The sequence below is a fragment of the Pyrus communis genome, chromosome 3, assembly GCF_041283825.1.
Source record: "Pyrus communis isolate YQ-2024b chromosome 3, ASM4128382v1, whole genome shotgun sequence".
Classification (NCBI taxonomy): Eukaryota; Viridiplantae; Streptophyta; class Magnoliopsida; order Rosales; family Rosaceae; genus Pyrus; species Pyrus communis.
The window spans coordinates 15,734,936-15,807,024 of NC_142567.1; the positions used below are offsets into that span (position 1 = coordinate 15,734,936).

At 38.5% G+C, this 72,089-nt stretch overlaps 2 protein-coding genes and 1 long non-coding RNA gene across 8 annotated transcripts; 1 reads left to right on the top strand and 2 right to left on the bottom strand.

Annotated features, from left to right (window-relative positions):
- Positions 1-22,762: 22,762 nt before the first annotated feature.
- Positions 22,763-47,120, bottom strand: LOC137729836 (uncharacterized). Of its 4 annotated transcripts, XR_015960772.1 has the most exons (6): positions 46,551-47,115; positions 46,043-46,442; positions 25,379-25,523; positions 23,274-24,958; positions 22,985-23,037; positions 22,763-22,884 (listed from the first exon to the last, which is right to left on the bottom strand). It is a non-coding gene; the product is annotated as an uncharacterized LOC137729836 (long non-coding RNA). The 4 variants fall into 4 exon arrangements; XR_015960769.1 differs by having other exon boundaries at positions 22,985-24,958; XR_015960770.1 differs by lacking the exon at positions 22,763-22,884 and adding an exon at positions 25,067-25,194 and having other exon boundaries at positions 22,990-24,958; positions 46,551-47,120.
- Positions 25,921-43,315, bottom strand: LOC137721013 (uncharacterized). Its single transcript, XM_088690177.1, has 3 exons — positions 43,252-43,315; positions 42,334-43,053; positions 25,921-26,708 (listed from the first exon to the last, which is right to left on the bottom strand). The coding sequence occupies exons 1-3, from the start codon at positions 43,313-43,315 to the stop codon at positions 26,641-26,643; spliced, it is 852 nt and encodes a 283-aa protein (XP_088546303.1). The 3' UTR covers positions 25,921-26,640.
- Positions 47,121-48,295: 1,175 nt separating the features above from the next.
- Positions 48,296-57,183, top strand: LOC148698001 (protein argonaute 4-like). Of its 3 annotated transcripts, none has more exons than XM_088691103.1 (24): positions 48,296-48,850; positions 49,361-49,439; positions 50,870-51,193; positions 51,287-51,492; positions 51,576-51,800; positions 51,924-52,060; positions 52,141-52,238; positions 52,323-52,420; positions 52,559-52,724; positions 52,825-52,941; positions 53,014-53,121; positions 53,197-53,259; positions 53,350-53,463; positions 53,568-53,733; positions 53,887-53,999; positions 54,123-54,260; positions 54,400-54,530; positions 54,700-54,765; positions 55,613-55,676; positions 55,782-55,893; positions 55,989-56,062; positions 56,391-56,485; positions 56,579-56,610; positions 56,759-57,183. In XM_088691103.1, the coding sequence occupies exons 3-24, from the start codon at positions 50,873-50,875 to the stop codon at positions 56,932-56,934; spliced, it is 2,820 nt and encodes a 939-aa protein (XP_088547229.1). In that variant the 5' UTR covers positions 48,296-48,850; positions 49,361-49,439; positions 50,870-50,872; the 3' UTR covers positions 56,935-57,183. The 3 variants fall into 3 exon arrangements, with proteins under 3 accessions (XP_088547229.1, XP_088547230.1, XP_088547231.1); XM_088691104.1 differs by having other exon boundaries at positions 48,471-48,979; XM_088691105.1 differs by having other exon boundaries at positions 48,728-49,125.
- Positions 57,184-72,089: the final 14,906 nt, after the last annotated feature.

Below are 72,089 nucleotides of genomic sequence, written 5' to 3' on the forward strand. Positions count from 1 at the left end.
AGAGGACCGTTAGAAGATAAGAAAGAAGGGCGCTATACGTTACCTTGACGTGGCACGGCCGTATCACTGCTGAGACTCAATTCTAAGCTAAGGTTCGATGGGTATGCCATTTTTCAAAAGTGTTCAAAGAGATGGGGTGGATGGAGTTAATTCTCAAAGGGCCGGAGTCGATTTTCAAGAATGGGAATTCTTCAGAGTGTGTTTGTTGTGGTGATCGATAGCTCTATAAGAAGCCAAGGCGACGCGTCCACCAATTCGAAAAGCCGGAATTTCCGGCGTAATTTAGGCGACGCTCCATCGGCTTTTCAGAAAACGCGTTCAACTTTGTCAAAAGATTTCTGACAAAGCTGAAAACACGTGGAGGCCATCATCGCATCTACACATCTTTAGCCGACAAGCGCAAAGTTCGGCGACGCTTTCTCTGCTTTTCAGAAGACGCGTGCATCTTTGTCAAAAGGAGCCGCATCTGCACTACCACGTGTCGTTCAGAAAGCGAAGGGGCGTCGTTCAGAAATCGAAGGGGCGCCTGCTCAGAAATCGAAGAGGCGTATTCAAAGATCGAAGAGGCGCCACTATTTCAAAGAGCCGGATTTGCGGGATCAAAACGTTTGTCGACAAAGGTAAAAAGTACCACCACTTGATATTATCTCTATATATGTCGACCTTCGTCTTTTATGGCAGGGCAAACCTGAAGAAAATGCCCAACTCTCCCTCACCTCTGAGGGCGCACTCCCAGCAAAGCCTTTCAAAATACTCAATTCTTTCTTCTTCCCCAAAGATGATACCAGATGCCTGGAGTACATATGACCCAGGAGGAAACGGCGGATTGAAGCATGTGCTGATTCATTCACCGCTTCTTCAAAGAAAAGGTATCTCATATCATCAAGGTCAAAAGCAAAAGTATCTCATATCATGCTCTTTCCCTGTCTTTTTCTTTGTCCTTGTTCTTACTTGCATGGCAAAGTAAAAGAAGCAATCAGCCGGCACTTGGAGTCAGTCTTCCGATCTGGAGCCAACTGCCTGGAATCTATTCCTGATTGCTTACCTAGCGTTGCTCTCGAGTAGTCATCTTCAACGGTTGTTACACTTCCAGAGAAGGGACCACTCCTGCAAAGATTGAACAAAGAAACAGATAACAGGAGGAAGCTCAGACCTTCGGGGGAAACCAAAAGAACCATCCTGCTGCCCAGTTCAAGAAGTAGCACAAAGGAAAATCAACGATGGGCAGAAACCAGTTCAAGAGTAAGCCTGTGGAATCACAAAGATCAAAGCCTCAATGCAATCACCAAGGAGAAGAGGGAATTTACACTCCATAACCAGATTTGCGTCCCTAAACTCTTCTCTTTGTTAATTACATTATGCCATGTTTAATATGTTTTAGTTGCTTTTTATGTGTTTACTTATGTTTTGTGTGAATCTATGCTTAAAACATTGAGGACAATGTTTGATTTAAGTGTGGGGGGGTAACTAAAGTGTTTTGATGCAAATTCGTAGGGTTTTATCCACCATAACTTCTAATGTTGTTCCTTGCTGTTTTAAGGTGTTTTTAAGTTGTTTTAGAGTGTTTTAGTGTGTTTTGTTTTATAATTCGAAAATCCCATAAAAATTTGAAAAATTGTTTTGAAAAACCCAAAAAGAGTTGTTTTAAAAGTCGTTTTTGTGTGTTTGTGTCTTAGGGTACCTTCCAACACAATGATAAGGATTTGGTTTATAATTGCATGACGGTTAGAAAGAGTTATAAACATAGAGAAAAGTTTGATTTACTCTTGGTATATGCTTGGTTATGGTTATAATGTATGACTTCACATGCAATCATAAAAGAAAAATTTGTTTTTGTAACATGCTTGAAGGAAGAAACTCAAACAAACGCTACATCCCTGTGAGACTCAAGCCATTACTTTCTTTGGAGAGTTATTTTCTGTGATTCTTTATTTTCTAAAGTTGTTGCATGATCTCATTATTCCTTGCTTGGTTGCTACTTAGAATGCAATTGTATCATGATAGAACTAAATGCTAGAACTCATGCCCATTTCATTCAAAGCATGTTATTGATTTGCATAACACATATTCAAGAAGAAGTTGTGTAGTGACCACCACCATAGCCAAATAGCCTTACTTCCCATACTTCGTATATGTTGTAAGTTTTAACCCCGTTGAGCCTTGTTTAGCCTTTATTCTTTGTTTACCCACATTTTCCTCACCTAGCCTAGTTTAGGACAATCCCCACCCTTGTTCTTAAAGTTTAGTGAGCATGACTTAAATGAATTCCTTTTGAGTTACATTATGCAAGAAAATGAGTGTGGGGGAGTAAAAGTTTGTTCTTACGTTTATATGTATGTTTTGAGATTTAAAAGAAAAAGAAGAAAAGAAAAAAAAAAAAAAAAAAAAAAAAAAAAAAAAAGGAGTGAAAATAAGTAAGAATGAACTCACGAGCATTGATGGTTGAAGAAAGGGTCCAAAAAGTTGAATATGGCCCTAAGTTTTGTGTGATTTTCCCTTGGGTGTTCAAAGTTGACTTCTGCGTTCTTAAGGGAATTCTAAGTGCCTAATTCAATACTTTGCTCACTATTGCTTTAAGAATGTTTGTTTATCCTTCACCTTTCATTGTTAGCCAATACCCTAGCCCCGTTACTACCCTTTGACTTCTATATTGAGTGTTATGTATTTCAATTGTGGAGTTTGAACTTGGTATGAGCTTATGGTGTCACTGGTTCTTGCGTCTAAGTAGTAGCATTCCATTCATGAGATCATATCTAAACATGCTTATTAACTCCAGAAAATGCTTTCCTTATTATAACATATGTGAGTGTTCGTCTACATGTTTACATCAATCTTCTCACATATACCTAGTGTAGGGTGTGTAGTCAGAAAATCTGTGTGAAAAACGAGAGTACATCTAGTAAGAAATTGAGGGAATTCTCTAAAGGCATGTTACTACATTTGAAATGTGTTTTAATTGCTTAATTGTGAACTAGTATGTGGTGACTATGATTAAGAATGTACTTAAGTGTAAAGATGGCTCAAATCTGTGAGAATAATGATTTTTAACTTGTCATGTGCATTGGAAGTCCCTGATACGATTGTTGGAAGGTGTAGGTTGTGTTTTGTTCTTTTTCTTTTGTTTTTCTGTTTTGCTCGAGGACTAGCAAAAGCTAAGTGTGGGGGTATTTGATAGGAGCATATTTATGCGACTTAAATGGCTTGTTCTCGTACATTTACGTTATGTTTCTTTAGTTATTTTAGTACTTTAAGCTATTTTCGTGTGTTTGTAGGTCCAAAGGGCTAAAGGAGCAAAAAGATGCATTTTGGAGACTTTTGGAGCACTTTTGGGCTAAGGACGGATAGCTTATGCTTGAAGCCAAAGTGTTGGACGAAATTGAAGACCTAATTGGAGCCAAAGTGTTGGAACCTTGTTCTCTTTAGTTTTAGGACATTTAAACCTTTCCTAATCCCAATCATGCCATGCATAACACACATCCATTCTAACACATTGTCATTGCACATGCATTTCCTTCATTAGTTAACCCACATGCACTTATCACTTATCATCACCACATATCATATCACTTAATCACTTATCACTTATCATCACCACTTAACCACTTATCATATCATAACCACATATCATATCACTTATCACTTATCACTTAACCTACAACATCCACCTACTTCACCTACAAATGACATAGCCATATGTTCCCTCCACTACTCCTATAAATACCCTTGCATTCATTCATTCATAGACATCTCATTTTCATACACAACACACCACAAACACTTCCATTCCCTCATTGCCGTGAGTCCCCCTTCCCTTATAATCCAAACACCAATCCTCTTCCAATTACACCACTCCTCATCCACTTCCATACTTCCCCAATCCATTCAACACACCAACAACATCCCTTAGACCTTGTGCTACAATAAAGAGGAAGATAAGAGGGCCTAAACGTTCATACAATTCAAGTTTGAGTTGTTGGAATGTTTAGGTGTTTCTTTGATTTCAAAGTTTAAATTCAATTCTCTTTGTTTTGTACGTATGAGGAATGGAAGAGAAGAGTGCCTAAACGTTCATACAATTCAAGTTTGAGTTGTTGGAATGTTTAGGTGTTTCTTTGATTTCAAAGTTATGAGGAACTAATCCCCCTTTAGCTAGGGGGTGATTCGAAACTATGTTTATATTTGCAATATGAATTGATTAACTTTCGTTGGAATTTCATAAGTTGTTGATTCAATTTGTTTAACCGTTTGATTGATAACTTATTTATGTATGTTTATTAAGAATGCGCGCTTAATTTTCATGCATGAATATGACGCTAGAATATAAGTGAGTTTCACCTAATCGTTATGAACTTATATTCACAAGTAGTGGAGGTTGCTTATAAACAATCGCGTTAAATGAATTCTTGGCACGAGTTTCATGCTCATCATAGTAACGAATGCCTTGTCAACACTTATAGTTTTCATGATGCTTAATGATCTTTGATTGTATCTTTATTGTGCTGTTCACGTAAAGGACTTTTGGAGAATGTTGTGAATTGCATTGCGCTAACCCATCCAATTCATTAACTTAAGGAAAACTTGACGGTTAATTTAAGCGGACCTAATTAACCCGGAGTGTTGAGTTTCATAATTTATCGAAAGACCAACTGAGAATCAATCTTGTATGCAAGTGTAACATGTATGGAGATGAACCCCTTAGCTAGCATTCATCCATAAATTTCATATTTACATTCTGTCTAGTTTATTAACTTGTTTCGTTATTTCAATTTTCGTAAAAACCTCAATCCCCCTTTTGCTTTAATGTTCATTTTAGTTAGAATTCAATTTAGTTTGTGTTTTTAAAGCATTTTGAGTTTTTGGTTTGTCTTAGTGTTTTAAACTTTAATTTTGCATTCTTTGAGTCTAGTTTAGTGTTTTAAACTTTATTTTACGTTTTTGAGTCAGTTTCCAAGTGATTAACAATCCCTCCTAATCCCCGGTCCAGAACGATCCCTACTTACATCATTACTACAATTGTCAAAAAGAGGGTTTAATTTGTGTGCGTATAAATCTCGCATCACTGCACCCTTCCCCCTTTTATCTCTTCTAGAAAACCCAAAATCAACCACAAAACACCTAGTTTCTAGAAGGCCCAATTTTGGACGAATTTCCTAAACCTTTTTCCTTTTCGATTCTGATTTGTTAGGCCTTATTCCTTGTGGATTTGGGTTATACAAATCCTTGTATGAAACTAATTGGGCCAAACCCTCTCCTAAGTGGATTTAACTCACTTATGCCGAACCCTAGGGCCCTAATCCAATAAATCTGCTAAGTTGTAACCCTAATCTAATTAACCCTAGGACTATATAAACATATTTTCAGCCACAAATTCGTATGAACCCCTTATGCCATTCAGAAACTCCTTGCCGCAAGCCTTAGCCTCCATTCTCCATCCTTCATCCGTTCCATACACTTCCATATACAACCTACCGCACTCTACCACTATAATCAGCCATCATTCGTCATCCCAAGCAAGAATACATCATTCATAACCCCCAAAACCACCACCCACATCTTGTGCCGCAGCAAGGAAGAAGGAGGAAAGCCCTAGACGTGCACGTCATTCAACATGGAGTTACTGGAACGTTTTAGGTGTAATCTTTCTAGTGCTTTCAATGTTTAAATTCAATGATCTTTGTTTTGCGAGTATGCGGAACTAATCCCCTCTTGGCTAGGGGGAATTTCAAAACATGGCTATATTTGCAATATGATTTGATTACTTCGAGTTATGATTTCATGAATTCAGAATTCAATTTACTTATCTATTTGAATTAAAACTTGTTTATGTATATGGATTGAGAGTGCACATTTAATTTGCATGCATAGATCTGATGCTAGGATATAAGGAAACTTCACCTAATCGTTGGGAACTTATATTCATTAGTAGTAAAGGTTGTTAGTCACAATCATGTTAAGTAAATTCTTGGCATAAGTATCATGCGCTTTCATAGTTACGAACGCCTCGTCAACACTTATGATTTTCATAGAATTTAATGATCTTTGATTGTTTTTCTATTTGCTTTCACGTAGAGAACTTTTGAGGAATAATTTGATTGCAATGCGCTAATTCCATTCAATTCAATGACCTAAGGAAAATCTGAGAGTTAATTTAAGCGTACCTAATTAACTTGGGGTGTTGAGGTTCATGATTCATTGAAAAAGCAACTGGAGATTGTTTTGTATGCAAGTATGTCATGTGTGGAGAAAGACCTCCTAGTTAGCCCATCATCCATCTAATTTCACCAATTTCGTGCAAATCTGCCTAGTTTACATTCTTGTTTTGTTGATTTTATTTTCATCCAAAACCAAATCCCCCTTTATGTTGGAGTGTCTAACTAGTTGTAATATGTTTTAGATTGTGTTTTCAAGTGTTTTGAGTCAAGTTAGAACCAAATTTCGTCCAAATTTGTGTTTAGAGTCAAATCTGCCCAGTTTGTGTTTTTAGGCAGTTTTGAGTGTTTTTAGCTTAGTTTGAGTCTTGTGAACTTGTTTTGAGTCTTTCAAGTTGAGTTAAGTGTTTTAAAGTTTAGTTTTGGTTATTTAAGTCAGTTTAAAGTGTTTAGCAATCCCTCCTAATCCCCGGTTTAAGAACGATCCCTACTTACTTATATACTACAATTGTCAAAAGAGGGTTAATTTGTGTGTTAAGTTAATTTTCGCATCAAATTTTGGCGCCGTTGCCGGGGATTAGCAAAGTTGCTAATCCCTTGTTATTTCTTTTTGTTTATTTTCGTGTGTTTTTGGTTTTAGGTTCTGACCTTGTTTTGTTTTCTTGTTTTTAGGCACTAGTTTATGACTCGGAGTTCTCAACCGGTTCATGCGCATATCTTAGACTTTGACAACGATTTTGAGCGAACTTTAAGAAGGAAGAAGAATCAACAAGAGCCTCAACCACCTCAACCTACACCAAATCTTCAAGAAGACGAAATACAAGTGGGAGAGGAGGCCACGGCTCATATTTTTTAGGAAGACCAAGCTATGGTAGCTTACAATCGAACAATCAAGGAGCTTTCCGCTTTGGGATTGGACAATGCTATGCCGCTATGCATTCAATACCCAAGGGCAGCCCCAGACAAGACCGAAGAGTTTGAAATCAAGTCTAGCTTATTGCACCATATTCTTAAGTTCCATGGGTTGTCCATGGAAGATCCTAATAAGCACTTGAAGAAGTTTGAGGTTGTTTGCTCAAGTATGACCCCGGTGAATGTTGACGGGAGCATTTTGAAGATGAAGGCTTTTCCCTTTTCTCTCTTGGAAAAGGCTAAAAATTGGTTGTATGAACTAGCCCCCGGAACTGTCACATCATAGGAAAGTATGAAACAGGCGTTTTTGGAGAAGTTTTTCCCAACTTCTCGAGTCATTCTTTTACGCAAAAGAATTAGTGACATTCAACAAAATCAAGGTGAATCATTTCCAACTTATTATAAACGTTTTAAAACTCTTGTTGCTTCATATCCATAACACCAAATGAAGGAGGAGCTTTTTCTTCAATATTTCTACGAAGGGCTTCTACCAATTGAACGCCAAATGCTAGACGTCTCAGCGGGGGGAGCTTTGGTGGACAAAACACCCATGGCCGCTAAGACTCTCATTCCCAACCGAGCTTTAAATACTCAACAATATGAATGCGTTTATCAAAGAGACATACCACGGCAGCACCAAGTTAATAAGGTAAGTGCTATTTCCGAACTTCAAAATCAAATGGCTAATCTTACTTCTCTTCTTTCGCAAGTGGTTGAAATACCAAAGATACAAAGTGTGGCTGTTTGTGGCATATGCTCCATGAATGGACATCTCATGGATAAGTGCCCGCAATTGATCGAGAACGGAGGGTGGGAATCTGCCAATGTCGTGGGTTATGAGAGCCAAAACCAACCAAGGAGTGATCCTTTCTCTAACACGTACAACCCCGGTTGGAAAGATCATCCAAATTTCAAATGGAAGGAGCCCCAACAACCCCAACACCAAAGCGCATTTAGGCAGCAACCTCCGGGATTCTACCAAAGGCCGTATGCACCAACACAACCCCAAGAACAACCTTCCCAATCCAAATCAGGTTCGTCCATAGATAATGATCAAATTTTTCAATTACTAACTTCTATGGCGCAGGGAATGCAAAATAGGAACAAAAGGGTTGATGAATTAGAGAAGCAAGTAGGGCAGATTGCGGAGTTCATGGGCCAATTCAGAGAACAAGGCAAGTTGCCTAGTTCAACCGTTGTCAACCCAAAAGGAGGATTCGAATCTGCCAAAGAAATCATGTTGTGAAGTGGAAAACGAGTTGGAATGGCCTCACAACCATCTAAATCAGCCCCAATTGAGGACGAAAAGTTGCAATTCGAGGAGGATGAACAAGAGCAAGCCACGGCAAGGGTAGCTAAAGCCATGCCGCAGCTACCCAAACACTCCCATTCTTCTTCCAAAGGTAAGGAGGTTCTAAATTTGATTATTTCTAATGTTATTCCTCCAAATGTACCATTCCCTCGTAGATTCATGCAATCGAAGAAGGAGGAGGCTGAAAAGGACATTTTGGAGACATTTAGAAAAGTACAAGTCAATATACCATTTTTGGATGCAATTAAGCAAGTTCCAAGGTATGCTAAGTTTTTAAAAGAACTTTGTACTACTAGGAAGAGAATTTCAAACAAAGAGGTTGTAAAGGTAAGTGAAAATGTCTCAGCCATCTTACAACGTAAAATGCCCCCTAAATGCAAAGATCAGGGTAGTTTTACAATTCCTTGTGTTATTGGCAATAATTGTTTTGAACATGCCATGCTAGACTTAGGTGCATCTATTAATGTCATGCCTCACTTAATTTATGCATCTATGAACCTAGGTGAGTTAAAAAATGATGGTGTGATTATTCAATTGGCCGATAGATCTAATGCCTATCCAAAGGGTGTTTTGGAAGATGTTTTAGTGCAGGTCAATCATTTAATCTTTTCGGCTGATTTTTATGTGCTTGAAATGGAAGACTCGGTTCATTCACCACCCTTGCCACTCCTACTTGGAAGACCATTCATGAAAACAGCTCAAACAAATATTGATGTGGCCAAAGGAGTATTAACAATGGAGTTTGGTGTTGATATAATTAAATTCAATGTTTAGGACTCTATTAAGAAGCCTAATGATGTTCGTTCTTGTTTTGCCATTGATGTGCATAAGGATATAGGGTAGGAACAATCCACACCTATCAAGAATGATGCATCAAGAACCACCATTGAAGAGGGAATTGGAGTGGTTGCCCTAAAACCACCCAATCTGGCCGAGAGTAGCCATAGTGACATTGTTGATAGGGCTGCCACTTTTGAGCTTCCATCACAATATGTTTGTAAGTCTCCAATCCCAATTCCAATTCCCATTTCAACTAATAGGTTGTTACCTTCTTTAGTGCAGCACCCAATCGATTTCAAGGTGGTGGGAGCATTTACATGGACTTTAGGAACCAAAACACCACAATCAGGGAGGTTCACTATCCCCTTCCATTCATAAAGCCATACTATGAGAATTTCAAGGAGCATGTTGTGGATGATGTACCCCTCCATGCCGTATGCTCCAATGAAGCCAAAAATGAGGTATCGTCCGGCTAGAAGACATTAAAGCAAGCGCTTCTTAGGAGGCAACCCATGCATTCAACAAGGAGAAGATGGAACTTTCACTCCAAACCTAGATTTGTGTTTCTAAACACTTCTCCTTGCTGTTTATTTTATCATGCTTAGTTGTTTGTTATTTGTTTGCTTTTATGTGAGTCTTTGTGTGAAACATTGAGGACAATGTTTGATTTAAGTGTGGGGGGTAAACAAGTGTTTTTATGCAAATTCGTGGGATTCTATCACCAATCACTTCTAATGTTGTTTCTCACTATTTTAAAGTGTTTTTAGTGCATTTTGAGCTGTTTAAGTGTGTTTTGAAGTAAAAATCCGAAAATTTGAAAAAAAAATGGAAAAAAGTGTTTTGAAAAAGCCAAAAAGAGTTGTTTTTGCGTATTTGTTTGCGTCTTAGGGTACCTTCCAACACAGTGATGAGGATTTGGTTTTTAATGCATGATTGTTAAAGAGAGTTACAAACATGGATGGAAGTTTGATTTGCTCTTTGGTTTATGCTTGGTTGTAGTTATAGTTTACGAATTCACATGTAATCACAAAGGATAAAATCAGTTTTTCTAACATGCTTGAAGGAAGGAACTCAAACAAGCGCTACATCCCTAAGAGACTTGAGCCTAAACGTTTATTTGGAGAGTTATTAATTTGTGCATTCTTGTTTTCTAAAGTCGGTGCATGATCTCATTATTCTTTGCTTGGTTGCTACTTAGAATGTGTTTCATCACTATAGTTCCAAATACTAGAACTCATACCCGTTTCACTCAAAGCATGAAATTGATTAGCATAACAAATAGTAAGATGAAGTTGTTTAGTAGGCACCACCATAGCCAAATAGCCGAATCCACCCTTGTCATTTGTATTGTAGGATTAGCCCTTTGAGCCTTATTTAGCCTATTTTCTTTGTTAACCACATCCCCCTTACCTAGCCAAGAATAAGACTTTCCATACCCTTGTTCTTGAAGTATAGTGGAGCATGACTTAGAAGGAATTCTTTTTGAGTGACATTCTTGCAGAAAACAAGTGTGGGGGAAGGGATTTTTGTGTGTATGTGTGTGCCAAAGTCTTAAAGGAGGCATGGGAAAAAGGAAAAAAAAGAAAGAAAGAAAAAATGTGAAAAGAAGAGAAAGAAGACGAAAAGAAAAAAAAAAAAAAAAAGGAGTTGAAAATAAGTGAGAATGAACTCACAAGTGTTGATTGTTGAAGAAAGGGTCCAAAAAGTTTGAATTTGACCCTAAGTATTGCATGAATCTCCCCTTGTGTTTAAAATGTAGTTTTCTACATTCTAAAGGAAATTCTAAGTGCCTAATTCATTACTTTGCTCACTATTGCTTTAAGAACGTTTGTTTCCTCTACCTTTCCTTGTTAGCCAATACCTTAGCCCCGTTACAACCTTTAGACTTCTATCTTGATTGTTATGTGTTTCAATATGTGGAGTTTAAAATTGGTTTGAGCATATGGTATCCCTGGTTCTCGCGTCTAAGTAGTAGCATTCCATTCATGAGATCATATACATGTCATTGTCATAATTCCAGAAAATGCTTTCCTTGTTATAACATATGTGAGTGTTCATCTACATGTTTACATCAATCTTCTCACATATACCTAGTGTAGGGAGTGTAGTTAGAAAATCTGTGTGAAAATGGAGAGTACATCTAGTAAGGAATTGAGGGAATTCTCTAAGGCATGTTACTACATTCAAAATGTTGTTTTAATTGACTAAATGTGAGCTAGTGAATGGTGACTATGATTAAGTATGCTCGAGGGTAAGGATTGCTTAAATCTATGTGAGTGGTGATCTTTGACATGTTATGTTTCATTGGAAATCCTTGAGGCAAGCGTTGGAAGGTTTAGATTATATGTTTTGTTTCTTTTGTTTGTTTGTTTTGCTCGAGGACTAGCAAAAGCTAAGTGTGAGGGAATCTGATAGGAGCATATTTAGGCGACTTAGCTAGCTTATTCTTGTGCATTTGTGTTATTATTTCTTAGTTAATGTAGTATTTCAACTCATTTTCATGTGTTTTAGGTCCAAAGGGTTAAAGTACCAAGAAAGTGCATTTTGGAGCAGTTTTGGGCACTAAGTGGATAGCTTGTATATGGGCCAACATGGATGGACGAATTTGGAGTTCAAAAGGCTAGAAATCTGATAAGAAGATGAAGAAATTAAACTCAAGACAAAGTGGATAAGGAATTAGCTCAAAAGAGGAAACATTATCCAAAACCTTATCCAACATTATCCAAAACCTTATCTTATCTTATCCTATCCTAACCTAATATGTTCCACCTTAATCCTAGCTACAAGTGGACCTAAAAACATGATTTCTAGAAGCTTTATCTAACCCTAAAAGGGTGCTGCACCCTTTCCCCTTTTATCTCTTCTAGAAAACCCAAAATCAACCACAAAACACCTAGTTTCTAGAAGGCCCAATTTTGGACAAATTTCCTAAACCTTTTTCCTTTTGGATTCTGATTTGTTAGGCCTTATTCCTTGTAGATTTGGGTTATACAAATCCTTGTATGAAACTAATTGGGCCAAACCCTCTCCTAAGTAGATTTAACTCATTTGTGGCGAACCCTAGGGCCCTCATCCAATAAATCTGCTAATCCCCTCTTGGCTAGGGGGAATTTCGAAACCATGGCTATATTTGCAATATGATTTGATTACTTCGAGTTGTGATTTCATGAATTGATAATTCAATTTACTTATCTATTTGAATTAAAACTTGTTTATGTATATGGATTGAGAGTGCACACTTAATTTGCATGCTTAAATATGATGCTAGGATATAAGGAAACTTCACCTAATCATTGGGAACTTATATTCATAAGTAGTAAAGGTTGTTAGTCACAATCATGTTAAGTAAATTCTTGGCATAAGTATCATGCGCTTTCATAGTTACGAATGCCTCGTCAACACTTCTGATTTTCATAGAATTTAATGATCTTTGATTGTTTTTCTATTATGTGCTTTCATGTAGAGAACTTTTGAGGAATAATTTGATTGCAATGCGCTAATTCCATTCAATTCAATGACCTAAGGAAAATCTGAGAGTTAATTTAAGCGTACCTAATTAACTTGGGGTGTTGAGGTTCATGATTCATTGAAAAAGCAACTGGAGATTGTTTTGTATGCAAGTATGTCATGTGTGGAGAAAGACCTCCTAGCTAGCCCATCATCCATCTAATTTCACCAATTTCGTGCAAATCTGCCTAGTTTACATTCTTGTTTTGTTGATTTTATTTTCGTCCAAAACCAAATCCCCCTTTATGTTAGAGTGTCTAACTAGTTAGAATATGTTTTAGATTGTGTTTTCAAGTGTTTTGAGTCAAGTTAGAACCAAATTTCGTCCAAATTTGTGTTTAGAGTCAAATCTGCCCAGTTTGTGTTTTTAGGCAGTTTTGAGTGTTTTTAGCTTAGTTTGAGTCTTGTGAACTTGTTTTGAGTCTTTCAAGTTGAGTTAAGTGTTTTAAAGTTTAGCTTTAGTTATTTGAGTCAGTTTAAAGTGTTTAGATATCCCTCCTAATCCCCGGTTTAAGAACGATTCCTACTTACTTATATACTACAATTGTCAAAAGAGGGTTAATTTGTGTGTCAAGTTAATTTTGGCATCAAATTTTGGCGCCGTTGCCGGGGATTAGCAACTTTGCTAATCCCATGTTATTTCTTTTTGTTTATTTTCGTGTGTTTTTGTTTTTAGGTTCTGACCTTGTTTTGTTTTCTTGTTTTTAGGCACTAGTTTATGACTCGGAGTTCTCAACCGATTCATGCGCATATCTTAGACTTTGACGACGATTTTGGGCGAACTTTGAGAAGGAAGAAGAATCAACAAGAGCCTCAACCACCTCAACCTGCACCAAATCTTGAAGAAGACGAAATACAAGTGGGAGAGGAGGCCACGGCTCATATTTTTGAGGAAGAACAAGCTATGGCAGCCGACAATCGAACAATCAAGGAGCTTTTCGCTTCTGGATTGGACAATGCTATGCCGCTATGCATTCAATACCCAAGGGCAGCCCCAGACAAGACCAATGAGTTTGAACTCAAGTCTAGCTTATTGCACCATATTCCTAAGTTCCATGGGTTGTCCATGGAAGATCCTAATAAGCACTTGAAGGAGTTTGAGGTTGTTTGCTCAAGTATGACCCCGGTGAATGTTGTGGAGGATATACCCCTCTATGACGTGGGCTCCAATAGAGCTGAAAATGAGGTATTGTCCAGCTAGAAAATGTTAAAGCAAGCGCTTCTTGGGAGGCAACCCATGCATTCAAATCAAGAAGACTTAGGCATTCCAACAATCCATAACCATATTTGCGTTCCTAAACCTTTTTCTTTATTACTTTTACTTTGCCATGTTAGTTGTGTTTGTTTATTGTGTTGTTTGCTTATTTGAATGTGAGTCTTTCTTTGAAACATTGAGGACAATGTTTGATTTAAGTGTGGAGGGGTAAACAAGCTGTTTTTGCATGATTTTCGTGGGATTTTATCACCTATCACTTCTAATGTTGTTTCTCACTGTTTTTAAGTGTTTTTAGTGTGTTTTGAAGTGTTTTTATGTCTCTTAATCTGAAAATACGAAAATTTGAAAAAAATTTGAAAAACAGTTTGGAAAAAACCAAAAAGAGTTGTTTTAGAGTTATTTTTGTGTGTTTGTTTGTGTCTTAGGGTACCTTCCAACACAATGATGAAGATTTGGTTTTTAATTGCATGACTATTAAAGAAAGTTACAAACATGGATGGAAGTTTGATTTGCTCTTTGGTTTATGCTTAGTTATAGTTGTTTACGAATTCACATATAATCACAAGAAAAAAAGTCAGTTTTTGTAACATGCTTGAAGGAAGGAACTCAAACTAACAGTACAACCCTGAGAGACTTGAGCCTAAACTTTGTTTGGAGAGTTATAAAGCTATGGATTATTGTTTTCTAAAGTCGTTGCATGATCTCATTGTTTCTTTGCTTGGTTGCTACTTAGAATGCGTTTTCATCATTCTAGTTCCAAATACTAGAACTCATGCCCGTTTCATTCAAAGCATGATATTGAGTGCATAACATACAATAAGATGAAGTTGTTTAGTTAAACCACAGCCAAAAAGCCTTACCCTTTGCATAAGTATTGTAGGTTTAACCCTTTTAAGTCTTATTTAGCCTATTTTCTTTGTTAGCCACATTATCCTTACCTAGCCTAGAATAGGACTATCCACACCCTTGTTCTTAAAGAATAACGGAACATGACTTAAAGGGAATTCCTTTTGATCAACATTTTGCAGAAAAACAAGTGTGGGGGAAGGGTTTGCATTGAAAAAAGAAGAAAAAAAAAAGAATAAAAACGTGAAAAAGAAAAGAAAAAAAGAAGAAAGAGAGTTGAGAAATAAGTGAGAATAAGCTCACAAGTATTTGTTGTTGAAGAAAGGGTCCAAAAGTTTGAATTTGACCCTAAGTGTTACATGAACTCTTCCCTTTGTGTTTAAAAGTTGATTTCTGCATCAAAAGTGAATTCTAAGTGTCAATTTCATTTCTTTGCTTCCTATTGCTTTAAGAACCTTTGTTTTTCCTTTACCTTTCTTTGTTAGCCAATACCTTAGCCTTATTATAACCCTTAGACATCTATCTTGATGTTATTTGTTCAATATGTGGAGTTTGAAATTGGTATAAGCATATAGAATCCCTGGTTCTCGTTCTAAGTAGTAGCATTCCATTCATAAGATCATATACATGTCATTGTAATAATTCCAGAAAATGCTTTCTTTGTTGTAACATATGTGAGTGCTAGTCTACATGTTTACATCAATCTTCTCACATATACCTAGTGTAGGGGAGTGTAGTCAAAAAATCTGTGTGAAAATAGAGAGTACATCTAGTGAGGAATTGAGGGAATTCTCTAAGCCATGTTACTACGTTCAAAATGTTGTTTTAATTGATTAAATGTGAGCTAGCAAGTGGTAATTATGGTTAAGTGTTTGCTTAAGTGTAAACTAAAATCTATGGGAGTAGTGTTCTTTAATATGTCATGTTCATTGGAAATCTGAGGTAAATGTTGGAAGGTCTAGATTGTGTTTTGTTTTGCTCGAGGACTAGCAAAAGCTAAGTGTGGGAGAATTTGATAGGAGCATATTTATGCGACTTAGTTAGCTTGTTTTCTTACATTTATGTTGTTAGTTCTTAGTTATTTTAGTATTTTGAGCTATTTTCGTGTGTTTGTAAGTCCAATTGGCTAAAATGGCAAGAAAATGCAATTTGGAGCATTTTGGAGCAGTTTTGGGCTTAGAATGGTTAGCACATGCTTGGAGCAAGGTGGATAGACCAAATTGAAGACCAAAGGAGGCTAGGAATCTGCTAAAGAGATGGAAGAAATTAATTCAAGATTTGGAAGTAAAGAAATCAGCCACAAAGAGGGAAACATGAGTCAAAACTTCCTTATTTCGACTTTGCTTCCCCAATCTTTTCCTACATAAGTTCCAGCTACTAAAGAGGGTCCCTAATTAATTTAGGACACTTAAATATAAGTTCTAGAAGCCCTAATCCCAGCCAAAGTGGGATGCCGCACCATCTTACCCTTTCTCCCTTCCTTGCCGTGCAAGGGAAACACCTTTCCTATTTCCTAGTCTTTGCCGCGAGTTTCCTATCCCTTTTCCCTTGGGATTCCGACTTTAATTCTCCTTCTCCTTGTGGATTTGGGGTCCAATTCTTTTCAAAAACATTTAATTAAAGTCAAGATCCTTTCCCTGAAATATTAACACTTGCCGCACCCATACACACATCCATTCATTCATATACACAATTCAGCCATTATTCATTCTTCTCACCACCCATAGCCGCATCCTTCCATTCAACCACCATCCATACACACTTCCGCACCCTATCTTCCATCATACTTCCCTGCCATTCATCAATCATTCACCATAACACACCACAACCCAATTTTACACCCTTACACCCTTGTGCCGCAACCTATCAAGGAAGAAGGAGAGGAGAAGCAACCTTGGACCTTTTTGGCTATTCAAGTTGGATTGTTGGAACATTTTTAGGTGTAATCTATCTTTTGTTTTCAATGTTTAATTTAAATTCTCTTTGTTTTGTTATGAACATGAGAGGCTAAACTTGTTTTAGCTAAAGGAAACTTTGAAACCATGATTATATTTGTGATATGAATTGATTAATTCCATTTCATAAATTGTGAATGCAATTTACTTAACCATTTGATTAAGAACTTATTCTTGTATGTTGATTAAGGAGGCCTACTTAGTTTGCATGCTTGAATTTGATGCTAGAATATAAGGGAGTTTTGCATAATCGTTACAAACTTATATTCACAAGTAGTAAAGGTTGCTGGTCACAATCATGTTAAGTTAAATTCCTGGCATGAGTAACATGATGTCATAGTTACGAATGCCTTGTCAATGCTTATGATTTCATGAAACTTAATGATCTTTGCTTGTGTCTCTATTATGCAGTTCATGTAGAGAACTTGGGAAGAATAATTTGGTTGCCGATGCGTTGTCCATCCAATTTAATGACTTAAGGAAAATCTGAAGGTTAATTAGTGATGTCATGGTTAATCTGGGGTGTTGAGGTTCATGGTTTATTGAAAAACCAACAGGAAATCAATTTGTATGCAAGTATATCATGTGTGGAAAATGACCCTCTAGCTAGCTAATCACCCATCCATTTACCCAATTTCGTGCCAAACTTTGTTTAAGTCTTTAAGTTACTTGTTTTTACTTTAAATTCGTCAAAAAAAAAAACTCAATCCCCTTTACTTTGTTGTGTCAAATTAGCTAGAATCTGTCCTAATTATGTTTTTAAGTGTTTTGAGTCAAAACCAATTCAATTTTCGTCCAAGTAAGTCATAGAGTCTGTTTTGAGTCTGTTTGATTGCTTTATGCTGTTTTGAGTCTTTTAGTTTGTTTTGAGTTACATAAGTTTAGTTAAGAGTCTTTGAGTCTAGTTAAGTGTTTTCAAGCCTAGTTTTATGTTTTTGAGTCAGTTTTGAGTAGATTAGCAATCCCTCCTAATCCCCGGCCTAGAACGATCCCTACTTACATCTTTACTACAATTGTCAATGAGAGGGTTTAATTTGAGTGCTATTATTTATCACATCAAAAGACAAAAACACCATCACAATCAAGTCCTTATGGAAATTCAAAACACCATATTTGATAACTCATATATTTCGTACATTTATACCATCCATTCCTAGTCCATTTGTGATATTTTTGAGTTAAACTAGTTGCATTTTACCCTTATCAATTTGTCTCTTGTTTCATTCACTGAATTTTTTATTAAATTTGTTTGTTAATTTTAATGATTGATCACCATTAGGATTTCTTACAGATCATTTGATCAAGATTATAGTAAACATCATATTTAATCTTGGCAGACATGTGAATGAATGAAGAAAATGCTATGCAAACATCCTGCCAAGTATTTGGAACCGGAGTTGAACATCCCAATTAGGTTGTATATTAGGAGAATTTGATCAAAACCACACATCATATAGCTGATCATATATATGTAAAACGAACTCTAGAAACAGGTTGGTAATTGAATACGGTTTAACTTTATAAACATGGAATTGGTTTTGTAATGGTGAACTCAAAATTTCTGGACCCATCCTCATCGTTTCTCAATCAACATATCATTCGTTGTTACATTTTTCTGCACTTTTAGTTATTCTCATTAATAACACGAAACCTACATTCAATTTGTTATTTTCATTGTTTAGTTAGCGTTCTTTTAAGGCTAGTAATTTATAGAGGTTTAATCAGTCTATGTGGTTCGACACCTTTACTTGTGCCATTATACTAACCATATATTTGTACTTGGAATGAGCACCATATTCAAAGTCCCTTGAAAGAAACCACTTTTTTTCGACCAAGGTTCTGAGGTACCTTGACTTCCTGCCACCCTAGGCGTTCATCCATCATACCCACCTCGGCTTGCCTAAACATTAAATAAAGCGCTTGCTAGGAGGCAATCTAGCTGGGTTTGTGTTCTTTCCTTTTATTTTATCTCCATTCCACACACACTGCCTGTCATATCCCCGCCCGGGCGGGACCACTTCCCTGGCCCGCTCCACCACCGTAGTATGATATTATCCGCTTTGGGCTTACCATTCCCTCACGGTTTTGTTTTTGGGAACTCATGAGCAACTTCCCAGTGGGTCACCCATCATGAGATTGCTCTAGCCCCCCTTCTCGCTTAACTTCGGAGTTCCTACAGAACCCGAAACTAGTGAGCTCCCAAAAGGCCTCCTGCTAGGTAGGAATGAGAATATACATTTAAGGATCACTCCCCTGGGCGATGTAGGATGTCACAATCCACCCCCCTTAGGGGCCCAACGTCCTCGTCGGCACACCACGACCAGGGTTAGGCTCTGATACCAAATTGTCACATCCTACCCTAGGGTGGATCACTTCCCGGGCCCGTTCCACCACCGTAGCACGATATTGTCCGCTTTGGGCTTCCTTCACGGTTTTGTTTTAGGAAGTCACGAGCAACTTCCCAGTGGGTCACCCATCATGGGATTGCTCTAGCCCCCTTCTTGCTTAACTTAGGAGTTCCTACGAAACCCGAAGCCAGTGAGCTCCCAAAAGGCTTCGTGCTAGGTAGGGATGAGAATATATATTTAAGGATCACTGATAGGAGCATATTCATGCGACTTAAATGGCTTGTTCTCGTGCATTTACGTTATGTTTCTTTAGTTATTTTAGTACTTTAAGCTATTTTCGTGTGTTTGTAGGTCCAAAGGGCTAAAGGAGCAAAAAGATGCATTTTGGAGACTTTTGGAGCACTTTTGGGCTAAGGATGGATAGCTTATGCTTGGCGCCAAAGTGTTGGACGAAATTGAAGACCTAATTGAAGACCAGAGTGTTGGAACCTTGTTCCCTTTAGTTTTAGGACATTTAAACCTTTCCAATTTCCTTAGCCGTGCATAACATTCCAACATTCCACTCCTTCATTTCAGCCACACTCCCACATATCATTACTTATCATCACCACTTATCATATCATAACCACATATCATATCACTCATCACTTATCATCATCACTTATCATATCACTTATCATAATCACTTATCACTTATACTCATCACTTATCACTTATCACTTATCATCATCACTTATCACTTATCACTTAACATGCATAACACACATCCATTCTAACACATTGTCATTGCACATGCATTTCCTTCATTAATTAACCCACATGCACCCTTTATTCTTTCATCATTGCAGCCACATTCCACATGCATTTGCACATGCATTCCCTCACCAAGAAATCATTCAACACATGCATTCACTCTTTAATCACATGCACCACCAATTCAGCCACTTTCACACACCAACAACACCACTCATTGCACATGCACTCCCACCCTTTAATCACATGCATAAATCAGCCACATGCATCTCCCATCTCATTTCCAGATTGTCCCCTTCCACATGCAGCCACTTATTCAAAGCACATGCATTTCCACCCTTTAATCACATGCATAAATCAGCCACATGCATCTCCCATCACCATTCCAGATTTCCACCACCCTCCTAGCTGTCATGTTCCCCCCATTTCACCTATAAATAACCCTTCATTGCAGCCACAATGAGGGGGATCCATTCACCACAGAAATAAGGCCTTTGTGCCAGAAATTCATCCATTCCATAAACACTTCCATTCCATTGTACATACCACCAACACTTCCCCCTTTGTGCCGTGAGTTTCCCTTACAATCCAAACACCATCCTTCCATTTTCACCACTCCCCAAACCATTCACACCATCAAACTATCCTTAGACCTTGTGCTACAATGAAGAGGAAGAGAAGAGTGCCTAAACGTTCATACAATTCAAGTTTGAGTTGTTGGAATGTTTAGGTGTTTCTTTGATTTCAATACTCTTTGTTTTGTACGTATGAGGAATGGAAGAGAAGAGTGCCTAAATGTTCATACAACTCAAGTTTGAGTTGTTGGAATGTTTAGGTGTTTCTTTGATTTCAAAGTTATGAGGAAATTCGAAATATATGTTTATGCTTGCATTTTGATTTGATTACCTCTAATTGCGTTTCATAAGTTGTGATTCAATTTGTTTAACCGTTTGATTGATAACTTATTTATGTATGTTTATTGAGAGTGCATGCTTAATTTTCATGCATGAATATGACGCTAGAATATAAGTGAGTTTCACCTAATAGTTACGAACTTATATTCACAAGTAGTGGAGGTTGCTTATAAACAATCGCGTTAAACGAATTCTTGGCATAAGTTTCATGCGTATTCCATAGTAACGAATGCCTCGTCAACACTTATAATTTTCATAGAGCGTAATGATTCTTGCTTGTATCTCTATTATGCAATCATGTAGGGGACTTGTGGGGAATGTTTTGAATTGTTGTATGCGCTAACCCATCCAATTCAATAACGTTAGGAAGATTTGAAGGTTAATTAGTGCATCACGGTTAACATGGGGTGTTGAGAATTCATGGTTTATTGAAATGCAATTGGAAATCATTTTATTATGCAAGTGTAACATGTGTGGAGAAGAACCTTCTAGCTAGCATTCATCCATTCATTTTCATCGCATTCATATTTACATTCTGTCTAATTTATTAAACTTGTTTCGTTATTTCAATTTTCGTCAAATTAAAATCCCCCTTTACTTTATTGTCTAATTTAGTTAGAAAGTGTCTTAGTTTGTGTTTATAAGAGTTTTGAGTCATTTTGTTACACAAATTCGTCCAAATTTGTGTTTGTGCTCAAATCTGCCCAGAAAGTGGTTTTTAGGCAGATTTGACTGTGTTTGTGTTGTTTTGAGTCTTTTGGTTTGTTTTAGTGTTTTAAAGTTTAGTTTTGCATTCTTTGAGTCTAGTATAGTGTTTTATATTGTTATTTTACGTTTGAATCAAGCCATAATCTTAAATTCGTCCAACATTGGGTTTAAGGTCAGAAACTGCCTAGTTAGTGTTTTTAGGCAGTTTTGAGTCTTTTGAACTTGTTTTGAGTCCTTTGAGTCTTTGTGAACGTTTTTAACTTTGTTTTTATGTTTTTGAGTCAAATCCAAGTGATTAACAATCCCTCCTAATCCCCGGTCCAGAACGATCCCTACTTATACTTATACTACAATTGTCAAAAAGAGGGTTTAATTTGTGTGCGTATAAATCTCGCATCAATCACTCCCCTGGGCGATGTGGGATGTCACACTGCCTATTTGTACTGCATGCATTCCATTCATTTTTAAACATCAAGGACAATGCTTAGTTTAGGTTTGGGGGTGTGGGATTGAAAATTTTCCTTTGTTTTTAGTTTTGGTTAAGTTTTCTTTTACTTACTAATGTGAATGTATATGAGGGCTATATTAACAAACAAAACTACAATGTTGTCATGAAAAAGTTTCGTATCTTATTTTCTTTTACAAAGCTGTTACTCTTGGAATTACGATGGTAAAAGTACCATGCTCAAATTCTGGAAGAAGAATAATGGAGACTACCTTAGTGAGTTATTTTGAGCCTATTTGCTTCTTTGAGAGAGTTTAAAGTGTTTATGCTCCTATCTTGTTCTTTCAATGTCACTGGGGTAAAATAAGCATGTGTTTGACACGCTTTGTAAGTTAAGCAAATAAGTACATATAATACGCTACTAAGACGTTAAGAATGAGATCTCAGAAGATCAAACGCTTATTTGGCGTCAAAAGTACACTATTTTTCCATTTGGAGTGTATTTTCACAGTTTTAAGTATTCGTGGGATAAAACGAGCGTGTGTTTGAGTTAATGCTCAATTGGAAATCCTATGATCAAGAACGTTTAGAATATGTATACGAAAGAGAATGGTCTCATGAATCTAACTTCTTTAGATCATATTCTCCCAATTGCATATTCCTTTGACTTATCGTTTAAGCATATAACATTTATATGAGACAACTTAAAACAATAATCTTTGCTCTTTATATTAAACTAGATTAGTTAAACATGTGAAATGTCCGTAAAGTATCATTATATGATTGGTTTTAAGGCACATTTCCAACAATAACTTTAAGAGATGCAGTTTTTTGGAAAGAGGCTATAGATAATGAACTAGGATTCATGCCCGCGCAATGCGACGGGTCGTAATTAACAAATACATATAAAAAGGGGCAAGTAAAAGAGTTCATGAATTTCCATAGTGTACCAAGTTAGTAGAAATGTACTCCAAGATGACCAAGTCAAAAAGAGATTCCTTCACTCCCAATATGGTTTATCAAAAGTAATGTCTTATTTCTTCAAGACAAACATGCAGGACAACACCAATCACAACTACAAATACTAACAATTGTGCAAAAGAGTTATAAAAACACTCATGTACGATATAAGAACAAACCTCACAATTGCTCTTAAGAATTGTTTTTCCAAAGAGACCCATTACAATGCGATCTGAAAGAAAACAAAACATGAATAATATCAAGGAAAATACATTTTCTCTGTCAAGTAAAATCTACGGCAGGTAATGAACAAAATACAAAGTTCTCAGCTTTAATTTAATTATTATCAAATATTGAGGGAAATTAACAACTACCCAGAAATGTTTGCTCAAAATTAATTGATAATATGAATAATTAAATTACACAACATTTACAAAACCCAAAGTTCTTAGCTTAATTTGATCTTACCATTTAAGTGGAAGAAGTAAAAAATTACACATAAATGTTTGCACACAATTAATTGATGAAACAACCAATTGGGCAATCAAACCCCCTCTCTCATATCACCTGACGGCAAGATCTGAACCCTTGACGGGGTAGTGTGGTCATTTTGACTCCCAAACTGTAGTGATCCCCAGCAAAAGAAACCGGCAAACAAAGAAAAAAGAACAAACGATGAGCAATAAAACTCACAGACCATAATACACAAAATTCCCTATAACGTAAATTGATAAAGCATTTTACCCAATCCAATTGAATTCCTGATCACAACACATAAGATAAACTAATAAACCATTTTATCCAAATAACCATTTAATTTTAAACATTTAAAACCGAAGAGAACCAAACGCGCATATTTGGAAAAAAAAAATGGAGTGTTTTGAATATATAAATCTCACCCTCAACACTTTAAAAATGCAGCGGTCCCAATGGAAAGAGAACTTGCAAAACAGTGTCCCAGCACAAACACAACATATAAAACAAACAAACGAAGAAAAAAAAAATTTAAAAACCGATAATGAACGTTAAAATTCAAAAATCCTAGGATACAAAATGGCAAATGACATAAAAATTAATAATAAAAGTTATTAAAAAACAGACACCGCTTGACACCAAATGCTTGACGCCAACGACGACCCCAAAGGCAAGCAATATCTCAAACCAGTTAAGAAAAAATTAAGAGTCCATTCCTCTGTCATATTCTTTTCCCCTGTTTTGCTACCCCTATTCCCAAATGTGTCTTCGATTCTCTTTGTCCCCTTTTTCTCTCACCCTAATATCTCACCTGCAAAATCTTAACGCTGCTGCCTTCCCCCACCAACAAACCCTCAACACCCTGTAATGCTATTTTCTTCCATATCTATAACAAAAAATGCATGCATAAACACGGTAGAAATTTGCAAAAACCCACAACACAACCTAACTAAAAATCTCACGGATTAAAAGTTTCACCCAAAAGAATCCCCCATCTCTCTTATCAAATGAAAACTCCAAAAGCAATTCAATGGTTGATAACAACCCATTTAAAATTGAACCCAAAAAAATTAAAAGCTTCTCTCACATTGATTAGTTGTTCATTCTGCACCTGCATTTTACTAATTCTACGTTAAGAGTTCCATGTACAACTCAAAAAAGCAGATTTTAACAACTAAAAGAACGGACAGTAACACCATATGACCGTGTTATGATAAAAAATGATAAACAAAGATTCGCTCAAAAAGCAAAGCATAAAAAAACTCCCAAAAACAAAGATCGGGATCTCTTCATCCGAATTATAAGTATTGTATATAAGTCTTCAAATACAGGACTAATGTGTTATAAGTATGGTGTGAAAAGTATTTACAGAACGTTGTTCCAAATCAATAGTTGGACAGAATAAAGTATTTACATAACGTTGTTCCAAATCAATAGTTGGATAGCATAACATGATAAACTTATTTTGAGCAGGAAAATGAAAAACTATCTAGCAACACAATCTATCAAGAGATGTAAGTTCTCTATATACATATATATTTATATCAACTTGTCATATTTTATAAAACTAAAAGCATGACAATAAAGGAACCTTGGCTGCCATAAGTCATATCCGGCAACTGCTTCAGCCACCCCCACTGGAATTTAGGGTTGAGTGCATTTCATTCGAAAATCCATCACTATGAAATATGAAAACAAAAAATCAATTCAAATCCAACATATCCAACAACCCAAATATTATAATAATCTAATCAGACAATAAACAATTAAAGATGAAGCTTAATTACCATAAAGAAATGAGGGGTTGTCTGGTAGAAGCTAGTTGAAGCTTCATCAAATATATATAGGATGATCAAACAATCAGAGACTAATCTCGATTACCTTTCCCGTTCCCGGAAAATTACTTCCAGGCCCACTATGAAATATTAGAAGGTCCGTAAACTCATAAGGCTAATATAGTAAATTAAGTCTCCTTCTATCCCTTGCAACGCAAAGCAAAAGAAAGCCCCTCCTTTTCATAATCCCATACAGGGTGAGGTTAACACTTGCAGAGAGGGAAAATGGCTTATCACTTATGCCATATCTATTGTCTAACATACCTTGAACTGCCAACTCCACCATTCCCTAGGCTAGCAGATGCCATACCGACGTCTAATCACTTCACTACTGCAACACAGCAGATGAGGCTACTACCTCCCCTCCTCGTAACACTTCCTGCTCCTACGTCCACTCCCATCCAAGCACCTATTAACACACCCCGACCGAGATCAGGGAGTGCTGGCCGTCACACGGAGGTGACGTAACCATGTGCACGGTGCGAAAGCTAATAAAATAGTAATACAAATAGTACGAATAAATAAAAACTAGCAACATAAAGTAATAAAATCAAGTGCTAGCGTAAGTGAGACACAAGTTTAGAGCGTAAGCCTACAACAGTCCAAAAGAAAATGATACGACAACAGTACACCCGAAGGTGACCCTACTCTGGGGATCGTCTGTCAGAAATGCCGGGAAAGCCCTCTGGGAAACCACCGAACCTCCTAGACAACTAGAACCTGGAGGGGCACAAAACAAAAGCGTGAGTGGGCAAAAACAAAGCTTTTCAAAAACCATTTCAAAAAACAAGATTCTAACCCCTCGCCGTAAAACCTGTATACTTCCCAGAAAATGAACATATGTACGTATGTATATAGATATGCCAATCATGCTCAAGAATATGCCATGTCGAAACCTCAGAATGAAATGCAAGTGCTCAGGTATAAATCATATCAATAACATATAATCTGGCAGCCGGAGTCACTTAACGTGACCTGTACGGCTGCATCTAGAGCTCAAATCTCAATATCAATAACTAAACCTACCCACGAGTCGGAACCACCTAAAGTGGTCTGTACGACAGGCCTGGGTGTAATACATATAAACGCTCTAGTGCTACGATCACGTGAAGGCTGTGCGAATAATCGCGGGTCACCTACGAGTCGGAACCACCTAAAGTGGTCTGTACGACAGGACTCTGCACCTAACTTGGATCCAAGCTGAGCGTGTGGTGCGGGAGGTGAACATCACGTGAAGGACTGTGCCCTACTCTGGGCGGGAGCATTAACACCGGGGGTGCAGGTTAAGAGCTCTCTAAGCATCTCGAATCGCTACTGAAATATAAACACGAATAACACTTACCTGGCACTTACCTGTGCGTCCACAGCACCCAATATGCATATGTATATGTATGCAACTAATAATGTGACTAATGGTGCATAAACAACGATAATATAATGCATGGCATGAAACAAATAACCCTTTCAATCAATTTCTGGGAAAATAAATGTATATAGGTATATACGGAAAACCAAAAGCCCACTCACTAGTATGTGGAAGGGTCGTAGCCCCCCTGCCTCGAGTGACCACGCTCGTCCTCGGGATACGTATCACCTATATGCGAAACAACTACAAAAACGTTAATTTTAAAGCACATAACCAACTTTTTGAAATAACTTCTCATACATTGCTCAAATTGGGCAAATGAATATACCAACGTGCTCTACTCGACCTCAGGAACACACCCAAATTTTTAGAAAAATTTTCCACCGCCGCACGCGCCCCCACTCGCCGGCCACGCGCGGGCACGTGCTTGGCACGCTGACGGCGTCAACTGACGCCGTAGGGAATATTCCATCGGTTTTGACAGATTCCGTCAACGGCGTCAGGAATATTCCGTCAGACTTGACGGAATATTCCGTCTCCTTCTCCGGCGAGCCTCCGGCGCCGGAAAACTGGAAAATTTTCAAACTTCAATATCTCCTTCGTTTTTCACCCAAATTTGACAAAATTGGTACCAAATTGAAGCTTCGAACTAAAGGAACACAATTATACTACTTTTAAGGGTTAAAAATCACGAAAACTCACCTGTCAAAACAACCCAACTCCGTCCAACTTCGAAACCAGTGCTGCCGACGTCCAAATCCTTCAAACGAACCACTCCGAGACTCCTTGGGACCTCACCAAGCTACCTACGAGCTTCAAATTTCCTAAAACGTGAGAAATCACGTGTGCATGAATAGTACCCAAATCGGACTTCGTGGAATCGATGTGAAAACGTTGATGTTCTTACCTGAAAATGGTATAGCTGCACTCCTCCCAGCCTCACGAGCTCGAAAATGGTCTTGGTTCCCTCGATCTGTAAAGGTTTGATAGGTTTTGGGTGTGTATCCGTACGTTTTCAAGGGAAATGGGAGGAAAGGGGGCTCGGGACAATCACAGGGAAAGGGACAGAGGGGTAGGAAGAGTGAGAGTGTGAGTGTGTGGCCCAACACATGCCAACACAACACAAAAACAACCAATAGACGTAAAAGAAACGAACTAGGGGCAAAATTATCCTTTCATACGTGCGTTAAAATGTTTCTGGGACGAGCTGTCACAACCTACCCACCTTAATAGAATTTCGTCCTGAAATTCAAAACAACCAAATAACAACCCCTAGTGGTCAAAGAACAACCGAGGATACAAATCCCTCATCCGATCTTCTGTTTCCCACGTAGCTTCCTCGACTGAATGATTCATCCACAAAACTTTCACTAACATCACTGACTTATTCCTCAAAACTTTTTCCTTCCAATCGATGATCGTCACCGGTTCTTCGTCATAAGTCAAATCTGGATTTATTTCTAACAGTTGAGGAGGTTTCACGTGAGACGGATCAGCAACATAATGTCGAAGCATAGACACATGAAAAACGTTATGCACTCTAGCCAACTCCGGAGGCAACTCCAACCTGTAAGCTACCTCACCAACTCGCTCTGTGACCATGTATGGTCTGATGTACCTGGGACTCAACTTACCCTTCTTTCCAAACTTCACGACACCTCTCCACGGTGAAAGCTTCAAGAATTCCCAATCTTCGACCTCGTACACTCTGTCCGTAGCATGCTGATCTGCTAAACTCTTGTGCCTGTCCTGGGCTGCTTTCAGGTTAGACTTAATCACCTGAACATTCTGAGTAGTCTCCTCAACAATCTCTGGACCCACTAAAACCATTTCTCCAACCTCTGACCAACACAACAGTGTGCGACAAGATCTACCATACAATGCCTCAAATGGCGCCATGCCGATACTCGAATAAAAGCTGTTGTTGTAAGCAAATTCCATCAAATCCAACCGCTGGTGCCAAGCATCACTAAACTGTAGCACCGTAGCTCGCAACATATCCTCCAAAGTCTGAATAGTTCTCTCTGATTGTCCGTCTGTCTGAGGATGATACGCCGTACTATAAAGTGGTCTCGTGCCCAAAGCTTCCTGAAAAGCCACCCAAAACTTGGATGTAAATCGTGGATCACAATTCGAGACAATACTCACAGGGACACCATGGTACTTCACAATCTTCAAGATAAACAACTCCACTAAACGGCCCAAAGAATACTTCTCTCTCACTGGAATAAAATGTGCCGACTTAGTGAGCCGATCAACAATCACCCAAATGCCGTCAAAACCATTATGTGTACGCGGAAGCTTGTACACAAAATCCATAGTGATATTTTCCCATTTCCACTCTGGAACGGGAAGCGGCTGCAACAACCCAAACGGCTTCTTCCTCTCCGCTTTGACCTGCTGACAAACAGCACACCTACTCACATACTCAGCTATCTCCCTCTTCATACCCGGCCAATAATAAAATGGTCGAATGGTGTGATACATTTTAATAACTCCTGGATGCATGGCGTAAGCCGAGATATGTGCTTCATCGAGAATTTCCTTCTTCAACTCCAAATTATTAGGCACGAACATTCTACCCTCTTGCATCAACATGCCATCTGAATCACGAACTCTGAGGTCTCTCCTCCTTCCACGATCTCGAGCTTGAATTAGTTCTTGAGTCTCCCTATCAGATACCTGAGCTTCAAGCACCCGATCAACTAGAATTGGTCTAACTTGAAAATTAGCAAGTAACGCCACTTCTCGATCTTCTGCTTCTAACCTCACTCCTGTAGCACGCAAGTCCGCCAAAAGAGGAATACGACTAGCGTACAACGCATTGATACGGCCCTGAGACTTCCTGCTAAGTGCATCAGCCACTACGTTTGCACGACCAGGGTGATAATCAATCGTGCAGTCGTAATCGCTGAGCAACTCCATCCACCTTCGTTGACGAAGATTAAGTTCCTTCTGAGTAAAAAGATACTGAAGACTCTTGTGATCTGTAAAGATCCTACATTTCTCTCCATAAAAGTAGTGTCTCCACAACTTCAACGCAAAGATAATAGCGGCCAACTCCAAATCATGTGTAGGGTAATTCAACTCATGAGGTTTCAACTGTCGTGAAGCATAAGCAATCACCCTACCATGCTGCATCAACACACATCCCAGACCATTCAAGGAAGCATCGCTATAAACCTCGAAATCACCACTATCGTCCGGGAGTGCCAAAACAGGTGCATGAGTGAGACAATGCTTCAATTGCTGGAAACTTTGCTCACACTTATCATCCCACTCAAATTTAACGTCTTTCCTCGTTAGTCTCGTCAGTGGTAAAGCAGGTACAAAGAAATCCTTAACAAAACGCCGATAATACCCCGCCAAACCAAGGAAACTTCTCACCTCAGTGACGGTTCGCGGTTGTTCCCAACTTTCCACAGCTGCGACCTTCTGAGGGTCCACCAAAATACCCTGAGCTGAAATGATGTGCCCCAAAAACGCAACTTGATCTAACCAAAACTGGCACTTGCTAAACTTAGCATACAATTGGTGTTCCCTCAACCTTTTTAACACCAAAGTAAGATGTCGAACATGCTCCGCTTTAGACTTCGAATACACCAAAATGTCGTCGATGAAAACAATAACAAACCTATCCAAATATGGCTGGAACACCCGGTTCATTAAATCCATAAAAGCAGCTGGTGCGTTCGTCAACCCAAATGGCATAACCAGAAACTCGTAATGACCGTAACGAGTCCTGAACGCCGTCTTAGGAATGTCATTGCTGCGTGATTTATACGCACACAAATTAAACCCTCTTTTCGTCAAATTATAGTATAAGTGTAAGTAGGGATCGTTCTGGACCGGGGATTAGGAGGGATTGTTAATCACTTGGATTTGACTCAAAAACGTAAAAACACAATATAAAACACTAAACTAGACTCAAAGAATGTAAAACTAAACTTTAAAACACTAAGACAAACCAAAGACTCAAAATGCTTTTAAAAACACAAACTAAAATGATTTCTAACTAAATTGACATTAAAGTAAAGGGGGATTTAAGTTTATACGAAAATTGAAATAACGAAACAAGTTAAATAAACTAGACAGAATGTAAATATGAATATGATGAAAGTATGGATGAATGGATGCTAGCCAAGGGGTTCATCTCCACACATGTTACACTTGCATAATAAAATGATTTCCAATTGCGTTTCAATAAATCATTAATTCTCAACACTCCAAGTTAATTAAATCCGCTTAAATTAACCTTCAAATCTTCCTAACGTTATTGAATTGGATGATTGCATACGACAACCCAAAACATTCCCCACAAGTCCCCTACATGATTGCATAATAGAGATACAAGCAAGAATCATTACGCTCTATGAAGATTATAAGTTTTGACGAGGCATTCGTTACTATGGAATACGCATGAAACTTATGCCAAGAATTCGTTTAACGCGATTGTTTATAAGTAACCTCCACTACTTGTGAATATAAGTTCGTAACTATTAGGTGAAACTCACTTGTATTCTAGCGTCATATTCATGCATGAAAATTAAGCGTGCACTCTCAATAAACATACATAAATAAGTTATCAATCAAACGGTTAAACAAATTGAATCCACAACTTATGAAACGCAATTAGAAGTAATCAAATCAAAATGCAAACATAAACATATATTTCGAATCACCCCCTAGCTAAGGGGGGGTTTAGTTCCTCATACAAAACAAAGAGAATTAAAATTAAACATTGAAATCAAAGAAACACCTAAACATTCCAACAACTCAAACTTGAATTGTATGAACGTTTAGGCCCTCTTCTCTTCCTCTTTATTGTAGCATAAGGTCTAAGGATAGTTGGTTTGGGGGAATGGAAGTGTGGAATGGAGTGAGGAGTGATGGAAATGGAAAGATGGTTTTTGGATTCTAAGGGAGACTCACGGCTAAGAGAGAAAGGGATGTGTTTGTGGTGTGTTGTGTATGAAATGAGATGTCCATGAATGAATGAATGCAAGGGTATTTATAGGAGTAGTGGAGGGAACATATGGCTATGTTATTTGTAGGTGAAGTAGGTTGATGTTGTAGGTGAAGTAGGTGGATGTTGTAGGTGAAGTGGGTGGATGTTGTAGGTGAAGTAGGTGGATGTTGTAGGTGAAGTAGGTGATTATGAGTGATAAGTGATAAGTGTATGATATGTTAAGTGATAAGTGAATGATTGATATGATAAGTGGTGAATGATATGTGGTAGTGTTTAAGTATTTAAAATAGGGAACAAAGCCCTTCCTTGCATGGCAAGGAAGGGAGACACAAGGAAACACACGACAATGTCCTAAGGTTGCTAGGAATGTTGTTTTTGTGTTCTAAAATGCGTAGGAGTTTTCAATGATGCTCAAACATGAGGTCTTTTTAGGATTTAACTTTCCTACTTCAAGTCTTCAATTTCGTCCATCCTTTTGGCTCCAAGCATATGATATCCATTCCAATCTCTAATTTGCTCCAAAAGGCTCCAAAAGGCATCCTTTTGCATACTTTGCCCTTAGAACCTGAAAACACACAAAAGAAGCATAAAGAACTAAAATAACTAAAGAAACATAACGTAAATGTACGAGAACAAGCCATTTAAGTCGCATAAATATGCTCCTATCAAATACCCCCACACTTAGCTTTTGCTAGTCCTCGAGCAAAACAGAAAAACAAAACAAAAAGAACAAAACACAACCTACACCTTCCAACAATCGTATCAGGAACTTCCAATGCACATGACAAATTAAAAATCATTATTCTCACAGATTTGAGCCATCTTTACACTTAAGTACATTCTTACTCATAGTCACCACATACTAGTTCACAATTAAGCATTTAAAACCATGTTTTGAATGTAGTAACATGCCTTAGAGAATTCCCTCAATTTCTTACTAGATGTACTCTCGTTTTTCACACAGATTTTCTGACTACACACCCTACACTAGGTATATGTGAGAAGATTGATGTAAACATGTAGACGAACACTCACATATGTTATAATAAGGAAAGCATTTTCTGGAGTTAATAAGCATGTTTAGATATGATCTCATGAATGGAATGCTACTACTTAGACGCGAGAACCAGTGACACCATATGCTCATACCAAGTTCAAACTCCACAAATTGAAATACACAACACTCAAGATAGAAGTCAAGGGTTGTAACGGGGCTTGGGGTATGTGGATAACAAAGAAGGGATATGGAAAACAAAGGTTTTAAAGAAATAGTGAGCAAAGCATTTGAATCAACTTAGAATTCACTTTTGAATGAAAACTCAACTTTTGAACAAAAAGGGAGAATTTAGACAATTTACGCCCAGAATTGGTGTTTTGGAACCTTTCTTCAATCACTTATTCTTTCATTTTTTTTTTTTTTTTTAAGCTCTTTTTTCTTTCTTTCTTTCTTTTCTCTTTTTTTTTTTTTTTTTTTCTTTTCTTTTTCTTTTCTTTTGAATCTCAAAACATAAACACTTAAACATTCTCTCCCCCACACTTATTTTCTTTCATAATGTAACTCAAAAGGAATTCAATTAAGTCAAGCTCACTATCTTTTAAGAACAAGGGTGGGGATTGTCCTAAACTAGGCTAGGTGAGGAAAATGTGGGTAAACAAAGAATAAAGGCTAAACAAGGCTCAACGGGGTTAAAACTTACAACATATACGAAGTATGGGAAGTAAGGCTATTTGGCTATGGTGGTGGTCACTACACAACTTCTTCTTTTATATGTGTTATGCAAATCAATAACATGCTTTGAATGAAATGGGCATGAGTTCTAGCATTTAGTTCTATCATGATACAATTGCATTCTAAGTAGCAACCAAGCAAGGAATAATGAGATCATGCAACAACTTTAGAAAATAAAGAATCACAGAAAATAACTCTCCAAAGAAAGTAATGGCTCGAGTCTCACAGGGATGTAGCGTTTGTTTGAGTTTCTTCCTTCAAGCATGTTACAAAAACGAATTTTTCTTTTATGATTGCATGTGAAGTCATACATTATAACCATAACCAAGCATATACCAAGAGTAAATCAAACTTTTCTCTATGTTTATAACTCTTTCTAACCGTCATGCAATTATAAACCAAATCCTTATCATTGTGTTGGAAGGTACCCTAAGACACAAACACACAAAAACGACTTTTAAAACAACTCTTTTTGGGTTTTTCAAAACAATTTTTCAAATTTTTATGGGATTTTCGAATTATAAAACAAAACACACTAAAACACTCTAAAACAACTTAAAAACACCTTAAAACAGCAAGGAACAACATTAGAAGTTATGGTGGATAAAACCCTACGAATTTGCATCAAAACACTTTAGTTACCCCCCCCCCCCACACTTAAATCAAACATTGTCCTCAATGTTTTAAGCATAGATTCACACAAAACATAAGTAAACACACAAAAAGCAACTAAACATATTAAACATGGCATAATGTAATTAACAAAGAGAAGAGTTTAGGGACGCAAATCTGGTTATAGAGTGTAAATTCCCTCTTCTCCTTGGTGATTGCATTGAGGCTTTGATCTTTGTGATTCCACAGGCTTACTCTTGAACTGGTTTCTGCCCATCGTTGATTTTCCTTTGTGCTACTTCTTGAACTGGGCAGCAGGATGGTTCTTTTGGTTTCCCCCGAAGGTCTGAGCTTCCTCCTGTTATCTGTTTCTTTGTTCAATCTTTGCAGGAGTGGTCCCTTCTCTGGAAGTGTATCAACCGTTGAAGATGACTACTCGAGAGCAACACTAGGTAAGTAATCAGGAATAGATTCCAGGCAGTTGGCTCCAGATCGGAAGACTGACTCCAAGTGCCGGCTGATTGCTTCTTTTACTTTGCCATGCAAGTAAGAACAAGGACAAAGAAAAAGACAGGGAAAGAGCATGATATGAGATACTTTTGCTTTTGACCTTGATGATATGAGATACCTTTGCTTTGAAGAAGCGGTGAATGAATCAGCACATGCTTCAATCCGCCGTTTCCTCCTGGGTCATATGTACTCCAGGCATCTGGTATAATCTTTGGGGAAGAAGAAAGAATTGAGTATTTTGAAAGGCTTTGTTGGGAGTACGCCCTCAGAGGTGAGGGAGAGTTGGGTATTTTCTTCAGGTTTGCCCTGCCATAAAAGACGAAGGTCGACATATATAGAGATAATATCAAGTGGTGGTACTTTTTACCCTTGTCGACAAACGTTTTGATCCCGCAAATCCGGCTTTTTGAAATAGTGGCGCCTCTTCGATCTTTGAATACGCCTCTTCGATTTCTGAGCAGGCGCCCCTTCGATTTCTGAACGACACCCCTTCGCTTTCTGAACGACACGTGGTAGTGCAGATGCGGCTCCTTTTGACAAAGCTGCACGCGTCTTCTGAAAAGCAGAGAAAGCGTCGCCGAACTTTGCGCTTGTCGGCTAAAGATGTGTAGATGCGATGATGGCCTCCACGTGTTTTCAGCTTTGTCAGAAATTTTTTGACAAAGTTGAACGCGTTTTCTGAAAAGCCGAGGGAGCGTCGCCTAAATTACGCCGGAAAATCCGGCTCTTTGAATCGGTGGACGCGTCGTCTTGGCTTTTTATAGAGCTATCAATCACCCCAACACACACACTCTGAAGATTTCCCATTCCTGAAACTCGACTCCGTTCCTTTGTGAAATTTTAACTCCATCCACCCCTTCTCTTTGAACACTTTTGAAAAAAATGGCAAACTCATCGAACCTTAGCTTAGATTTGAGTCTCAGCAGCGATCCGGTTGCGCCCCGTCAAGGTAATGTATGGCGCCCTTCTTTTTTATCTTCTAACGGTCCTCTTTCAGGTGAAGACTCTGTGATGCAGGACGCCACAACAGCTACAATAGTAGCTAAAAACCTCCTCACTCCAAAAGATAGTAGGCTGCTGTCAGGACGGTCCGATGAGTTGGCCGTTCAAGAGTCCCTCGCACTTAGTGTTCAGTGTGCGAGTTCTGTGTCCAACATGGGCCAACGCCTGCTTGCTCGGTCCCGCCAAGTGGAATCGTTGATGGCAGAGGTGGAAAGACTTAAGCAAGAGATCCAGCAGCTTAAGTACGAGAATAGAAGTTTGCATGTGCTTGCAAATAACTATTCGTCGGGGATGAAGAGGAAGCTTGATGAGCTGCAAGAATCTGAGGGTCGAATTCACAGTGACCGTCAAAGGCTTGCGTCTTATCTCCAGAGGCACCTTTTTCCTGGGTCATCCAGCGCTTGGCCAAGTATTGAGGCCTGGAATGCTCTAGCTCCGATGCCTTCCGCTCCGATGCCTTCCGCTTCTATGCCTCCTGCTTCTATGCCTTCTGCTCCTATGCCTTCCGCTTCTATTCCTTCTGCTTCGACGCCTCGTAGTGGGGCTTCACGTAAACATCCTCTGTGAAGGCTCCATCTTTCTCCATGTTTAGTATCTTTCTTTTTTTTTTTTTTTTTTTAACATAAATAAAATCAAACGGCATGGAATTGGTCCTTGAATGGAAGGTGATACTTGAAGTGAACCGGCATTGGTTTGAATTCTAATGTAGGTGCCTGATTCATAAAAAACAACAAGTTAGTATAAAATGTAATGGAATTTGAAAAAAATGACTTACTTGTTTTGTCTGACAAGAACTCAATGACAAACACCACTCCTTTGAAAGTTTCAGGGATATTGGACTTGGCCGGATTGCATGTGATGGTTATGACTTGTCCAATGTCATCAAATTCAACTTCTTTGGGCATTGTTGTCTCAAGTATATCCCCTTTGATGAATTCATGAAATTCCCTACTTTGCACCTTTGGAAGGTCTTCCAAGATGTCTTTTTCACTTTCTTCTTCCTTGGAATTCATGAACCTGCAAGGAATAGGGATATTAGGTGGAATGGGGTTAGAACTAATTGGAACAACCTTACTTGAATTAGATGGCGTAGGAGCAATAAGTGCTTCCGGCAAAGGTGCTTCAAATCCTCCCTTCGGATTTACAATGCTTGAACTAGGGAGTTTGCCTTGGTCGCAAAATTGTCCTACGAACTCCGCTATCTGCCCAATTTGCTTTTCCAAGTGATCCAACCTTTTGTCTTCTTGTCGAGCCTCATTGTCTTGATTTTGTGAGCCCTGCACCAAACAAATTAATTCGTTAAGCTTTTGATTATAATCTATTGACGAACTTAAATTTGGTTGGGCATATTGAATATGAGGTTGTGGTGGCTGCCAATATCCTCCTTGTTGAGCATTTTGAGGTTCCCACCACATAGAGTTTGAATGATTACTCCAATCCGAATTGTAAGTATTGGAAAACACGTTATTCCTTGATTGAAGATTAAATATATCAACTCTTTGCATTTGGGACCTTTCCATGAGTTGTGACAAAAGAGAAGCGTTATCAAGTGCCATGTTGTTCTTAACAAACAAAACACAAATAAAAAAAAACTAAATCTAAAAGACAATACAGAAACAAATAATCCAAGGGATTAGCAAATTTTCTAATCCCCGGCAACGGCGCCAAAATTTGCTGCGTGATTTATACGCACACAAATTAAACCCTCTTTTCGTCAAATTATAGTATAAGTGTAAGTAGGGATCGTTCTGGACCGGGGATTAGGAGGGATTGTTAATCACTTGGATTTGACTCAAAAACGTAAAAACACAATATAAAACACTAAACTAGACTCAAAGAATGTAAAACTAAACTTTAAAACACTAAGACAAACCAAAGACTCAAAATGCTTTTAAAAACACAAACTAAAATGATTTCTAACTAAATTGACATTAAAGTAAAGGGGGATTTAAGTTTATACGAAAATTGAAATAACGAAACAAGTTAAATAAACTAGACAGAATGTAAATATGAATATGATGAAAGTATGGATGAATGGATGCTAGCCAAGGGGTTCATCTCCACACATGTTACACTTGCATAATAAAATGATTTCCAATTGCGTTTCAATAAATCATTAATTCTCAACACTCCAAGTTAATTAAATCCGCTTAAATTAACCTTCAAATCTTCCTAACGTTATTGAATTGGATGATTGCATACGACAACCCAAAACATTCCCCACAAGTCCCCTACATGATTGCATAATAGAGATACAAGCAAGAATCATTACGCTCTATGAAGATTATAAGTTTTGACGAGGCATTCGTTACTATGGAATACGCATGAAACTTATGCCAAGAATTCGTTTAACGCGATTGTTTATAAGTAACCTCCACTACTTGTGAATATAAGTTCGTAACTATTAGGTGAAACTCACTTGTATTATAACGTCATATTCATGCATGAAAATTAAGCGTGCACTCTCAATAAAATACATAAATAAGTTATCAATCAAACGGTTAAACAAATTGAATCCACAACTTATGAAACGCAATTAAAAGTAATCAAATCAAAATGCAAACATAAACATATATTTCGAATCACCCCCTAGCTAAGGGGGGGTTTAGTTCCTCATACAAAACAAAGAGAATTAAAATTAAACATTGAAATCAAAGAAACACCTAAACATTCCAACAACTCAAACTTGAATTGTATGAACGGTTAGGCCCTCTTCTCTTCCTCTTTATTGTAGCATAAGGTCTAAGGATAGTTGGTTTGGGGGAATGGAAGTGTGGAATGGAGTGAGGAGTGATGGAAATGGAAAGATGGTTTTTGGATTCTAAGGGAGACTCACGGCTAAGAGAGAAAGGGATGTGTTTGTGGTGTGTTGTGTATGAAATGAGATGTCCATGAATGAATGAATGCAAGGGTATTTATAGGAGTAGTGGAGGGAACATATGGCTATGTTATTTGTAGGTGAAGTAGGTGGATGTTGTAGGTGAAGTAGGTGGATGTTGTAGGTGAAGTAGGTGATTATGAGTGATAAGTGATAAGTGTATGATATGTTAAGTGATAAGTGAATGATTGATATGATAAGTGGTGAATGATATGTGGTGAATGATAAGTGGTAGTGTTTAAGTATTTAAAATAGGGAACAAAGCCCTTCCTTGCATGGCAAGGAAGGGAGACACAAGGAAACACACGACAATGTCCTAAGGTTGCTAGGAATGTTGTTTTTGTGTTCTAAAATGCGTAGGAGTTTTCAATGATGCTCAAACATGAGATCTTTTTAGGATTTAACTTTCCTACTTCAAGTCTTCAATTTCGTCCATCCTTTTGGCTCCAAGCATATGATATCCATTCCAATCTCTAATTTGCTCCAAAAGGCTCCAAAAGGCATCCTTTTGCATACTTTGCCCTTAGAACCTGAAAACACATAAGAAGCATAAAGAACTAAAATAACTAAAGAAACATAACGTAAATGTACGAGAACAAGCCATTTAAGTCGCATAAATATGCTCCTATCAGTCATCCCTACTAATCTTCAGCTGATAATATCCAGATCTCAAGTCAATCTTGGAGAATACACAAGCACCTCGAAGTTGATCAAACAAATCATCGATACGAGGCAATGGATAACGGTTTTTAATCGTCACTCGATTCAATTGCCTGTAATCAATACACAGCCTCAAAGTTCTATCTTTCTTTCTCACAAACAATACTGGAGCTCCCCACGGTGAAGTACTAGGCTGAATGAAACCCTCATCCACTAATTCCTGCAACTGAACTTTCAATTCCCTTAACTCAGCGGGAGCCATACGAAAAGGAGTCAAGGAAATAGGATTAATACCTGGAAGCAACTCAATAGTGAACTCCACGTCTCGATCTGGGGGTAAACCAGGTAAATCCTCAGGGAAAACGTCGGGGAAGTGTCTGACTACTCTCACATCCTCAACTCTACTAGAAGCAGCCTCCTCCAACACCACATGAGCTAAGTACCTGATAGGAGCATATTCATGCGACTTAAATGGCTTGTTCTCGTGCATTTACGTTATGTTTCTCTCGTTATTTTAAGTCCTTTATGCTTCTTTTGTGTGTTTTCAGGTTCTAAGGGCCTAGGGAGCAAGAAAGTGCATTTTGAGGCCATTTGGAGCATTTTTGGGCATGATTTGGATAGCTTAATCATGGAGCAAAGAGGATGGACGAAATTGAAGCCTTGTATGCTCTTTGGGGGCATCAAACAAAGGGCCTAGCCCAATCAAACAAATCCTTTGAGCCATGGAAAACCTCTAGCCCAATCAAACACATTATGCCATACAAACCAACCTATTTTAGGCCCATTCTATGTACTTAAACCCTAGCCCTTTAAACTAGTTCATTTATCACTTATCAAACCATTCACTTATCACTCACTACATATCATTCACTTATCACTTAACATATCATTCATTTATTTCACTTCCATACTCCTCTTAATTCCACATGCATTCTCACACATGCACATCATTCACTCACATTTCCACCATTCATTCTTTATTCCTTTCCAAACATCTCACATGCATTTCCACCTTCCTACTTCATCATTTCACCACATTCTCCCTCTTTAACCCTACATGCATTATTTATTGCATCTTCACATGCATTCACACACACTTTACACATTCAAACCGTGAGCTCCCATTCCTATTTGCCATTTTCAGATTTCCACCCACTAACCTAGTCATCAACACATGCACTTCCACCTTTCATCCACAATGATTCATGATTCATTCACTTTGCATCCTTTAATTCAATCACATACTTTCCCATTGTATAATACATCCACATGCATCTTTAACCAACAAACATTACAACCACATGCACCCTTTTCTCCACATTCCAAACATTGCCGTGTATCCCCTTCATTCCCATTTCCAACATCTTCACATGCATTTCCACTTTCACATGTCTTCACATTCAATTCCAAACAACAATCATTTCAAATGCCATGCATTCACATGCATTTTCAGCACCTACACACCTCACACACATGCAATTTCAGCACCAACAAGCATCATTGCCGTGTACCCCATATGCATTTTCAGCTTTCACATGCTTTCCTAACTATTTTCCATCATTAATTAGCCACTTGCATCTTAAACAAACAGCCATATACATCTCCATTCCTCCTATAAAAACCCTTGCATTCTCATTCATTTGGCATTCATTCACTCCCCATTGAATTCATATCTCATATTTCCATTCACAACACTTCACACAACACAAATACACATCCATTGCCGCAATTCCCCTTCCATTTTCTGTGCAGTTTTTCTCCTTCATTGCAGCCACTATCCAACCACTTCCCATCCCTCCAAAACACTTCACATAATCCCCAAAGCTCACTTAGACCTTGTGCTACAACAACGAGGAAGAAAAGAGTGCCTAAACGTTCATACAATTCAAGTTTGAGTTGTTGGAATTTTTAGGTGTTTCTTTGATTTCAAAGTTTAAATTTAATTCTCTTTGTTTTGTACGTATGAGAATGGAAGAGAAGAGTGCCTAAACGTTCATACAATTCAAGTTTGAGTTGTTGGAATGTTTAGGGGTTTCTTTGATTTCAAAGTTATGAGGAACTAAACCCCCTTTAGCTAGGGGGTGATTCGAAACTATGTTTATATTTGCAATATGAATTGATTACTTTTGGTTGGTATTTCATAAGTTGTGGATTCAATTCGTTTAACTGTTTGATTGATAAATTATTTATGTATGTTCATTAGGATTGCAAGCTTAATTTTCATGCATGAATATGACGCTAGAATATAAGAGAGTTTCACCTAATCGTTATGAACTTATATTCACAAGTAGTGGAGGTTGCTATAAACAATCGCGTTAAACGAATTCTTGGCATAAGTTTCATGCGTATTCCATAGTAACGAATGCCTCGTCGATGTTTATGATTTCCGTTGAACTTAATGATCTTTGTTGAATGTCTCTATCATGCGTATTCCATAGTTAGGGACTTTGATTAAGAATAATTTGGTTGTAATGCGTATTCCATTCAATCCAACGAATCTAGGGAAATCTGAAAGTTAATTTAAGCGGACCTAATTAACTTGGAGCATTGAGTTTCACAACTTATCGAAAGACCAACTGAGAATCAATATTGTATGCAAGTGTAACATGTGTGGAGAAGAACCCCTTGGCTATTCCATCATCCATATTTTCATCACATTCATATTTACATTTTGCCTTTAATTATATTCTGTCTTTTTAATTTAATATCGTCCAAACACATTTCCCCCATATTTCGTTGAGTCTTAATCATTCGTATTTGTTTTATTTTTGTATCTTTAAGCTTTTGGAGTCATAAACACTTGCAAATTCGTCTAAATCAAGTTCTAGCTTCTATTTGAGTCAATTTGATTGTTTTAGACAATTTGAGTTTTTCAAAGCCATTTTGAGTCATAGTAGTCTTGTTAAGAGTATTTTAATTTAGTTTTTATGTTTTTAAGTCAATTTAGAAGGTTTTAGCAAGCCCTCCTAATCCCCGGTCTAGAACGATCCCTCACTTATCCATTCTACTACAATTGTCAAACGAGGGTTTAATTTGAGTGTCAAGTAAATCTCACATCAGTACCCCTGGCAACCCTTAGACAACAACTTTTTCGCTCGCAAAGCCGAAATAACGCCATGTCTCACCCCACTCTGCTCACCCGCAAAAGTAACTACAGGTAGTCCAGGACGGTGAAACGTAACTATTTTCCCGTAACAATCAATATTGGCACGATAGAAATGCAACCAATCTGTGCCCAGAATCACATCAAAGTCAACAATATCCAACGGGATAAGATCAGCTGGCAAAACAACACCCTCAACTATCACTGGACATCCTGGGTACACACGATCTACTATACATCTCTCTTCTCTAGGCATAGCGAACTCTAAATCGTACCCTAGAGGTGTGGGGCGAGGTTGTGTCACTTGAGCAAATGTATGAGAAATCACAGAATGTGTAGCTCCACAATCAATTAATACTCTAGCAAAATAACAAAGGATGTTTAACGTACCCATAATCAGATCCGGATTGTTCTGAGCATCCTGCAGAGAAATATTATGAATACGCCCCTGGGTCTGCTGTCGTCCGCCGCGACCTCTGTTCGTCTGACCACCGCGACTCTGAGTACCACGCCCCTGATTGGGCTGACCAGACTGCCTCGAAGACCCCGCACTACTAGTAGCAATCTCTCCTGGCTGAAACTGTCCTCCCTGAGACCACTGAGAACCACCTGCTGAAGCTGGAGGATACGGCATATAGCCGCCAGGATACGGAGGATAACCACCCTGAGAATACGGATCTTGGGGATACTGATACTGTCCCGGGGCATAAGGAACAGCATCACCCTGGTAGTGGTAGGCACCACCTCGACCTGCCTGTCCATAACTACTCGGACCCTGAATCTGCTGAATCGGTGCAGGTGGTGGCATGAAAGTCTGATGCGGCTTCTGCTGCTGACTCTGGGGACAATTCGCAGCCCGATGTCCCATTTGCCCACACGTGAAGCAACCACTGCTGCCACGCATGCACTCACCAAAATGCCGATTATTACATCTGCGGCAAACTGGAGCTCTGCCTCTACCATCATCACCCTGTCTCTGGCCTCGAGCACCACCAGAAAACCTACCTCCTCGTCCCTGTCCAATGGCGCTGAGACCACCACTAGAAGAGCTAGAACTAGAGCCACCCCTCTTAAAGTTCTGTGTCCTACGAGGCCCGAGCGACGCTTGACCTTTACCCTTGTCATCTTTCTTCTGATTACCATCTTTTTCTTCTTCCTCACTCTCGCTCGGCATGTCCTCAGAATCCTCAATCCTCAACAATATCTCATAGAAATCCTGGTAGGTATCACAGTGGGTAGTAGTCGCCATCGAACGCCACTTCTTCTTAGTACCTAGGCGGAAACGACGAAGCATCTCCGTCGGATTACCAGCAACGTCAGGATGGTAACGAGACAAATCAGTGAACCTGCGATAGTACTCATTAGCCGTCATCTTCCCCTGTCTCAGCTCGGTGAACTCCTGCTTCTTACGATCAACATACTCAGGAGGCACAAACCTTCTCTTGAACAACTCTTTGAAAACATCCTAATCAGTCCTCTCAGCTGAAGTCAAGCGACGGAGTTCCTGCTCCCACCAGGCTGCAGACTCCGTACCCAAAAACCATGAGGTCGTCTCGACCCACCTCTCAACAAGAAGGTTCCCCTGATTGTGCAACACACGAAAAGTCTTCTCAATGTGCTCTAACCATCGCTCTGCGCCCTCATGACCCTCATTACCTTAAAACTTATCCAATTTCAGATTATACATAGTCTCCAGAGGAGTCATCTGGGGAGGGCGGATCGCCGACTGAATGGCGGTAGCAATAGCTTCCCCTAGCTGAGCAATATCGAGGAAACTAGGCTAATCAAAGCGACGTGGTTCCCGACGAGGCGGCATAATTCTGACAGAAGACACCAAAACCATTAGAATACTCACAAAGACACAGGACTGCCAAACCTAGGCTCTGATACCAAACTGACACACCCCGACCAAGATCAGGGAGTGCTGGCCGTCACATGGAGGTGACGTAACCATGTCCACGGTGCGGAAGCTAATAAAATAGTAATACAAATAGTACGAATAAATAAAAACTAGCAACATAAACTAATAAAATCAAGTGCTAGCGTAAGTGAGACACAAGTTCAGAGCGTAAGCCTACAACAGTCCAAAAGAAAATGATACGACAAAAGTACACCCGAAGGTGACCCTACTCTGGGGATCGTCTGTCAGAAATGTCGGGAAAGCCCTCTGGGAAACCACCGAACCTGCTAGACAACTAGAACCTAAAGGGGCGCAAAACAAAAGCGTGAGTGGGCAAAAACAAAGCTTTTCAAAAACCATTTCAAAAACAAGATTCTAACCCCTCGCCGTAAAACCTGTATACTTCCCAGAAAATGAACAAATGTACGTATGTATATAGATATGCCAATCATGCTCAAGAATATGCCATGTCGAAACCTCAGAATGAAATGCAAGTGCTCAGGTATAAATCATATCAATAACATATAATCTGGCAGCCGGAGTCACCTAACGTGACCTGTACGGCTGCATCTAGAGCTCAAATCTCAATATCAATAACTAAACCTGCCCACCAGTTGGAACCACCTAAAGTGGTCTGTACGACAGGCCTGGGTGTAATACATATAAACGCTCTAGTGCTACGATCACGTGAAGGCTGTGCGAATAATCGCGGGTTACCTACGAGTCGGAACCACCTAAAGTGGTCTGTACGACAGGACTGTGCACTTAACTTGGATCCAAGCTGAGCGTGTGGTGCGGGAGGTGAACATCACGTGAAGGACTGTGCCCTACTCTGGGTAGGAGCAATAACACCGGGGTTGCAGGTTAAGAGCTCTCTAAGCATCTCGAATCGCTACTGAAATATAAACATGAATAACACTTACCTGGCACTTACCTGTGCGTCCACAGCACCCAATATGCATATGTATATGTATGCAACTAATAATGTGACTAATGGTGCATAAACAACGATAATATAATGCATGGCATGAAACAAATAACCCCTTCAATCAATTTCTGGGAAAATAAATGTATGTAGGTATATACGGAAAACCAAAAGCCCACTCACTAGTATGTGGAAGGGTTGTAGCCCCCCTGCCTCGAGTGACCACGCTCGTCCTCGGGATACATATCACCTATATGCGAAACAATTACAAAAACGTTAATTTTAAAGCACATAACCAACTTTTTGAAATAACTTCTCATACATTGCTCAAATTGGGCAAATGAATATACCAACGTGCTCTACTCGACCTCAGGAATACACCCAAATTTTTAGAAACATTTTCCACCGCCGCCCGCGCCCCCACGCGCTGGCCAAGGCACGGCTACACGCGCCGGCCACGCGCAGGCACGTGCTTGGCACGCTGACGGCGTCAACTGACGCCATAGGGAATATTCCGTCAGTTTTGACAGATTCCGTCAACGGCGTCAGGAATATTCCGTCAAACTTGACGGAATATTCCGTCTCCTTCTTCGGCGAGCCTCCGGCGCCGTCGTCGGCGCCGGAAAACTGGAAAATTTTCAAACTTCAATATCTCCTTCGTTTTTCACCCAAATTTGACAAAATTGGTACCAAATTGAAGCTTGGAACTAGAGGAACACAATTATACTACTTTTAAGGGTTAAAAATCATGAAATCTCACCTGTCAAAACAACCCAACTCCGGCCAACTTCGAAACCAGTGATCCCGACGTCCAAATCCTTCAAACGAACCACTCCGAGCCTCCTTGGGACCTCACCAAGCTACCTACGAGCTTCAAATTTCCTAAAACGTGAGAAATCACGTGTGCATGAATAGTACCCAAATCGGACTTCGTGGAATCGACGTGAAAACGTTGATGTTCTTACCTGAAAATGGTATAGCTGCACTCCTCCCAGCCTCACGAGCTCGAAAATGGTCTTGGTTCCCTCGATCTGTAAAGGTTTGATAGGTTTTGGGTGTGTGTCCGTACGTTTTCAAGGGAAATGGGAGGAAAGGGGCCTCGGGACAATCACAGGGAAATGGACAGAGGGGTAGGGAGAGTGTGAGTGTGAGTGTGTGGCCCAACACATGCCAACACAACACAAAAACAACCAATAGACGTAAAAGAAACGAACTAGGGGCAAAATTGTCCTTTCACACGTGCGTTAAAATGTTTCTGGGACAGGCTGTCACACCTATCTTTCTATTAAACAACATAAAAATTCAAATTCAAATTTCTTTCCACAAAAGCATTAATTAAATTAAAATTCATAAAACATAGAAATTGAGCTGAAATTGCTGAAACAAAATTCAAATGAAAAAATTTTAAAATTACAGAGTCAATTAATTACTTAATTTAGCTCGGAACCACACCAAACTCACTCCAATTTTTTAAATTAAGCACCAAATACAAATACAAATTTAAAAACCACCGCCAATCCTTCGAAATCAATCGGACTCCAACAAAACAATTAATTTTCGGCATTTTCAAACGCAATGCATCCAAAATTCAGAAATCGGTTCGGACGACTGACCTGCAAGCGTTTCGGGGAGGCCTGGAAGCAGAGCTCGCGCAGTTTAAATTCCGCTCCGCTCCTGGAATTTTTTAGATTTGAGTAGAAAATTTGGGAAATAGAAGAATTTAATCGAGATAGTGAAAATTCAATCTACTTCAGGATCAAACACTAAAGTACGAAACTTTACCTTTTCCCTTCTCAAATCTGACATCTTTGAGAGCTCCGCCCTACTTTTGATGGTCGTATCTGAGTTCATTTGTGGGTGTCGGCGACTTGCAACGAAGGTGGATCCACGAAATGGAGGTTGGTTCGTGGGCAGGAGGAAAATTCGATATGGGTTCGTGTGGAGGTGCATCAGTGATTGTTGAACGGATTTAACTGAGATGATGTAGAGGAATGGGGTGAGCAGCGCTGGGGCTAGGTTGAGAGAAATGGGAAAGAGAAGTCTCTCGAATTTGAGAGAAATAAGAGAGAAACAGTGCTAGGGTTGTAGGAAATGAGCTCACAGAGTGAGAAAAGGAAAGGATGGGCGATTTGATGGATGGTTATCGACAGAGTCGGGAGAGAGAAAGAGGGAGAGAAAAGGCGGTGGCAATTTTGTAAATAAAGTGAAATTCGGCTCAAACACACGGACACAATTACCCCCTAACTTTTAAGAATTACCTTCCCAACCCAGCCCAGATCTGATGGTTTTTGTTGTAAATAGCGTGAAATCGAGGGGCAAACAATTGACTGTAGCGGAATGAACAGTCAATTGCTCCTCAATTTTAGAATAGATAATTTGAGTCATTAATATCTAATCAGACATGAGTTTTAGTAGACTTGCCTCAAGGATAAAAACCAATAGGTTGTAAGTGGGTGTTTAGAAGAAAATACAATATTGATAGGTCTATTCATACATTTAAAGTTAGGCTAGTTGCCAAGGGTTTTTAGCAGAAAAAAGGGATTAGACTATGTCGATACATATGCACCAGTAGCTAGGCTCACATCAATTAGGGTATTGTTTGCATCGACATCTTTATATAATAGGAATTGTTATTAGCACTCCAAAGACCTTATTCTACACTCCTCACAAGTGTATTTTTCTTTCTAATTATAGAAAGTTTGGAGTGCCAAATGAGATTTTTCTTTCCCTATATAATTTGCGTATGCATCAAATGGATGTAAAAATAGCATTTTTAAATGGCGATTTGGATGAAGAAGTCTGTGACATCCCACATCGCCTAGGGGAGTGATCCTTAAATGTATATTCCCATCCCTACCTAGCACGAGGCCTTTTGGGAGCTCATTGGCTTCGGGTTCCGTAGGAACTCCGAAGTTAAGCGAGAAGGGGGCTAGAGCAATCCCATGATGGGTGACCCACTGGTAAATTGCTCGTGAGTTCCCAAAAATAAAACCGTGAGGAAATGGTAAGCCCAAAGCGGACAATATCGTGCTACGGTGGTGGAGCGGGCCCGGGAAGTGATCCGTCCCGGGCCGGGATGTGACAAGTCTACATGGAACAACCAGAAGGGTTTGTCCTAACCATTAAATAAAGTTATTACATGATTTTTAGTTAATATTCAAAGTTTTCAAATCATTTTTATTGATTTTCCCTATATTAAATGATAAAAAATAATATGTATTTAATATGATAAATAATTGTCCAAAATAATAATGTAAGGACAATGAATGTGATTTTCTAAAATATGTGAAAGTGTACTTGCTATTTGAATATTTCATTAAATAAGCCCTGATTACTATAATTTAAAAATAAAAACACCTTTTTTTTTATAAACATGACAAATCATACTTCTACTTTATGTCATTTCCAGCATTATTAGAAAAAGTATTTCTTTTTTATTTTACTAAATATATTTATATTTGATGTTTCAGATTTTTTTAAAAGCTGTTTTGCTTTAAAAGTAATACATTCTCAAACCGGTCCCAAATGTCACAAAAAAAAGGTAACAATGCTCATCTCACCCGCAATGAGATCTGTTGATGGACCGTGAGCCACGTGGTCACGGCATGGTGATTGGTGAAAGAGCAACAAACTCACCGTTTAATGACAATGCTGCCCATCGTCCTGTCCCTATAATCAATACGACATGACATTCCCGTAGACAGGCCCCGCAGAAAGGACACAACAGTCATTCAAGAATTGAAGCAGTGGCAGGACCGTAAAAACAGTACGGGGAAAACAGCCCACGGGGCAAACGAAGGATGACATAAAAGCGTGCGTTTCGGTTGATGGAGGGAGCATTTAATGCTCGGATCGAAATCAATCTGCACCGTCGATTGAGGCCCTTTGACACGGTCAGTGTAATCGCAGGAATGGCACCGCACAGAGTATAAATGGTTGGTTGTTGTGGGTGAAAAGGAGTGAGAGTAAATTAGAGTGGAGTGAGAGAAAGTAGGAGAGAGAGAGTTGAAAAAGTTGAGAGCTCCTTCCTCAGTCGTCGGTCTCATCAGTTTCATCTCTCTCAGCCGTTTAGGGTTTCTCAGGTGAGCCGCAGCGGCGTTTTCCAGCTTTTTTTTCTCTTCTGGCTTTTCAAAACCTGAAATTTGTTTTCTGGGCCTGTCTGGTGGTGGTTGGTTTCTGAGTCGTTGAGTTTTGCTTCAGGGGCATTTTGGGTATTTCACTCTTCTCAGCTTATTCTCTTCTCTGGTTTCTCCCATGGCTGCTGCTGCAGTTGAAAATCTCATAAAGTCTAGGGTTTTCTGGAAAAGTTCAAATTCTGTCTTGTTTTCTGGAATAAGAAAAAAAGGGTTTCTAAAAGGTGCAGCTTTTTCTCTTGTTTTTGTGTGTTTTGAACAATGCACTTAGAGTTTTGGACCCGGCTGATTTCGCAGTTCAAGTTTTGGTTTGATTTTCTTTTATTCCAATTTTTTGTTGGGCTTCAGTATTTTGTAGTTACGAACTTTTGTGCGTTTTGGACTATTTTTTTGGGCATTTCTGGTGTTTCCGACTTCTGAGGCCGATCATTGCATAACAATTGTGTGTTTGACTTGCAGGTTTGAAGAGTCCTCACTGCTGGATTGGCTTGAAGAGTCCTCACGGCTGGATTTCAGAAGCGGTTTCTTGTGCGCTTAGGTAAAATATACAGTAAATGTTTCGTTTTTCCACTTGCATGTCTGTTTCTTTCTGTATTCTTACTGTTGTTCAAGTTAACTCATTTCAACCACTCTCAATTTTGGTTTTTCTTTCCGATTTGAGAAGTTTTTGGGTTAGATGTGTGTTTTGCATATGTTATATACTTGTACATCATTGTATATGTTTGATTTTCATTGATTGGTTTCCACCACTCTGCATGTGTGGTTTTTTTTAGCTAAACTGAGCTTTTCATTTTTGTTGACAAACCCTTATAAATCACAGGTGTTTTTACCTTTTATTTGTCCCTTTTTATAATTTCTTGTTTCTCTTGCTTGAGGAAACTGTTTCTCTTTTTGTATATATCAACTTCTGGAGATTCTTTCCGACTGTTGTTGATGTGGTGCTTTGATTTTTGGTTTATGCGCCATTAAATTTTATTAAAAGCCTCTGCATAAGGCTATCTACTTGTGTGCATGTGTTTTCCAAAATGTCCCTTGTCAGTGTCAAATATTTTTTCTCAATACTGGGATGCCTTATGAGCTATTTGTATGATTTTGGTCATTAATTCAGTGACTTGTCCATTCAATTCAGTGGAGAATTAGATGACCTGTCAATTAATTGTGTTTTATAAAGTGTGCATTGTAATATAGTCAATTTTGTATCACAACTTCGGCCTTGTAGGTCTATTTATTGTTCTCAAAATTCAAGTTCTTGAAACAAAAACGATGTTTGAAGTTTAGAGCCTTCAGAGTAAAAGTTCTCATATGTGGCTTTCCAGAAATTGCTTCTTAATTATAAAATCAGGGCAGCATCCTTTTTAAAAAAAGAGATTGTATTATCACTCTATATCCACCTTTGAATACGTGTGATCTGATTTGTACTGAACTTTTGCTACAATTTTGTATGATCTCCTTACACCTTTCTGTTGAATCAAATCAATTCCTTTGTTTGTTTCTTTGTTCTGTGTGGCTCACTTAAGTTTCTGGGTCATTCTCACATGTTTTCAAATCTTTCAAGGGGTTCTGATGCTAGCGTAGGTTTTTGTGTTTCCATATGTGTTTGCTTTTAACTCCTAGTCCTAAGGGAGTACTCAGTGTCATACTGCAATTTTTCTTTCTCTAAATTTATTAAGCAGTAACGTTGTGTATCTCTGGCCATTCTTGTTTTTGGTTTCTTATTCTTTTATGCCTTTAACATCTAGGAAGATTCATTTGCTGTCATTAGAGCAATCACACCACTGTTTATTGACTTGATTTTGGTTATTGCATTCCACCTCACAGGAAGTGTAATATTATATATTCCTGTTCTCGTCAAAGTGCATTTTTAATTTGCTAGGAATTCCGGTGCTGCATATAGGAATTCAATTCCTGCTTTAGCATGAATATATTTCCTTTGTTGTATCTCATCTACATACTTATGTTATGTTGTAGGATATGGATTCGTTTGAGCCAGATGGAAATGCAGCAAATGGGGTGAATGGAGCTAATGGGGCAAATGGAGTGAATGGAGCAAATGGGGTGAATGGAGCTAATGGGGCAGAGGATGCGTTGCCACCCCCACCCCCGGTTATTCCACCGGATGTTGTTCCTTTGCATGTGGAAGCAGATAACATTCCTGAACCTGTTAAGAAAAAACCTGCTCGGGTCCCTATTGCTAGGCGTGGCCTTGGAACCAAGGGAACAAAAATACCCTTGGTCACAAATCACTTCAAAGTGAATGTTACTAATATTGAGGGTTACTTCTTCCATTATAGTGTAAGCTCCATATGCTTTCCATGTATTTCCAGTGCTTTCTTACATTTTCTTTTATCTTCAGTGTTAGTTCTCATTTTTGTACTGTATACATAGGTTTCTGTTGCTTATGAAGATGGGCGTCCGCTTGATGGCAAGGGTGCTGGAAGAAGAATAATTGAAAGGGTGCATGAGACATACCACTCTGAGTTAGGTGGAAAGGACTTTGCCTATGATGGTGAGAAGAGCCTGTTTACTGTTGGATCCCTTCCGCGCAACAAACTTGAATTCGCCGTTGTTTTGGAGGATGTGCCATCAAGCAGGTATGTAAGGAAAGGCCATGGTTTCTTTCCAATGTATTAGATCTCCTTTTTATTCTCTTACTGTTGGACTTGTTTCTATACAGGAACAATGGAAACTGTGAACCTGATGGTCCTGGGAGTCCAAATGAGAGTGACCGAAAGAGATTACGGCGTCCAAATCGCTCCAAAACATTTAATGTGGAGATCAGCTATGCTGCAAAAATTCCCATGAAAGCAATTGGAGATGCTCTTCGTGGTCAAGAATCAGAGAATTCTCAAGAAGCTCTGAGAGTCCTGGATATCATATTAAGACAGCATGCATCGAAGCAGTGAGTGAAGTTTATCCTTTCTGTCTAGTTTTCTCCCTTCTCTCCTTCCCCCACATAGTTTTGTGTTTATGTTATATTTTGGATGGATTCTATCTTTTCTAATGAAAACCTCGATTCCAACAGAGGATGCCTCCTAGTTCGCCAATCATTCTTCCATAATGATCCAAAAAATTTTGCGGATGTTGGAGGTGGTGTTCTTGGGTGCAGAGGATTCCATTCAAGTTTTAGGACCACCCAGGGTGGCTTGTCTCTGAACATTGGTAAGTTATATTGCTTATTTCTCTGTTATATTATTCAAAATTTACTGTATTTTAACCTATTCTGAAGTGTACATTTTCAGATGTATCGACTACCATGATCATACAGCCAGGGCCGGTGGTAGACTTTTTAATTGCCAACCAAAGTGTTAGAGATCCTTTCCAACTTGACTGGACAAAGGTAACAAACTCATGTCATTATTTATTCTGTTGTGTTATTATGTTCATTTACTTTTCGATAATCTGTGTTTGTTTCAATGAACAGGCTAAAAGAATACTCAAGAATTTGAGGGTCAAAACAAGTCCGTCAAATCAAGAGTTTAAAATAACTGGATTGAGCGAGAAACCATGCCGAGAACAAACGTATATATTTTTTTGAACGAAACTATGTTTCCTTTTTATCTTCATGTTTTTGCATCATGGTGCTTTTTCTATCCTTACTGCAACTATTTTTTTTGTGTTCTTGTTCTTAACGCCCTCAATTTATTGTGTATGATCCAGTTTTACATTGAGAAACAAGCAAGCAAAGGAAGGGGAAGATGCAGAAATAGAAGTGACTGTTTATGATTATTTTGTTAATCATCGTAATATACAGCTGCGTTACTCGGCTGATCTACCCTGCCTTAATGTTGGGAAACCAAAACGTCCTACTTATATCCCCCTGGAGGTAACAAGCTGAGTTTATTCTTCTTTCTTTTTGTTGTTACAAATATGATGATTTATTTTTATCCTTGACCTTGGTGGTTTTGTTGAACTTTTTCTTCCAGCTTTGTTCTTTGGTGTCCTTGCAACGTTACACAAAAGCTCTTTCCACCCTTCAAAGAGCTTCGCTGGTGGAGAAATCAAGGCAGAAACCACAAGAGAGGATGAGTGTTTTGTCTAATGTATGTGTCTTCATTAACATCTGACTCATTGTATATGCATCCATGACTCTAAATCAGTGATTACTATTGCAGGCTTTGAAAATCAATAATTATGATGCTGAACCAATGCTACACTCATGTGGTGTTTCAATTGGTGGTAGCTTTACTCAAGTGGAAGGCCGTGTTCTTCCAGCCCCAAAGGTATTTTCCACATATACCTGTATGATGTAGCCTTTTCTGTTGTGCGTCTACTTATTGATTTGGTTTCCTGGACAGCTTAAAGTCGGTAATGGCGATGATTTCTTCCCTCGAAACGGGCGCTGGAATTTCAACAACAAGGTTTTTAATGACCCCCTTTTCTCTCTCCATTACTTTTCACCTTATATCAGTATTTTGATTCTTTGGTTCATTTATATTGTTGAAATGCAGACACTTGTGAAGCCGACTAAGATAGAAAAGTGGGCTGTTGTTAACTTCTCCGCACGCTGTGATCTAAAAGCCCTTGTCCGTGATCTGATCAAATGTGGAGATATGAAAGGAATTGTAAGTTTTGCACTTGCACATTTGCTACAGTACGTATTCAAATAACTTAGATAATTTCATTTTTATTCTTTTGTTTTATTTTTCCGTTCTTCACCTGCTGACAGAAAATCGAGGCTCCATTTGATGTGTTTGAAGAGAATCCTCAGTCTAGGCGCGCCCCACCTTTGGTTAGAGTTGAGAGGATGTTTGAGGATATACAGTCCAAACTTCCTGGACAACCACAGTTTCTTCTCTGTTTGCTTCCGGAGAGAAAAAATTCTGCTTTATATGGTTGGGTCATATTATCTATACTATCATTGACATGTTAAATCATTTATAATATGCTCTCTTAATGATATCTATTGATTCACTAGGTCCATGGTTGAGTCATTTTATCTAAATAAAATATAATATGCTCTCTAATGATACCTACTGATTCCCTAGGTCCATGGAAGCGGAAGAATCTGGCTGAGTATGGTATTGTGACACAATGCATTGCTCCCACAAGGGTCAATGATCAATACCTTACAAATGTCCTGTTAAAGATCAATGCAAAGGTGATTTTTTTTATTTTATTTTTTTAATTATGAGTAATTTATTTTATTTTATTGATGTCAGTATGAGTAGATTTTCTGTTGGCTGTGATCTTAAACTTGGTTTGCCCTCATAATTCCTGGCAGCTTGGTGGGTTAAATTCCTTGTTGGCAGTTGAATATTCTCCTTCTATACCTGTGGTTTCCAAGGCTCCCACTATCATCCTTGGGATGGATGTGTCCCATGGTTCTCCTGGGCAGTCTGATGTACCCTCAATTGCTGCGGTAAACTGCTTTCTATGTCTTACATATTGGATTAAATGTTGTTACTACAGCTAGTTCACTTGAACTTGCATATTTTGTACACATGATGACAAGAAATACGTATGGACCTCTCATGTTGTATTTGATGGGGCAATTATAGGTGGTAAGCTCCAGGCAGTGGCCACTGATTTCTCGCTACAGGGCATCTGTTAGAACACAATCCCCCAAGGTGGAGATGATAGACTCTCTGTACAAACGAGTTTCTGACACAGAGGATGATGGCATTATGAGGTAGGATATGTATCTTGAAGTCATTTATTCGTTGCAAATTTCTTCAAATATTTAGAAAAGTTTTAGAAATTTATTTTCTTTAGAATGTTCATGTCATTTTGTGTTTGGCATTTTGGTTTCATAAATACTTTCCAAACCACTCAAATGTTAAGTTTCTTCTTAATTTCAGAGAGCTGCTTCTGGACTTCTATACAAGTTCAGGCAAACAGAAACCAGACCAGATTATCATCTTCAGGTATTTCTTAGAAAACCTAGAATCAAATGAATTGTAATTGTATTTTCTGCTATTGTTCTTAAAACTATGTGCATGTAAGAATTAGAACAGTCAGTATCTTATTTGTAGGAGTTTTTTTTTTTTTTTTTTTTTTTTTTTTTTTTTTTTTTTTTTTTTTGGTGTTTGCCCTAGCTTAATTTGTTTCTTTTTTTTTCTTTCTGAAAACCATTTGCTGTCCTAGCTTAAGTTATAGTGGGGCCGAATGTGCACGTGCTCATGTATGGGTCAATTATTAGCTCTTTTTGTACAAGCTCTTTAATACATTTTCATGTATGGGTCAAATTCTAATGAATAATTTTTAATTCCGTCTTTTGATTTCTCCTGTGTTAAATTTTAAAGGTTATTAGTTTCCATATTGCATTTGTATTTTGACACGATAAATTGCCCAGTATGTCTTAATGTGTAATTATGCGCCAAATGCAGATGCCAAATATACCAGGATTTGAATTGTACAATCCATAGCTACCACCTTGATCGGAAGCAGGCACATTTTATGCTGCCCTGCTGATATCTACTTTGAAATTCTTTTTACACGTTTATTAAACTACAGTGCATATCACTGGTTTTACTCGAATGTTTTCTGCTGCTCTAAACTCTAACGTTACTCAATTTACTTAAATTCTCTGTTGGAAATATGACAGGCTTTATAATGCATGAGTAGATACTGATTACTTGTATTTTATCATTTTTTGTTGTTGTAGATACTGTTTGAGCATGTTGAATTGATTAATCTTGTTCTGTACAAGTTTCTTTTGGTAGAACTTTGCTTATGCTTCACCTTTGAGTTGACTGGTTATGTTGAATATAGGGATGGAGTAAGCGAATCTCAATTTAACCAAGTTTTGAACATTGAACTGGATCAAATCATAGAGGTAAGTTTTGAACATTAAACTGGATCAAGGTTTTGTGGGCTGACCATTGACGTACAAATTTGTTTTCGACTTTGAAATGATGTTAAATTATCCTTTTCTTATCAGGCATGCAAGTTCCTGGATGAGACTTGGTCCCCTAAATTTGTGGTGATCATTGCTCAGAAGAACCACCACACAAAATTCTTTCAGCCTCAATCCCCAGATAATGTTCCTCCTGGTAGGCTAACGCAGTTGAACAAATTCAACTCTAAACATGATTCAGCCTTTCACATAATTCAACGTACCTATACAATTTATTGGTTTTTTTTGCAGGGACAATTATCGACAACAAAATTTGTCACCCAAGAAACAATGACTTCTATCTATGTGCTCAAGCTGGAATGATTGTGAGTATCAATATTATGCTTTGCAGCTTTAGTATCTTGTTTGTAAATTAGAATCTTATCTAGATTGTGCTACTTTGCATTAGTATTACCGTGGTGCAAGCTTCAAAAACCGTGCCTAAAATTTTCATTACTTAAGATATTCATGTTTTATTAACTCCCATGTTTTGCATTGTTCCCAATAATTTCCCCAAATGTTACGGAGTGGATCTCTGGGGTCACGAATGATTCTTCAGGGAAATTGTGAATCATTCATGTGCAACGTCTGATTTTTTTCTGTCATAGTTAAGGACGACTTATACTAAACTGGTTTACTCTTTTTTTTTAAAAGGGGACCACGAGGCCTACTCACTATCATGTTCTGTTAGACGATGTTGGTTTTTCAGCCGATGAGCTGCAGGAACTAGTGCATTCACTTTCATACGTGTAAGTGAAATTTATGCACTACATTGCTTTGTTTAGCCATTAGTATTAACTAGTATCCTTAATAATATATATAATTTTTTTTATCACTTGCAGGTACCAGAGAAGTACCACCGCCATTTCCGTAGGTAAATTTCTTTATTCTATTCCTGCGGCTCCTCAAGAATGGTCATGGTCTTGCACGCAAAACAACTCTCCCTGATGTTCATGCTAATACAACATGCTTAGTTGCAAATAGTAAATCCTAATCCCGTGGTTAAATATTTTTCTTTTCAGTTGCCCCCATTTGCTATGCACATTTAGCTGCCACTCAGATGTCACAGTTCATGAAATTTGAAGATGCGTCTGAGACATCTTCAAGCCATGGCGGTCTTACCTCTGCTGGAGCTGTTCCTGTCCCGCAGCTGCCCAGGTTGAAGGAGAATGTGTCCAGTTCCATGTTTTTCTGTTGAGGCCTCAGAGCCTCGAGCCCTACTATGGTTACCTACTGAAGAACAGCAGTTTGTGTATATACTAGTTTTTGGTGTAGCCTCCCACTGTAATAGGAGGTTTGAACTATCGTAGTTGGTAAAGCTTGCGGTGCGTTTGACAGGCGTTTTGTATATGATCCTACGTAAGTTGTGTGTAGCCTAACTTGTGGGATTATGATCTTGGATGTTGACTCTGTAGGCTTGACTTATGGTATTGTGTGATGGTTTTCTGTTGCCGTGTGTATATGTTGGAGATTGGTTTTATGAGTGGTCTTCCAGAAACCCAACTTCCTTCATCTGCCTTACAGATGATGAGATCAGGCGGTGGATCTGAATGGTCAATGATAGGGTACGAAGATGCAACATTTCATAATACTACAAGAGGTGGTCGGGGCGTGTTTAACTTGACAGAGGCAAGGGCATGTTTCTTCCTTAGCGGTTGAGGTTACTGTTTCTGTTTCTGTTTTGAGGGTATGAAAGTTTCAGTCCGTGTTCCAGAAATATCAACTGAACCACTTCTTCCCAACGCTGCATATGCTTCCCAATCTTACCTCTGCTACCATATTATCCTACTTGCAGTGCTTGCCATTGCCGCTTCGCATTGGACATTTCCCTTCTAGTCTTCTACTCAACTGAAATTTAGAGCATCGGTTTACCATAGCAACTATGCGGTTGATCACTTATTTCAATCCCTTCAGTACTTGTGGCAGTGAAAGCGACACAAAAAAAAAAAAAAAAAAAAAAAAAAAAGAAGAAAAAAAAAACCTCAACTTCTTTGTTTTATGGCTTTTGAGCCTACATCCTTATTATTAGTACCCTTTTACCAATAAATAAAATTTCCTCACGTTTCTTTTGACTAAAATGCTAGAAAATTTGAATTTTACCACTTCATAACTGACACACCCCGATCGAGATCGGAGCGTGCTGGCCGTCACACGAAGATGACGTAGCCATGTGCACGTGCGGAAGCTAATAAAGTAGTAATAAAAGTACGAATAATTTAAAAACTAGCATACAAAGTACTAGAACAAGTGCTAGCGAAGTGAAACACAATTCAGAGCAGGTCTACAGCAGTCCAAAAGAAAAGTTGCGACAACAGTACACCCGAAGGTGACCCTACAATGGTGAGTGTGTCAGAAACGCCGGAAAAGCCCTTTGGGAAACCACCGAAACTGCTAAGCAACTAGAACCTGGAGGGGCGCAAAACAAAAGCGTGAGTGGGCAAAAAAAAATCTTTTCGAAAACCATTTAACAAAATACATTCTAACCCCTCGCCGTAAAACCTGTATACTTCCCAGAAATAATCATATATACGTACGTATAAATATGCCAATCATGCTCAAGGGTATGCCAAACATGCTAAACAATGTGCCATGTCAAAGTCTCATAATGATATGCAAGTGTTCAGGTATAACTCATATCAATAGCATAACATCTGGCAGCCGGAGTCACCTAACGTGACCTGTACGGCTGCATATAGAGCTCAAATCTCAAAACTCAATAACTGAACCTGCCCACGAGTCGGAACCACCTAAAGTGGTCTGTACGACAGGCCTGGGTGTAATATATATATACGCTCTAGTGCTACGATCACGTGAAGGCTGTGCGAATAATCGCGGGTCACCTACGAGTCAGAACCACCTAAAGTGGTCTGTACGACAGGACTGTGCACCTAACTTGGATCCAAGCTGAGCGTGTGGTGCGAGAGGTGAACATCACGTGAAGGACTGTGCCCTACTCTGGGCGGGAGCACTAACACCGGGGGTACAGGTTATGAGCTCTCTAAGCATCTCAAACTACTACTGAATATAAACATGCATACCACTTACCTGGCACTTACCTGTGCGTCCACGGCATCCAATATGCATATGTATATGTATGCCACTACTAATGCATGCAATGATGCATAAACGATAATAATAACATGCATGGCATAAGGCAAATAACCTTTTTTAAAATCAATTTCTGGGAATATAAATGTATATAGGTATATACGGAAAACAAAAGCCCACTCACTGGTACGTGGAAGGGTCGTAGCCCCCCTGCCTCGAGTGCGCACGCTCGTCCTCGGGGTACGTGTCACCTATATGCGAAATAACTATAAAAACGTTAACTTTAAAGCACAAGACCTAACTTTCGTAATAACTTCTCATACATTGCTCAAAATGGACAAATGAATATACCAACGTGCTCTACACAACCTCAGGATCACAACCATATTTTTAGAAAAATTTTCCTCCACCGCACGCGCCCCCACACGCCGGCCAAGGCACGGCCCCACGCGCCGGCCACGCGCAGGCACGTGCGGTGCACACTGACGGCGTCAACTGACGCCGTGAGGAATATTCCGTTATTTCTAATGGATTCAGTCAACGGCATCAGGAATATTCCGTCAGATTTGACGGAATATTCCGTCACCTTCTCCGTTCAATCTCCGGTGCCGTCGCCGGCGCCGGAAAACTGGAAAACCTGCAACTTACGTTTTCTCACTCGTTTCTCAACCGTTTTTCACGTTTCTTGCACCAATTTAAAGCTTAGGACTAGTAGAACACATCCATACAAGTTTTAAGGGCTAAAACTTATGCGATCTTACCTGTGCAAACAACCAAAACCGGCCAACTTCGAGCAGGACGATCCCGACGTCCAAATTCGTCCAACGAAGCACTCCGAGGCTCCTTGGGACCTCACTAAGACACCTATGAGCTTCAAAAATCCAAAAACATACTAGATTAAGGTTTGCATGAACAGTACACAAATCTGCCATTGTCGAATCGACGTGAAAACGTTAGAGTTCCTACCTGAAAATGGTATGGTTGCACTCGCACGAGCTTCACGAGTTTGAAGGTGTCCTTAGTTTCTTCGATCTGTGAGGATTTGGTGGGTTGTGTGTTTGTCCGTACGTATTAAGGTGAACGGGAAGGGAGAGGGAGATGAGAGACAGTGACAGAGAAAGGGCAGAGAGAGACAGTGAGTGTGAGTGTGTGTGTGTGTGGCCCAACACATGCCACAACACACAAAACAACCAATAAACGTGACGAAAACGAACTAGGGGCAAATATGTAATTTCACACGTGCGTTTTAATAATCCCGGGACGGGATGTCACAATAACATTCAATTCCTGAGACCACTATGTCTCACACCTTCATAATTTGTTATTAAATCCATTAAAATTGTCTTTAACCATGACACAAATGTGACTTGTGTTATAAACAAAATAACAAATTTTCCTATGGACTTTGACGGTAAGAGGTAAAGTGAGACATGAGTTGAGTTTTAAGAGGGTAAGCGACATAATATGAGTTTTAAATGATTAGGTGAGACTCAAGTTGAATTTTAGAGGTGTTGCAATATTTAAATTTTATTTTTAGTTTTTATGTTTCTTTTATAATTATAGGTGGCAAATTGCGACGGGAAATCCGACGATTGCAAATTTACATTAGTTTTGTTGATAAACCTGGAATAAAGAGTTTGGTAATATAAAAGATCGCAAGAGTAAAGAGTTTGGTAATATTTAAATTTACATTAGTTTTGTTGATATACAGGATAAAGTTATGAAGAATCAAAATACAAGCATTAATATGGAGTTGGAAGTTAAAACTAGAGAGGAGTTAACTAAAGTTTTAAAAGAAGAGGAAATGGTGTGGGCTTAGAAAGCCAAGGTTAACTGGTTACAATTTCGGGATAAAAATATAAAATACTTTTAAGCTGCAGCAACTATTTGTAAAAAAAAAAAAAAAAAAAAAAAAAAAAAAAAAAAAAAAAGTAAAAAAAGAGATTAGAAAAATTAAAGATAATAGTGGTTTTTGGTGGAATTATGGTGAGGTCTTGAGCAAGTTTTCATGCAGGAATTCAAGCTGCGTTTCTCTTGCTCCCTTCTACAGATAATATGGTTTCGTTGGCTGATATTATTAGCCCTTGCATTAACAGCCAGCATAATGTGCAAGTTCTTAAATCAGTTACTAACGAGGAAAATTGGGATGCAGTTAAATCGTATTGGTGCTTTAAGGGCCCCAAGACTGGATGGTTTAAGTGTAGGCTTTTATCATGAATGTTGGGAGAAAATTAAAGATTAAGTGATTTTAATGGTGAAAAAGTTCTTTCAGAGTAACTCAAGCCTAAGAATTATTAACTAGACAAATCACTGAAAGATCTCACCGATGAACATGAAGGGTCGTCTACTAGAGATCAACACATGCAAGAATCGAAGCCAATCAATAAAATGCATGAGAAGCATGCACGCAAAATGGAGGTCTCCGTCATCATTGTAGTTGATTTTTGCACGATTTTAGAAGATGTTTGACGGAAATCGAAGCACTCAACTATCCCACTTTAATGTCAACAGCTAGATCAGTGCAAAAAAAAAAAAAGAATAATAATAATAAAAAAGAAATTGAAGACTAAATAGTATGTATTCTAGCTTACTCTAAAAGGCATGGTCTTTGGCTAACGATCCATCCTAAAGGGGAACAGGTTGCCACTCAGATGGATAGTTAGGGGCAATTGTGGGACCATGATTTTGTAAGGCCAGAGTAAGGATGATCTAAATACAGTTACCTCAGAAGTTTGATCATGGACTCACCAGCTCTGGGTAAAGCTGTATCGGTGATAGGAGCATACTTATGCGACTTAGTTAGCTTGTTTACTTGCATTTATGTTGTTAGTTCCTAGTTATTTTAGTATTTTAAGATATTTTCATATGTTTGTATGTCTAAAGGGCTAAAGTAGCAAGAAAGTGCAATTTGGAGCATTTTAGAGCAGTTTTGAGCTTGGAATGGATAACACATGCTTGGAGCAAGGTGGATGGACGAAATTGAAGTTCAAGAAGGGCTAGGAATATGCTAAAGAGTTGAAGAAATTAATTCAAGACTTGAAAGACAAGGAATTAGCTACAAAGAAGGAAACATGAGTCAAACTACCTTATTTTGACTTAGTCAATCCTAATCTTTTCCTACTTATGTTCTAGCTTCCAAGAGGATCCCTAATTATATTGGGACACTTAAATATATGTTCTATAAGGCCTAATCCTAATTCTAGAGGGGTTGCCACACCTATCATTCTAGAATTCCCTTTCTTTGCCGCAAATCCCCTTTCCCTTTCCTTTAAGGATGCTGCTGCACCCTATTTTTCCCTTTCCCTCTTGGATTCTGATTTAGTTAGCCTTTTTCCTTGTGGATTTGGATTGCAAATCCTTCTCCAAAATTAATTAGGGTTTCTCCCTTTTAAATATATGTTTCTGCCGCACCAAAAATGATCCCTGACCATAGTTCATTGAACCATTCCATTTATCCTTCACACACACCTTGTGCCACAACTTTTCAAGGAAAAAGGAGAGAAGACCCCTTGGAGCCGTACCTGCCATTCAAGATTGGATTGTTGGAACGTTCTTAGGTGTATTCTATCTTTTGTTTTCAATGTTTAATTTAAGTTTTCTTTGTTTGATTGCGAACATGAGGAGCTAAACTCATTTTAGCTAGAGGAAAATCTAAAGCCATGAACATATTTGCAATATGAATTGATTACTTCCAGTTGTGATTTCATAAATTGTGAATGCAATTTACTTAACTGTTTGATCTAGAACTTATTCTTGTTTGTTGATTAAGGATGCATACTTAGTTTGCATGCATGGATTTGATGCTAAAATATAAGGGAGTTTCACCTAATAGTTATGAACTTATATTCATAAGTAGTGGAGGTTGCTAGTCACAATCGTGTTAAGTAAATTCCTGGCAGGAGTATTATGCTGCTCATAGTTACGAATGCCTTGTCAATGCTTATGATTTTCACAAAGCTTAATGATCTTTGATTGTATCTCTATTATGTTGTTCATGTAGGGAACTATTGAAGAATAATTTGGTTGCCGAAATGTTATCCATCCAATTCAATGACTTAAGGAAAATCTGAGGGTTAATTAGTGCTGTTCACAGTTAATTTAGGGCGTTGAGGTTCATGGTTTATTGGAAAAGCAACTGAAAATCGATTTGTATGCAAGTGTGTTATGTGTGGAGAAGGACCCTCTAGCTAGCCAATCACCCATAATTTCCCCCAATTTCGTGCCAAATTTGTTTAAGTCTTTAATCTACTTGTCTTTACTTTAAATTCGTCAAAAAACCCAATCCCCTTTACTTTGTTGTGTCAAATTAGTTAGAATCTGTCCAAACTTGTGTTTTTAAGTGTTTTGAGTCAAGTTAAAATTAATTTTCGTCCAAATCACCCTTTAGTGTCTAGTTTGAGTTTATTTGATTATTTTGTGTTGATTTGAGTCTCTTTAGTTTGTTTTGAGTTCTTTGAGTCTAGTTAAGTGTTTTTAAACCTAGTTTTGTGTTTTTGAGTCAGTTTTAAGTAGATTAGCAATCCCTCATAATCCCTGGCCTAGAACGATCCCTACTTACATCTTTACTACAATTGTCAATAAGAGGGTTTAATTTGAGTGTTAGTTTATAACACATCAAATTTTTGGCGCCGTTGTCGGGGATAATCCCCCTTGTTTCTTTTTCGTGTATTTTGTTTTAGTTGCTGACTTTGTTTTTGTTTTCTTGTTTTTAGGTACTAGTTTATGACTCGACGTTCTCAACCTATTCGTGAGCATATCTTGGAGTTTGACGGCGATTTTGAGGGAACTTTGAGAAGGAAGAGGAAGGAACTAGAGCCTAGGCCACCTAATTCTAGCTTTGCATTTGAGTTTGACGGAGAAGAAGAGGAAGCGGAAGAACAAATCATGGCTGTAGATAATCGAACAATCAAGGAACTTTCAGCCTCGGGATTGGACAATGCCGTACCCTTATGCATTCAATATCCTAGGGCAGCTCAAGACAAGACCGATGAGTTCGAATTGAAGTCTAGCTTGCTACATCATATTCCCAAATACCATGGGTTGTCCATAAAAAATCCAAACAAGCACTTGAAGGAAATTTGAAGTGGTATGTTCAAGCATGACACCAATCAACGTGGATAGCAATATTTTGAAGAGGAAAGTTTTTCCATTCTTTCTTTTGGAAAAAGCTAAGGATTGGTTGTACGAATTGGCACTTGGAACCGTCAACTCTTGGGAAAGCATGAAGAGAGCATTCTTAGAGAAAATTTTCCCAACTTCAAGAGTCATTCTTTTGAGGAAGAAGATTATTGGAATTCAACAAAATCAAGGAGAATCCTTTCCAGCGTATTATGAGCGTTTCAAGACTCTCGTTGCATCATGTCCTCAACATCAAATGAAAGAAGAGCTTCTAATTCAATATTTCTACGAATGAATTCTTCCAATTGAAAGACAAATGCTAGATGCCTCGGTGGGAGGAGCTTTGGTTGACAAAGCACCCGTTGCTGCCAAGACCCTAGTTGCCAACCGAACCTTGAATGCACAACAATACAAAGGAGTTGGACAGCGAGACCCCCACGGTAGCAACATGTGAATGAGGTAAGTGCAATATTTGAAATTCAATCTCAATTGGTTAATCTCACTCTTCTTATGTCACAGGTTGTTGAAAGACCCAAAGTGTAAGAAAACACAATCTGTGGCGTGTGCTCTATACAAGGACACCAATCTGAAAAATGCCCTCAATTGATCGAGAATGGAGGATGGGAAAGTGCCAACGCCATTGGGTTTCAAGGCCAAAATCAGCCCAAATATGATCTATACGCCAACACTTACAATCCGGGCTGGAGAGATCATCCAAATATGAGGTGGAGGGAGTTTCAACAACCTCAACAACAAGGAGGATTTCGACCACCATCCCCTGGGATGTTTCCAAGGCCATACGCACCAACACAACCCCAACCATAATCTGCCCAACCAAAATCAGGTTCGTCCATGGATAATGATCAAATTGTTCAATTATTAACCACTGTGGCGCAGGGAATACGAAATCAAGCCAAAAAGGTGGATGAATTGGAGAAGCAAATGGGGAAAATGGTGGAATTTATGGGCCAATTCAGAGAGCAAGGTAGATTGCCTAGTTCAATGATGTGATATATAATAGCACACAAATTAAACCCTCTTTTGGACAATTGTAGTATAGATATAAGTAGGGATCGTTCTAGGCCGGGGATTAGGAGGGATTGCTAATCTAATGAAAACTAACTCAAAGATACAAAAATATGCTTCAAAACACTTAAACAAACTCAAAAGACTCTTAACTAAACTTATATGACTCAAAACAAACTTAAAAGACTCAAAACAACACAAAACAATAAAAAAGACTCAAACTAGACTCTAGGACTCAATTTGGACGAAAATAGAATTGGTTTTGACTCAAAACACTCAAAAACACTAATTAGGACAGATTTGACACAACTAAATAAAGGGGATTGGGTTTTTGACGAATTTAAGATAAAAACAAGTAACTAAAAGATTTAAATAGGATTTGGACGAATTTGGGAAAAACGATGGATGATTAGATAGCTAGAGGATACTTTTCCACACATGATACATTCGAACACAAATTGATTTCCAGTTGTTTTTTCAATAAACCATGAACCTCAACACCCCAGATTAACCGTGACATCACTAATTAACCCTCAAATTTTCCTTTAGTTATTGGATTGGATGACATCATACGACAACCCAAAGCATTCTTCAAAAGTTCCCTACATGACATCATAATAGAGATACAATCAAAGATCATTACGTTCTATGAAAATCATAAGCATTGACAAAACACTTGTAACTATGACATCATGATACTCATGCTAGGAATTTACTAAACATGATTGTGAAAACAACCTTAACTACTTGTGAATATAAGTTTGTGACGATTATGTGAAACTCCCTTATATTCTAGCACCAAATTCATGCATGCAAATTAAGTGTGCACCCTTAATCAACAAACAAGAATAAGTTATCCATCAAACGGTTAAGTAAATTGCATTCACAATTTATGAAATCACAACTGAAATTAATCAATTCATTTTGCAAATATAATCATGGTTTCAAAGTCTCCTCTAGCCAAAACAAAATTAGTTCCTCATGTTTACAACAAAACAAAGAGAATATAAATTAAAGATTGAAAACAAAGATTGAATACACCTAGAAACGCTCCAACAATCCAAGTTTGAATGGCCAAAATGTCCAAGGCTTCTCCTCTCTTCTTTCTCCTTGTTTGTTGTGGCACAAGGGTGTTTGGGTATGAATTATGGTGATGGATGGATAGGTTGGATGATGGTAGATGGTGGATGATGGCTGAATGAATGGAGAGAATGAGGAATAATTCGAATGGATGTGTATGGATGTCTAAAGAGCCTAATATGTGCGGCAGATTGTGTATATATAGAGGGAGAAAGGTTAAGTCCTGAATTAATTAATTTGGGAATGTATTAAGACTCCAAATCCTCCAAGAAAAGGGTCCAAATCAGAATCCCAAATGAAAAAGGGAAGGAAAAGGTGCGGCACAACTTTGAGAAAAGGGGAAAGAAGATATATGACAGATTTTGGAAGAAAAAGGTAAGGATATATGCGGCAAGGACTAGGATAGTGCAAGGGATCTTTGGTTTGTGTCCTAAAATACATAAGGTACCTTCAAAGTTGCTGGAACTTAGGGATATTTAGACTTAGGGATATTGGCAATACTAAGTTTGAGCATACCATGTTAGACTTAGGTGCATCCATTAATGACATGCCTTATTCTATTTATGCATCTATGAACTTAGGAGAGCTGAATAATGATGAAGTTATTATTCAATTAGCCGATCGTTCTAATGCATATCCAAAATGAGTTTTGGACGATGTTTAGGTGCAGGTTAATAACTTAATCTTTCCGGCTGATTTCTATGTGCTTGATATGGAAGATTCGGCCCATTCCACACCTTTGCCGATCCTACTTGGGAGACCTTTCATGAAAACAGCCTGCATTAAGATAGATGTGTTCAAAGGGATGTTAACAATGGAATTTGATGGCAAGATTATTGATTTTAACATTTCTAAAGCTATGAAGTATCTTGTTGATGATCATTCTTGTTTTTCTATTGATATAATTGATTCACTGGCGCAGCAATACCTTGAAGATTTGAATGAGGATGCCCTTGAAACAACCATTACGAAAGGAATGGACCTCTAAAACGAAGGAGCATGACCAATGCTCAGCCACGACATGCTTGAAGACATCCTTGCCGTGTGGTTGAGGTGGTGGCTGCGTTAGAATCGTTGCCACAACAATATGGTAAGCCTTTAATCCCAATTCCAAGTTTAGTTTTGACTAATAAATTGCTACCCTTAGTAATTCAAGCACCCTCCCTCGAACTTAATCCATTACCAAGCCATTTGAAGTATGTTTTCTTAGGAGACCAAGAGACTTTGCCCGTCATAGTCTCTTCCTCACTCACGGCACAAGAAGAAGAGAAGTTGGTGAGGGTGTTAAAAGAATACAAAATAGCCATTGGATGAACCTTGGCCGACATCAAGGGAATAAGCCCTACCACATGCATGCATCGTATACTTTTGGAGGAGGGGGCTAAACCATCTCGAGAGGCTTAACGCCGACTCAACCCTCCAATGATGGAAGTCGTGAAAAAGGAGAATATCAAGCTACTTGATTATGGAGTGATCTATCCAATCTCTGATAGTCATTGGGTTTCGCCGATCTAAGTTGTTCCAAAGAAATCCAGAGCCACTGTGGTGAAGAACGAAGAGAATGAGTTTGTGCCTACCCGTATCCAAATCGGTTGGAGAGTTTGCATTGATTGTAGGAAGCTCAACACCACCACAAGGAATGATCACTTCCCTTTGCTATTCATTGATCATTTGCTTGAAAGGTTAGCTGGTCATGCATTTTATTGTTTTCTTGATGGTTATTCGGGTTATAATCAGATTGTCATAGCGCCGGAAGATCAAGAAAATACCATTTTCACTTGCCCATTTGGTACGTTTGCTTATCGTCGAATACCATTCGGTTTATGCAATGCATCAACCACATTTCAAAGATGCATGGTAAGTATTTTTTCAGATTATGTTGAAAAGATCATTGAAGTCTTCATGGATGATTTGAGTGTTTTTGGTGATTCGTTTGATGATTGCTTGGCTAATCTCACCTTAATCTTGAAATGATGCATTAAAACTAACCTTGTTTTAAATTGGGAAAATGTCATTTTATGGTAAAACAAGGGATAGTTTTGGGTCACATAATCTCTGAAAAAGGAATTGAGGTTGATAAATCAAAAATAGATCTTGTACGCTACTTACCCTCTCTTAGTTCGCTGAGAGATGTTCATTCTTTTCTTAGACATGCAAGATTCTATAGACGGTTCATCAAGGACTTTTCGAAGATATCCCAACCTCTTTGCCATCTCCTTCAAAAGGATGTGCCTTTTGACTTCAACGGGGAATGTGAGAAAGCCTTCAACTACCTCAAGGAATTGCTCACTTCGGCCCCTATCATAATTCCACCAGATTGGAGCCTTCCTTTTGAGCTCATGTGCGATGCCTCAGATTATGCAATAGGAGTTGTTTTAGGCCAAAGGAAAAGCAAGTAGCCACACGTCATCTATTATGGCTCCCGGACCTTGAATGATGCCCAATTGAACTACTCCACCACTGAAAAAGAACTCATTGCTGTTGTGTTTGCATTAGATAAGTTTTGTTCTTATTTACTTGGCATTAAAGTCATTGTTTATTCTGATCACGCAGCCTTTTAGTATTTGCTTACGAAGAAAGAAGCCAAACCAAGGCTTATTCGCTGGATGCTTCTTCTCCAAGAGTTCGATATTGAAATTAGGGATAAGAAAGCGAATGAAAACGTGGTGGCTGACCAATTAAGCCATTTTGTGCATGACAAGGAGTCCTTACCCATTCCAGAAACATTTCCAGATGAGCATGATAGGAGCATATTTAGGCGACTTAGTTAGCTTGTTTTCGTACATTTATGATAGGAGCATATTTAGGTGCATTTTGGAGCAAAATTGGGCTTGGAATGGATAACATATGCTTGGAGCAAAAGGAATGGACGAAATTGAAGACTTAAAGATGTTAGGATTCCTAATCAAAGAACGATTCCTAATCAAAGTAGGATTCCTAATCAAAGTAGGATTCATAATCAAAGAAGGATTCCTAGTCAAAGAAGGATTCCTAATCAAAGTAGGAAAGTTAAGCCAAGGTTTCCTATTTTGGTTTAACCTTTCCTAATCCTAAATATCCCTAAGGTCCAGCAACTTTGAAGGTACCTTATGTATTTTGGACACAAACCAAAGATCCCTTGCACTATCCTAGCCCTTACCACATATATCTTTACCCTTTTCTTCCAAAATCTGCCATATATCTTCTTTCCCATTTTCTCAAAGTTGTGCCACACCTTTTCCTTCCTTTTTTCAATTGGGATTCTGATTTGGACCTTTTTCTTGGAGGATTTGGAGTCTTAAAACCTTCCGAAATTAATTAATTAAGGCCTTAACCTTTCTCCCTCTATATATACACAATCTGCCGCACATATTAGGCGCTCTAGACATCCATACACATCCATTCGAATTATTCCTCATTCTCCCCATTCATTCAGCCATCATCCACCCTCTACCACCATCCAACCTATCCATCCATCACCATAATTCATACCCAAACACCCTTGTGCAGCAACAAAGAAAGAGAAAGAAGAGAGGAGAAGCCTTGGACGTTTTGGCCTTTCAAGCTTGGATTGTTGGAGCGTTTCTAGGTGTATTCAATCTTTGTTTTCAATGTTTAATTTATATTCTCTTTGTTTTGTTGTAAACATGGGGAGCTAAACTTGTTTTAGCTAGGGGAAACTTTGAAACCATGATTATATTTGCAATATGAACTGATTAATTCCAGTTATGACTTCATAAATTGTGAATGCAATTTACTTAACCGTTTGATAGATAACTTATTCTTGTTTGTTGATTAAGGGTGCACACTTAATTTGCATGCATGAATTTGGTGCTAGAATATAAGGGAGTTTCACATAATCGTCACAAACTTATATTCACAAGTAGTTAAGGTTGTTTTCACAATCATGTTAAGTAAATTCCTAGCATGAGTATCATGATGTCATAGTTACAAGTGCTTTGTCAATGCTTATGATTTTCATAGAACGTAATGATCTTTGATTGTATCTCTATTATGATGTCATGTAGGGAACTTTTGAAGAATGCTTTGGGTTGTCGTATGATGTCATCCAATCCAATAACTAAAGGAAAATCTGAGGGTTAATTAGTGATGTCACGATTAATCTGGGTTGTTGAGGTTCATGGTTTATCGAAAAAGCAACTGGAAATCAATTTGTGTTCGAATGTATCATGTGTGGAAAAGTATCCTCTAGCTATCTAATCATCCATCATTTTTCCCAAATTTGTCCAAATCCTATTTAAGTCTTTTAGTTACTTGTTTTTATCTTAAATTCGTCAAAAACCCAATCCCCTTTATTTAGTTGTGCCAAATCTATCCTAATTAGTGTTTTTGAGTGTTTTGAGTCAAAACCAATTCTATTTTCGTCCAAATTGAGTCCTAGAGTCTAGTTTGAGTCTTTTTGATTGTTTTGTGTTGTTTTGAGTCTTTTAAGTTTTTTTTGAGTCATATAAGTTTAGTTAAGAGTCTTTTGAGTTTGTTTAAGTGTTTTGAAGCATATTTTTGTATCTTTGAGTCAGTTTTCATTAGATTAGCAATCCCTCCTAATCCCCGGTCTAGAATGATCCCTACTTATATCTATACTACAATTGTCAAAAAGAGGGTTTAATTTGTGTGCTATTATATATCACATCAAATTTTTGGCGCCGTTGCCGGGGATTAGCAACTTTGCTAATTCCCTGTTGTTTCCCTTTGTTTCTGTTATGTATTTTAGTTTTAGTTTCTGATTTGTGTTTTGTTTTGTTTTGTTGATTTTAGGTACTAGAGAAGCACGACATGGCTGTTGATAATGCTTCTCTTTTGTCACAGCTCATGGAAAGGTCCCAAAGAGTTGGTACATTTGATCATAATCAATCAAGGAATAACGTGTTGTCCAACACTTACAATTCAGATTGGAGTGATCATTCAAACTCTATGTGGTGGGAATCTCAACAAGTTCAACAAGAAGGATATTGGAAGCCATACGAGGAATTCTATTCAAGCCTTATGCAGCCACCACAACAAATCTAACCAAATTCAGGTATGTCTTTGTATAATGATATGCTTATTAAGTTACTCACCAATTTGTCTCAGGGGCAAGAGAATCAAAACAAAGTGATGCAAAATCAAGAAAAAACAATGCAAAATCAAGACAAAAGGTTGGACCACTTGGAAAGCAAATTGGGCAGATAGCGGAGTTCGTAGGACAATTTCGAGACCAAGGCAAACTCCCTAGTTCAACCATTGTAAATCTGAAGGGAGGATTTGAAACTGCCAAGGAAATCATCTTGAGAAGTGGCAAGGAGGTTGGAACAAACCCTAAACCATCAAAATCAAATTACACGGAAGATGAAAGATTACAATTTGAGGAAGAGGAACACACCCAACCCACGACGAGGGTGGAAACACCTTTGCCGCAAGCACCTATTGCTCCTGCGCCATCCAATTCAAGTAAGGTTGTTCCAAATTTAATTATTTCTAACCCCATTCCACCCAATGTCCCTATTCCTTGCAGGTTCATGAATTCCAAGGAAGAAGAAAGTGAAAAAGGCATTTTGGAAGCCCTTCCAAAGGTGCAAAGTAGGGAATATCAAGAATTCATCAAAGAGGACGTTCTTGAGACAAACAACCCCAAAGAAGTTGAATTTTATGACACAGGACAAGGAACAATCCTCACACCAAATCTATCCAAGTGCAAAGTTCCTGAAACATTCAAAGAAGTGGTGTTTATCCTTGAGTTCTTGTTGGAGCACATAGGTAAGCCACCTCCTCCAATTTCAATTTCGTTTTATACTAACATGTTGTTGATGATTCAGGCACTAAATCTTGAATTTAGACCATTACCGGATCATTTCAAGTATCACCTTCCATTCAAAGATCAATTCCATGCCCTGGGTTCCAATTGAGCCTAAGAAGAGAGTTCGTCCGGCTACAAGACGTTAAAGCAAGCGCTTCTTGGGAGGCAACCCATGCATTCAACTAGAGAGGGCTTAGGCAATCCAACAATTTATTCCAAACAATCAGATTTGCGTTCTTAACTCTCTCTTTCTTTATTGTTTTTATTTCGTCATGTTAGTTAGTTTATGTTGTTTGTTTGAATGTGAG

Bases quoted from the DNA above. Each gene is read 5' to 3' on its own strand.
- LOC137721013 (XM_088690177.1), bottom strand. From the start codon at position 43,315: ATGACGGCTAATGAGTACTATCGCAGGTTCACTGATTTGTCTCGTTAC. The intron at 43,054-43,251 runs GTAATCCGACGG...ACAAGGGTAAAG, and splicing joins TTACCATCCTGACGTTGCTG to GTCAAGCGTCGCTCGGGCCT. The intron at 26,709-42,333 runs GTACGTTAAACA...TTTCGCATATAG, and splicing joins CAATCCGGATCTGATTATGG to GTGATACGTATCCCGAGGAC.
- LOC148698001 (XM_088691103.1), top strand. From the start codon at position 50,873: ATGGATTCGTTTGAGCCAGATGGAAATGCAGCAAATGGGGTGAATGGA. The intron at 53,464-53,567 runs GTAAGTTTTGCA...ACCTGCTGACAG, and splicing joins GTGGAGATATGAAAGGAATT to AAAATCGAGGCTCCATTTGA. The intron at 54,000-54,122 runs GTGATTTTTTTT...AATTCCTGGCAG, and splicing joins TGTTAAAGATCAATGCAAAG to CTTGGTGGGTTAAATTCCTT.